A 66,688-nucleotide genomic window follows, 5' to 3' on the forward strand; every position below is an offset into this window, starting at 1 on the left:
CCATATGACAGAACACTCTCGATAGTGCTGCGGTAAAAGGCCACTAACAGTTTCTCTTCTAGTTGGTTTCTTCTAAGTATCCTTAGAAAATGTAGTCGTTGCCTAGCCTTTTTTACCACAGCAGAAGTGTTAGCAGACCAGGAGAGATCGTCGGTTATGTGTGTACCTAGAAATTTATAAGACGAAACACGCTGAACACAATCCCCATTGATGATCAGTGGATCTGGTTCCCCCTTGTTTTTCCTGAAGTCTATAGCCATTTCTTTGGTTTTACTGGTGTTAAGCAGTAGGTTATGTTTAGAGCACCAGTCAACCAACATGTTTACCTCGTCCCTGTATGCAGACTCGTCCCCTCCGCTGATGAGACCGATGAGCGTAGTATCATCGGCAAATTTAATGATGGTATTTGAGGAGTGTATAGATGTACAGTCAAACGTATACAGAGAATACAGGATAGGGCTCAGCACACAGCCCTGGGGAGAGCCTGTGCTGAGAGACAGGGTAGAGGAGCAGGTGGTGCCTACCTTAACCGTTTGAGGGCGGTCAGTCAAGAAGTTCTTAATCCAGGCACAAATGGAAGGGGGGATAGCGATGGTGGTCAGCTTATCCACTAGGATATCAGGAACAATGGTGTTAAATGCCGAGCTGTAATCTATAAACAGCATCCTGACATAACTCCTTGGCTGCTCCAGGTGGCTAAGTGCTGTATGTAGAGCTGTATTGATGGCATCCTCCGTCGATCTGTTTTCTGTATATGCAAACTGATATGGATCTAAGTTTGGGGGAAGCCAGGACTTGATGTGCTGCAAAATGAGCCTCTCAAAGCATTTCATAACAACTGATGTTAGAGCGATAGGTCTATAGTCATTTAGACACTTTGGGACCGAGGACTTTGGAACAGGTATGATGGTAGATGACTTCAGGCACTGAGGGATGGTAGCCTGGGACAGTGAGAGGTTGAACAGCCTAGTCAAAACTCCCACTAGCTGGTCGGCACAGGCAAAAAGTACTTTACCAAGTACCCCATCCGGACCAGCTGCTTTATTTGAGTTCACAGTCTTCAACACCTGCCTCACCTGATGCTCCTGGAGTGTCAGTGTGCTGTGACTGAAGGTCTGTGGTGATTGCGCTGCTGTGTGTGGTGCCTCACTCTCGAAGCGGGAAAAGAAAATATTCAATTTCTCAGCCAGTGATACATCGGTGATAGTAGCGACAGGTGAGGGGCCTTTGTAGTTGGTTATGCTCTGTAGCCCCTGCCACACCATCCTTGAGTTGTTATTGACGAGATGTTCTTCCACTTTCCTTTTGTAGGCCGTCTTAGCAGCTTTAATGCCTCTCCGCAGTTCTGCCCTCGCCAACCTGTACTGATCTTTATCACCCGACTTGAAAGCATAGTTACGGTTTCTCAGGAGTGTCCGGACGTTCGAAGTCATCCAAGGTTTTTGGTTAGGATAAATCCGGATGCGCTTCTCCTCTGTGACATTATCAGTACAGCTTTTTATGTAGAACAGTACAGTCTCTGTGCGCTCCTGTAGATCGAGTTGCTCAAATATGCTCCACTCTGTACGCTCAAAGCAATCTTGGAGCTGAGAGAGTGCTCCATCAGGCCAGGTTTGAACATTCTTTATGGCAGGTTTTGATTTCCTCCTGAGGGGGGTGTATGCAGGGACCAGGAACAGTGAAAGATGGTCCGACATGCCCAAATGTGGGAGGGGTACTGTCCTGAAGGCTTGCTTCAAGTTAGAATAGACGTGATCTAGTATGTTAGATCCACATTAGGTGGAATGTACACGGCAGCTATAATCACTGTTGTGAGCTCTCTGGGCATGTAAAAAGGTCTACATTGTACAGTCATTACTTCTAAATCCGGTGTGCACTGTGTATGTATGACCCTGCTACTAGTACACCAATCCAAATGAACATAGATACAAAGCCCCCCTCCTTTGCTCTTACCGGAGCTTATTGTCCTGTCAAATCGGTGCATGCAGCGGCTGGTTAGCTGAACGGCCGAGTCCGGGATGAGCGGGTGAAGCCAGGTTTCCGTGACAATCATCACGCTGCAGTTCCTGATATTTTGGTTGTTTGCCGTTAGTAACTCCAGTTCGTCAGTTTTATTGACGATAGACCTGGCGTTTGTAAGGAAGATGCTTGGCAACGAGGGTTTGTAGGGCTGTTTCCTTAGTCGAACTAATAGACCGCCCCTGCAGCCTCGCTTCTGCCTCCGCTCTCTGCGCCGCCTCCGCCGTCTCACAGACCCGACAACAATCCAGGGTGAGCCCGGCGTTCTCGCTATACCCAGCGGAATGTTGTGACGCCGCTGGAACTCCAATGTGATATCAACCCGAGATGAGAATCCCACTTTCCTCAGCATGGCTAGTGTGTAGGAATGTTTTATCTCTCTCATATTCCCTCTTACACACATTAACAACCATAGCATTACAAATACAAAACACTGAAACCGAGAGCTCAAAGCCGCTGCGTCTGTGCGCGCCGCCATTTTACATTTTTCTTATAGTTATTATAGTTATTCTTATAGGTTATTATAGTTAACTAAGACTATTTTCATTTAGTTTAATTTTATATACTGTTACTGAAAGTAAAATTGAATTAAAAATTAGTATAAACTCTATAGACATAAACAACATAAAAAAACAATAACTAATAAAAATGACAAAAATATTCAAATGAAAATATAATAACAACTATATCAAAAAATAAAATAATGTCTGATAATAAAAACACTGTTTGAAAGAAGCCTCCTATGCTGTATTTATTTAGAAAAAATACAGTAATAACAGTAATATTGTGAAATATTATTACAATTTAAAATAACGTTTCTATGTGAAATAACTATTTCTTATTATCAATGTTAATAACAGTTGAGCTGCTTGATATTGTTGTGGAAATGTGATGGTTGCAATTTTTCAGGATACTAAAAATTGTTCAAAAGAATAGCATAATTTAAAATACACTCACCTAAAGGATTATTAGGAACACCTGATCAATTTCTCATTAATGCAATTATCTAATCAACCAATCACATGGCAGTTGCTTCAAAGCATTTAGGGGTGTGGTCCTGGTCAAGACAATCTCCTGAACTCCAAACTGAATGTCAGAATGGGAAAGAAAGGTGATTTAAGCAATTTTGAACGTGGCATGGTTGTTGGTGCCAGACGGGCCGGTCTGAGTATTTCACAATCTGCTCAGTTACTGGGATTTTCACGCACAACCATTTCTAGGGTTTACAAAGAATGGTGTGAAAAGGGAAAAACATCCAGTATGCGGCAGTCCTGTGGGCGAAAATGCCTTGTTGATGCTAGAGGTCAGAGGAGAATGGGCCGACTGATTCAAGCTGATAGAAGAGCAACTTTGACTGAAATAACCACTCGTTACAACCGAGGTATGCAGCAAAGCATTTGTGAAGCCACAACACGCACAACCTTGAGGCGGATGGGCTACAACAGCAGAAGACCCCACCGGGTACCACTCATCTCCACTACAAATAGGAAAAAGAGGCTACAATTTGCACAAGCTCACCAAAATTGGACAGTTGAAGACTGGAAAAATGTTGCCTGGTCTGATGAGTCTCGATTTCTGTTGAGACATTCAGATGGTAGAGTCAGAATTTGGCGTAAACAGAATGAGAACATGGATCCATCATGCCTTGTTACCACTGTGCAGGCTGGTGGTGGTGGTGGTGTAATGGTGTGGGGGATGTTTTCTTGGCACACTTTAGGCCCCTTAGTGCCAATTGGGCATCGTTTAAATGCCACGGCCTACCTGAGCATTGTTTCTGACCATGTCCATCCCTTTATGACCACCATGTACCCATCCTCTGATGGCTACTTCCAGCAGGATAATGCACCATGTCACAAAGCTCGAATCATTTCAAATTGGTTTCTTGAACATGACAATGAGTTCACTGTACTAAAATGGCCCCCACAGTCACCAGATCTCAACCCAATAGAGCATCTTTGGGATGTGGTGGAACGGGAGCTTCGTGCCCTGGATGTGCATCCCACAAATCTCCATCAACTGCAAGATGCTATCCTATCAATATGGGCCAACATTTCTAAAGAATGCTTTCAGCACCTTGTTGAATCAATGCCACGTAGAATTAAGGCAGTTCTGAAGGTGAAAGGGGGTCAAACACAGTATTAGTATGGTGTTCCTAATAATCCTTTAGGTGAGTGTATAAATGATAAATATATATTTATCAGTTTTGATCAATTTAATTAAAAAAATCTTACTGACTACAAACGTTTTGAACAGCAAAATTAAGATTTCATGAAAGTTGCATTTAAGTCAAGTCGGAATGATTGTATTTACAAGATAAGCACAAATTAACGAGACAAAAAAAAAACATAATTAGCACTGGATTTTCTTTAAGCACTGAACATGATGAATTCAAGAGTTATGGAGAAAGCAAATTAGTATTGATCAAAAGTTTTAAACTGAGAATGTTGTACTTATTTTAGGCACTTTTAATGAAGAATTAGTGATAAAGCTTGCCAGAAAACACTACTCATTTAGTCAGTTGATGAGGAGGCACTCGTACAACCGAACAACATTTGTAATCATTCTCTGTGGCACTATGAGAACGATAAAATACACAGATAAAGCTTCAATTACAAATCTAGTGTGCATCCTCCGCTCTTCATTTTATTGAAGTGTTGCTAAAAATCTTCCAAGGTTGGTCAGTAAGTCATAGAGAGAAAGAAATATGAAGCTGCGTCTTATTCTGACCAAAAACCCCTCATAATTAACTTCCCAATAGGACCTGAATGCAGCAAAAGGCAATGCCACTAAAAAAAGAGAAGAGGAAGAAGAAGTGACCTTTCTCATGAGTTAAACATCAACTATGTTGATTGCCTGCTCATTGAAAGGTTTGGCTGAAAGACAGAATTCTGAAAGCAAAGTGCATATGACAAAGGATTTGCCCTGTTTTCTGTACTGTTTTTTTCTCATCCAATCATCTCACCATCACTGTTCCTAACAACAACAAAAAACACCCTCAAACTCTTATTTCACAAAGTTCTCATTTTGTGTGGCAAATTCAGATGCTGAACACACGAAAAGCAACACGAGGAATGTTAAAGACGTCTATGTTATGGCTTCTGGTGTGAAGAAAATGAGCCACGGCACACAGATTCCATTATTCATCTACCCACTGGCCATATACTTATTCAAGGTTCCGAACAACTGTCCCGTACACGCTAGTCATCCATTCCAATCAGTGTGCTATAATGCAGTCGCTGAGGTGTGCAGAAAAGGCAGTGGACGGCATCTCAACTCTTCTGGGTGAACATCGTACACTCAAACCTTACAATGTTAATGTTAAAGCAATGGTTCATCAAAATTCAGTAATTTACTCACTTGTGTTCTTTGGAACACTGAAGAAGATATTTTAAATAAAACTAGTTGTTCCTTTACATCCAATTGGAACTGGAGCTTTAGATGCTATATTTCAAGTCTTTTTAAGTTGTAATATAACTTTGTGCAACAAATAGACACAACTTTAAGTTGTAATTCAGTGATACATAAACAGAAAAGAAAGTCAGTTTCAGAGACCAAATTATATACACTATACCATGCAAAAGTTAAGATGTAATTTTTAATTGTAAAGAAATGACTAGTTGTATCCAACAATGATGCATTAAATTGATCAAACGTGACGGTAAAGACTTTTATAATGTTAGCAAAGATTCTTATTTCAAATAAATATTGTTTCTTTCTATTCATCAAAGGATCTTGTAAGAAATCTCTGTTGTCCACAAAAATATTACGAAAAATAAATGAACTGTGTTCAAAATTGATAATAAGAAATGTTTCCAACGACTATATGTATTTGGAAGGGACTTTCTGAAGGATTATGTGACACTGAAGACTGGAGTAATGATGCAGAAAATTCAGCTTTGCTGAATAAATTACATTTGAAAATATATTACTAGAAAACAGTTCTTTTAAATTGTAATAATATTTCACAATAATACTGTTTTTACTGTATTTTTGTTTAAATAAATGGCCTTGGTGAGCATAAGAGACTTCTTTCAAAAACATTAAGCATCTTACCGACCCCAAACATTTGAACATATTAGTATGGACTACTTTTATCGCCCTTTATGATGCTTTTTTTTATTTTTTTTATTTTTTGCTTCAGTTGTTTGCTTTCATTATATTGAAATACAGAAAAAAAGAAAATCACTGGGGCTAGAATGACATGAATGATTATTTTTAATCATTTTTGGTTGAGAAACTCCTTTAATAGTTCAAACTTTGAGCATTTTGTTATTTTTTATGCCCTAATGGGTCTGAAATTCAGTTAAGAAACTTCGAAAATCTAGAGATACAGATGGGCAATGTGTTTTCAGGGATCATAATAATGTAGTTTGACATACAGTAAAGTCAACAAACACTTGCAGCGGGAAAATGTGTGTGTTTGTGTGAAAAACAAAACTGACTAGGCCTACATTTTGCAGCCACTGTCTTGACGTGTGCTTGGCCGCGAGCGTCGCTGTCGTGAGAGAAAAAGTCAGTGAATTTGAATATTGATGAGGAGAAGTGGCTTTTCTCTTATGCAGATTCACTGCGCCGCCATCCAAGCCTGGGACGCTCCAGTAAACATAATTTAATTTGAGCATCAGGATAATCCAGACAGGAGGAATGTTTCAAATAGCTTGTTAGTCATGCTCCGTTCACACTGCAGTGTGTCCCCTCTTTCAGAAGCACGCATTCACAAAATCTACACTTTATCACCCTCTAATTGTCCCCTCAGTGTTCTGTGAAGTTTTCAATTGCAGGACAAACTGAACCCTGTGCAATCTTTCTCCTCTATGGCTTTTAAAATACTAGTGTACAGGATATTGGCCTCATTGATTTATAATAATAAAAAATACAACTGTTAATAGGCCTTACAAAATGCACAGCTAATTACAAAACAAAACAAAAACAACAACATGACATAAAAAAAAACGACAAAAATATATAATAAAACAAATTGTACTGACATAAAATAACAAAACAAATAACATAAGCAAAGCAAATAAAAAAAACTAAAATAAAACAACAAATAATAAAAAAACAAAATAAATAAAATAATACATAAATAAATAAAAGATATAAATAAATAAATAAAAATACAACAAAAACTAAAATAAAACAACTAATAAATGAAACATAAAATATATAAAATAAATAAATATAAGTAAAAATACAAAGACAAGCAAAAGCAAAAATAAAACAAAACATAAAATAAAATAAAATTCAGCAAAATAAAACAATCCATACAATACAAATACGAATACAAATAAATATCAATTTAACTAAATTATTTTATTACGCATAGAAGAAAGAATATAGGCCAACGGTCAAGTTTAGCTGTCACTGTGCTATAATATTATGCTGCAGAATTTCGCAATTGGCCAATCAGAATAGTACAATTTTCAACAGTCCATGTTGTCTTTGAAAAGAAAAGAAAAAAGACCCCCAAAAAAACCCAAAGCGTTGAGCAAAAATCTTTTTGCCTCCTGGAATGACTGTGTAGTCTGAGATAACTTGCATTATTAAACCCAGCGTGAGTGTTTGTGTGTATTCGTGGAGTTGAACAGAAGTTCATTACGCCGTAGAATATGTATTGTTTCCTTTGGAGGAAGGCAACATGCATTTCAGCATCACAGGGAGGAAGTGAACACACAAACACACAGCAAACTTTGATAAAACAAGAGCAGCTACTAATGAAGCTTTTATCATTCCCAGATTCTTTTTCAATGCCCCGGTGAATTTGTTTGCGATTGTCTTTGATGAGCGTGAGCGTTCAGCACAGACACATAGACATACACACAGACAGACAGGCAGACTTTCATTTACACAAACGCAAACTGTTCCGTGTCTTTCTGAGACACCCGGACAGAGATAAAAGCGAGCTGTTTTGATTTTCCCTTTGATGAGTCTTGGACAGAGACAAGCACATTATGTTAAGATGCCAAATAACACTGGTGAAACAGGATGAAGCCTCTTCAAACACCTCCTGCTGGTTATATCTTCCAGAAAATGAGGGCGAGAGAGACGAGAGGGCCATAGGGCAGAGAGGGACCGCAGGACATAGGCAGAATGAGAGATGAGAGGCGTTTATGTCTGCGAGGAGAGCCATCGATGTGACTCTCGCCACCAGTCCATCTCAGAGCCTTTTCCACCAACAGGGGTGTCGGAAAAATCCCCTCCACACTGTGGGCCCTTAAACCTGCTGGTCGTCGACGCTATGATTAACGGTATAATAATTGTATTCAGAACAAGAACTACTTAGTCTAGCAAAACAAAATTCCCATTATAATCAGAAAGATGTCACAACGGAAATGTCCACTGTGGTGAAGCAACACACAATAAGATGGAGAACACAGCTTCAATTTTTGATTCAACACTGAAGCCTGATGATGCTGATCAATTCAGTAATGGTGCTGAAAATTCAGCTTTGTATCACAGGAATAAATTACAGTTTAAAATATATTCAAATGGAAACCTGTTTTAATTTTGATCAAATAAATGCAGCCTTTGTGAGCGTAGGAGCAGTCTGTCATATCTTTATATAGGTTTGAACAACATTACAGTGAGTAAATACTGATCATTTTCCTTTCGACATCAACCATTCCTGTAGAAGAATCAGCTATATTGAAAAACAGTGCGAGAAAAGAATTCAAAAGGGGACTTGGAGACAAAAGATTAAGATAAAGGAGGAATTTATGTGTGTTTGGAAGGTGAGATTGGATTTGCGTCTAAGAAGAAGCAACACCCTGTGTGTGTGTGTGTGCGTGTGTGTGTGTGTGTGTGAGAGAGAGAGAGAGAGAGAGAGAGAGAGAGAGAGAGAGAGAGAGAGAGAGAGAGAGAGAGAGAGAGAGAGAGAGAGAGAGAGAGAGAGAGAGAGAGAGAGAGAGAGAGAGAGAGAGAGAGAGAGAGAGAGAGAGAGAGAGAGAGAGAGAGAGAGAGAGACTGGCTTTGAAAACCATAGGCAAAAGACAAGTCCAAACAAACATTTTCACACTCACTGTCGCATCTACTGCTATACCTGTCCTTCTTCCTACAACCCACTGTTAACTGTGTCTCAACAATAAAAGCGATTTAACCAACAACAAACAACTTTGTTCCATCAGTATGAGAGCAAAATGAAAGATGAAGATGCTGTCAGACACTGACACACACAGACACAAACAAATGTTCAGAGAAACGAAGAAAGACACAAACACACTTCTGTTCAAATGGTATGATGTCGACTTCCTGCTAATGACCAAACACACAGACACTATCCCCTGGTTTCACAGACAAGGCTTAAGCCTGATCCCAGACTAAAATGCAAGTTTGAGCTGTTTTAAGGGAAAGCAAATTGTACTACATATCTTAAAATATATCAATGTCATTGTTTTGTCTCAAGATGCACACCAACAATGTTTATAAAAGCTACTTGAATGTCCTTATTGACCTACAGCCTCAACCTGTCAGTGAAACTGGGCCTCTGTGTGTGTGTGTGTGTGTTCTGAAAGTTCAGAAATGTTCACTTTTTTAAATTAAATGAACCACATCCTCATTACAGGTAGCTATTCTCAATTAATATGAGATCATAAAAACATGCATACTAATTAAAATAAATACCTAAATGCCATTTAAAATGGCATTTAATATGTGACATTGCATAACATTTTACCTGTATCAATGACCTCCGACCTTTCGTGCCTGTAGTGTCTGCCTCTCATCCAGCAGCGTGGTTAAAACCTGTGCTGCCATGACAACAGGTATATTGGCTGACCTTTTGACTTGCGTCCTCCAGCCATCCCGTCACTGCAGAGCCCGAAACCCCACAATTAAAGGAGAAGCAAGACAAGAGCATCATGGATCCTTCAGTCTTTCAGTCAAGGATTCAATTAGACTTAGACAGAAATAAGAGTCTTGAGAACCATCAAGTTACAGTCCTCTGTTTTCTCTCATATTCCCAGAGGAAAACGAAATGATTTATTTTGTATCAACTTTATATTTAACGTTCCTTCTAAAATAGCTACATTAGGAGAAACAGGTACAAAACAAAGAATTTTGAACTATAAAATTGATTTGGATAGCATCTCAGATCATTTAATATTGAATTCATTTAAATGGGAATTATTTGAGTTCATAGTGAGATCCTTGCATTTTGACTACAGGACAGGGTTATTTTTATTTATTAAAACTAAAGCCATAAAAAGATTTTAAAAAATATATAAAGTAGCCTATGAATGATACTAAAATATCATTGCTGTGGACGTTTGTGTCATGGTAAATCCGAGCACAATTTGAGTTCTCTTCTGAACCTCTAAGGGTGTTGTGAGATTAGTAGGATATTTGTATTTTGCTTAAACAGACTTAAATAAAAACTTAAATAGGCTAGTTGATCTCTCTTTAATCTCATATGTGCCAAGAATAATCAAGTGATATACAGAAATCTCATTTACCATTTTTCAGCTTTTGATTTTTGAATAGCATTTTATTTAAAAATTTACCATGATGCTTAAACATTCTAAATCATTATGTAAACATTTAATCCAATGAAATGCTGTACAATTCACTCAATCATCACAAAGGTTTGATCATGTAAACAAGAGCGGAATATGATGCGCAGCTCCACACTGCCCCCTCCTGTCTGAACACAGAACTGTACAGGACGCAAGTGACACGACCACGGAGAAGAAGAGTGTGCTGTGGAAGGAGAGTTTCATGAAATCATTCCTGAATCTTTGAAAAGATTTTTAACGACATGCTTAATGCATAGCCTAACTTGTTCCAGCTGAAAATGCGCTAAATAACTCCACCGGAAACAGGGTAAGAGCTCGAGCTCCACCATCACACCCACATCGTAAAACATTCAAATCAAGTGTTGATTGTGTTAAAAATAAAAACTTGACAGGAAATTCTCTTGAGGACAGCCCAAACCTTTCCTCTAACGTGTCATTTTCACCGTTGGTTTAAAACTTTGCTCTTTCTCACGCTTCTGTTTGACGCCACGCCTCCTCCTCTCCATCACCTCTTCAGTTCTTCGTCACCTCAGCAGTGTCATTCCCTCTGTCAGCATCTCTCTGTTCTGTCATCTTTCTCGTTGTTTTTCCCTCCTTCTCACTTTGCCTTTGGAGAAAATGAGCAGATGTTTTCCCCTGTCTTCATTAACTTTCTATAATTAAAAGATACAAAGATACATACATACATACATGCATACAGTGGCGGCTGGTCAATTACTTCCTCTCAGGTGTGTAATTTTCTTTCTCTTTTCTTCCTTTAATGAACTACCTGCTATTATATTTAGGCAATTTTGTGATTAAACTTTACCACATGTAAACAACACTTTATAGTTATAGTACATTGAGTTTCACAAGTTCACACTTACAAATAAGTCAGATAGAGTATGCATATTTGGTGTGCTGTTCGAGGAGAGGGCTCCAGGCTCAGAACTCAGGTAGCTAAAACTGTTCGGCCCGATAATGGCCCAGATCCGGCAGGCCAGAAGAAATAACTCGGCACAGTTGCGGTTGCCAGACTCGGGATGGACTCGGGCTGAGTGACGCCCCAGAATAGGCCCAAATACACTGGCCCAAGTCCGGCTGCCGAAACTGCCGGCATCAGTTCAATTCAATTCAATTCAAATTTATTTGTATAGCGCTTTTCACAATACATATTGTTTCAAAGCAGCTTTACAGAAAGTGCATTTCAGAAATGTACATAGAGAAATACAGTTAGTTAATCATGTATTGATTTAGGGCATAAACATCGCCCGCGTCGAGTCGTCTCTTCATAGGCGCCGAGTCGTCTCTGCACGGGTGTTGGAGAATCTGTAGTTTCCATGAGAGGCTGGATACAAACTGGAGCTGACGATCTGTATTTACCTCGGGACTAGCGTCCCGAGATAACAACAGAAAAGCATATGGGAAATAATTAGCGTAGCTGCTGTTCGCAATATTAATGCATTCAATCTGATTCAACTGTAGTATAGAATGTAAGTATTATGTGAATGCCTGGCTGAAGAGATGCGTCTTTAATCTAGTTTTAAACTGGGACAGCGAGTCTGAGCCTCGAACAATATCAGGAAGGCCATTCCAGAGTTTAGGAGCTAAATGTGAAAAAGCTCTCCCTCCTTTAGTGGACTTAGATATCCTAGGAATGACCAGAAGCCTCGAATTTAGTGATCTTAAAGAGCGCGATGGATTGTAGGGCGATAGAAGTTCCGTTAAATACACGGGAGCTAAACCATTTAGGGCTTTATAGGTCAGTAGCAATACTTTGTAATTGATACGGAACTTTATAGGTAACCAATGTAGAGACGACAGAATTGGTGTTATATGATCGTATTTTCTTGATCTAGTAAGAACTCTAGCGGCGGCATTTTGGACTAACTGTAGCTTGTTTATTGAGGATGCAGGACAGCCAGCTAATAAAGCATTACAGTAATCTAGTCTCGAGGTCATGAATGCATGAACTAACTTTTCTGCATCAGAAACAGATAGCATGTTACGTAGCTTAGCAATGTTTCTAAGGTGGAAAAAGGCTGTTCTTGTAACATATGAAATATGATTTTCAAAAGACAAGTTGCGGTCTAATATAACACCCAGGTCTTTTACTGTAGAGGATAAAGTAACAGGACACCCTTCTAAATTAAAGTTGTATTGTAAGAGGTTTTGTGGGCAGTTTTTTGGACTAATAAGTAATACCTCCGTTTTATCTGAATTTAATAGCAGAAAATTACATGTCATCCAGTATTTTATATCTTTAACACACTCTGTTAATTTAGATAATTTAGCGTTTTCATCTGGTCGTGATGAAATATATAATTGAGTGTCATCAGCATAACAGTGGAAATTTATTCCATGTTTTCTTATAATGTTACCAAGTGGCAGCATATATATTGAGAATAGCAGAGGGCCTAACACAGATCCTTGCGGTACACCGTAGTTTACTGACGTTATCTTCGATTTTTCCCCATTTACGCAGACAAAATGGTAACGGTCTGATAAGTACGATCTAAACCAGTTTAATGCCTGTCCCTGAACACCAGTGTAGTTTTGTAGTCGGTCTAAGAGTATTGTGTGATCTATAGTGTCGAACGCAGCACTAAGATCAAGTAAAACTAGTATTGAGATACAGCCTTGGTCAGAAGCTAAAAGTAAATCATTTGTGATTTTAACGAGCGCAGTTTCTGTGCATCAGTGACGGGTATGTTTAGGGATCAGTGTTTGGTGTAGGCAATCAGTACAATGAATGACATGACCAATGACATCTTTAGAATTAGCTGCAGTGTGGGATTTCCACTGAACTGAGCTCTTTGTAAATAATTGGAATCTTTTCTGGGAGCGACCTAGGCTCTTCCGTGCTGATGGCCTTCACCCCAGCAGAATCGGAGCGGCTATTCTGTCGGACAACATCTCCAAGACGCTACACACCATATGACTAGTAAGTCAAAGTCCAAATCACACTCTTTGCTGTCCAAACTTAATTGATATAAGTACCAATGTAGAACATTATATTGAAACTGTGTCTATTCCTCGTTTAGTGAGATCAAATAATAAATCTACTGCAGGATCTAAGAAAAATCTAATTGTGATTAAACCAGAAAATCTCAATATTAGTGAACAAAAACAATTTATAAAGCTAGGTCTTTTAAACATCAGATCGCTTACACCTAAGGCGGTTATTGTAAATGAAATGGTCACAGATAATAGTTTCGATGTACTTTGCCTTACTGAAACCTGGCTTAAACCAAATGATTATTTCGGTCTTAATGAGTCTACTCCACCTGGATACTGTTACAAGCATGAGCCCCGTCTGATTGGTCGTGGCGGTGGTGTTGCTATAATCTATAAAGATATTCTTACTGTTACTCAGAAAACAGGTCACAGGTTTAATTCGTTTGAAGTACTTGTGCTAAATGTTACTCTCTTAGATGTAAGAAAGAAATCCATATTATCTCTAGCCTTGGCTACCGTATATAGACCGCCTGGGCCTTACGCTGATTTCCTAAAAGAGTTTGCAGACTTTCTCTCAGATCTTTTGGTCAATGTCGATAAAGCATTAATTGTTGGAGATTTTAACATACACGTAGATAATTCAAATGATGCTTTAGGGGCTGCGTTTACAGATTTATTAAACTCCTTTGGGGTCAAGCAAAACGTAACTGGTCCCACTCATCGTCTTAATCATACGCTAGATTTAATTATATCACATGGAGCCGATCCAACCGATATAGATATTATACCGCAAAGTGATGAAGTCACTGACCATTACATGGTCACTTGCATACTACGTACCGCTGAAATTTGTCATGTTGCGCCGCGTTATCGACCAGGCAGAACAATCCTTCCAACAACTACAGATCATTTCTCAAATAGCTTACCTGATCTGTCTCAGCTGCTCAGTGAACCCAAACAAACAGATGAACTAGAGGAAATGACTAGCACTATGAGCACCATTTTCTCTAGTACATTAGACATCGTTGCACCAATTAGATTAAAAAAGGTTAGAGAGAAAACTAAAGCACCATGGTACAACAGTGTTACGCATGTTCTAAAGAGAGAAACTCGTAATTTAGAGCGTAAATGGAAACAAACTAATCTAGAGGTCTTTAGAATCGCGTGGAAAGACAGTATGTCACGTTATAAAAAGGCCCTAAAAGCAGCCAGGGCTGAGCATCTCCGCAAACTAATAGAAAACAACCAAAACAATCCAAGGTTTTTATTTAACACCGTCGCTAGACTAACAAATAAACAGACGTTACCGGAGCAAAATATTCTGTCACAGTGTAGTAGTAATGATTTTATGAATTTCTTCACTGAGAAAATAGAAAGCATCAGAAACACAATTGTAAATGTACAATCTTTAATGGTGTCTTATGATTCAGCCTCAATTATCACCCCGCAAGAACAATTACAGCGCTTTGCAACTATAGGACAGGAAGAGTTAAATAAACTTATCATTGCATCTAAACCAACAACGTGTTTATTAGATCCAATACCAACTAAACTACTGAAACAAGTGTTACCTGTAGTGGAAGAGCCTCTTCTCAACATTATTAACTCGTCTTTATCCTTAGGTCATGTTCCAAGAATATTCAAGTTGGCAGTTATAAAACCTCTTATTAAGAAACCACAATTAGATCATAATAACCTAGCAAATTACAGACCCATTTCAAATCTTCCATTTATGTCTAAAATACTAGAAAAAGTTGTGTCCGCTCAATTGTGTTCTTTCTTGCAAGAAAATGATATCTATGAAAAGTTTCAGTCAGGATTCAGACCGCACCATAGCACAGAAACTGCGCTCGTTAAAATCACAAATGATTTACTTTTAGCTTCTGACCAAGGCTGTATCTCAATACTAGTTTTACTTGATCTTAGTGCTGCGTTCGATACTATAGATCACACAATACTCTTAGACCGACTACAAAACTACACTGGTGTTCAGGGACAGGCATTAAACTGGTTTAGATCGTACTTATCAGACCGTTACCATTTTGTCTGCGTAAATGGGGAAAAATCGAAGATAACGTCAGTAAACTACGGTGTACCGCAAGGATCTGTGTTAGGCCCTCTGCTATTCTCAATATATATGCTGCCACTTGGTAATATTATAAGAAAACATGGAATTAATTTCCACTGTTATGCTGATGACACTCAATTATATATTTCATCACGACCAGATGAAAACGCTAAATTATCTAAATTAACAGAGTGTGTTAAAGATATAAAATACTGGATGACATGTAATTTTCTGCTATTAAATTCAGATAAAACGGAGGTATTACTTATTAGTCCAAAAAACTGCCCACAAAACCTCTTACAATACAACTTTAACATCGTAGGATGTCCTGTTACTTTATCCTCTACAGTAAAAGACCTGGGTGTTATATTAGACCGCAACTTGTCTTTTGAAAATCATATTTCATATGTTACAAGAACAGCCTTTTTCCACCTTAGAAACATTGCTAAGCTACGTAACATGCTATCTGTTTCTGATGCAGAAAAGTTAGTTCATGCATTCATGACCTCGAGACTAGATTACTGTAATGCTTTATTAGCTGGTTGTCCTGCATCCTCAATAAACAAGCTACAGTTAGTCCAAAATGCCGCCGCTAGAGTTCTTACTAGATCAAGAAAATACGATCATATAACACCAATTCTGTCGTCTCTACATTGGTTACCTATAAAGTTCCGTATCAATTACAAAGTATTGCTACTGACCTATAAAGCCCTAAATGGTTTAGCTCCCGTGTATTTAACGGAACTTCTATCGCCCTACAATCCATCGCGCTCTTTAAGATCACTAAATTCGAGGCTTCTGGTCATTCCTAGGATATCTAAGTCCACTACAGGAGGGAGAGCTTTTTCACATTTAGCTCCTAAACTCTGGAATGGCCTTCCTGATATTGTTCGAGGCTCAGACTCGCTGTCCCAGTTTAAAACTAGATTAAAGACGCATCTCTTCAGCCAGGCATTCACATAATACTTACATTTTATACTACAGTTGAGACGACTCGACGCGGGCGATGTTTATGCCCTAAATCAATACATGATTAACTAACTGTATTTCTCTATGTACATTTCTGAAATGCACTTTCTGTAAAGCTGCTTTGAAACAATATGTATTGTGAAAAGCGCTATACAAATAAATTTGAATTTGAATTTGAATTTGAACTGGTTTGGGGGGGGGGTCATGAAAATTGAACACTTAGTCGGTACTGGCCCAAATCTGGGTACTAAAACGGAGCTAACACTGCAGGCATGGGGCCACAATCATGCCAACAAAAAATTGTACACTTAGCCAGCCCGGTACTGGTCCAAGACTGGGTACTGAAACTGAGCCAACACTGGGCCACAATGACGGCAGCAAAAATGGTACTCTTAGTCTTGTTTGCTAAATTAGAAAATATACTTGCAATTACACTTATACAGAGTTAAAAACGTTTTTGTGTGTTCAGTACAACTTCTAAAATATGTGTATTAAAGACTACTATAAAACCAGAGCTTGACCACAAAATGATAAAATCCTTAAGATGGCATCTACTTCCAACTTTAAAAATATAATATTAATTTTACAGTGTCCTTGTAAGCCACAAAAAATGTCAATAGGGTTTTATGTCAAATTAACCCCACCTTCTACCCCGAAACATCCATATTTGCTCCTTTTCCCCCGATTAAAAATGACACAACAACAATATGAGTGGTATGAGAATTTATTTGAAACATAACATTGACATACAACTTTATAAGAACAACCAAAAAGGGTAATGAACAATAAAAGAAAGAAAAGGAAAAAAAGAAAACTCAAGAGCCACTTCAAGTAAGCGTACCATAAAAGAGGGACGTATTATTGACAGAAAGAGAGACAAAAAGGGGAACAGACAATGACACATATGATTAGTCAGATAGATCTCAGAAATCTCAGACTGATAACATGAATGGTAACTACCTTAGGTAGAATTTGTTTGCTTTTGGGCCCGCTCTTTTCCTCCCACATCTGTCTGAAGTGAGCTGCAGCCATCTTTTGATGAACTTTTCAATGTCTCCATCTGATGCACTGGCAGTACATGCATTTCTTCAAGCACTGACTACCTGGGTATTGGATCCCGAACCCAGAGTACCCCTCCTGTATTCCTGGCTCCGCAACGGTGTTAAGCGTTAGATTCAAGTCTGTGTGAAGACTGCAAGAGCACTCGCCATGATTTCAAAAACAACACATTCCAGCGATAGATCGGCTCTTATTTAACACAAACGAGCAAATTGCTGATCAAATGGAGATGTTTCTTTCTATTAGGTACATCTGTGGCGTGAGATTTTTCAAAAAGTGGTGGGGACAAAGGGTCGATATTGCCTATCCCACCCGCAAATTACGCCAAAGACCAGTGTAAAATCTGACCTTATTCAGAGCAGTACAGTGGTATGGAAGAGAGGCTGTGAGGGATAGATTTACCGTGTTTTCAGTGGAATTCTCTGTAAAAAGCTGTATAAAGCTCCTAGATCACTTATTATTTTCCACAGCTTATGTTGTCTGGATTTTTTTGTCTACTGAAATTTCTTGGAAAGATATTTCTACAGTGTTTCGTCAGCAGAACAATCCAAAAACTCATTATATAACATTACTACCGACTGAAGGGATGTATGTCTATCCCTCACAGCCTCGCTTTCATTCCCGTTAAAAATCACAGATGGCACTGCTGTGAATAAGGTCTTTGAGAATCAGACTGATGTTAAATCGTGAAATTAGGACGTGCATATAACCAGCAAACACTCCAAATAAAGAAAATCAAACGCTGATGCTGTAAACTCAAGAGCTACTGAGGGATTATGGGAAATAGCATCTATCGGGCCAGAGTGCCAACAGGATTGGGACTCCACAGACGCACTGAGACGTGCTGCGTGTCTAATCCCGAACACTAGACGATTCCCCAAGGAGGTGAGACTTCAAAAAGGATCCCGCCCACAGCTCCAGAGATAAAGCACCCCACAATTTTCAATTAACCAGTCTTTTTCATGTTTCGTTGTGTTCCCTCGGTTTGTTTTTTCTTGTTTATTTAAAATTCCATTCTTTCCATCATTCCTCTGACTATCTTTCAGGGCAAAAGTACCCACACACGAAGAGACGAACACAAATTGTCTTCTTCACAGTGTGAGATGCATATCAAGCACTGAGTTACGGTCCCTTACTGTAACGATGACAAATAACGATAACAGCTTGCATCAGAGCGTTTGCATCGTGGCTTCAGGCTACAGTCCCAAGATACTCACTGTCGACTTCTTGTTGTGCATGTCAGTCAATAAAATCTACTGAAAACCCCCCGAAAATATTTATCCCCGGCAAGTATACACCTCGGGCTGTGATTTCTGCGGGCTGAGAAAGGTCTGCCGTTAAACAAAATTAAACAAGAACTGAAAGGAAAGTCAAATTAAGTCAGTTAAAGGAGTTAACAACTCATTTACATGTTGCAAGAAAATAGAGGGCGATATCCCATGAGGCAACAGGGCATAACCCCAGCACATTTTTGATGACGAGGCAAAAAGAAGTGCTGACAGCTACGACACACTAAAGTGAGCAATCGCTCGAGAGACTTTATCATGAAAGCGCCGTTATCAGTGATGAGCGCTTCTTATATAATTCAATAGGAGGACATGTATGTGTGCTTATACAGGAGCAAGAGCGACAACATGATCTTTCATATTAGTGAGGCGTTAAAACTCCTAATTGCCCTGTTGAAACTCATTGGGTGTGACATCAAAAAGACATAAAAAGAAAAGAGAAAAAAAAGCCAGTGAGGCATCTACTTGATTGGCTTGAGTAAAGCGCCACTGATTTGCATATTAATTGATATGCGGGAAGTGCAGAATGCCGGCGATGCGAGATGTGGCGTCCTTCAAACTCCCCGTCCGCCTAAACGTGAGTTGGCGTGACATGTCGTAATATATTTAGACACTTGGACAGTGATGTGTTCATTACCTGCGGCTCTCTGCAAAAATAACAGGAACTTCTCAAAGTGACACACAGGAAGTAGAATTATGTCGGGTTGGAGCTTACCTGAAATAGTCGTATTCCAAATCATGTTTTCAACTCCTGAATCTTCAAAATGTCCACTGTGAATATTTAGAATAATAGTAGTATTTCATGGTGATAACCAAGTCTTAACAGCAAAAAATAAAGAATGGGCAGCGACCTAAAAATAATCTCATTAATCTGCTAAACAAACACAAAACCATAAAATAGACTCCTTAAGAATGTACAATGTTACATTTTTGGGATCTTCAACCTTTTCCAAGAAACCTTCATGAATAAAGAGGAAGGACAGGACTGTTACATATTGCATAAAACTGAGTATGGTACCATATTATGTTTTTATACATAATACTTTACAATGCTTGCAAAGGCATTAATCACTTACAATATTTTTGGCATAAGAGAAAATGAAACATTTAGCTAAACTTTAGTTTAAGTAGAGGTAAACTTATTTTTAATGGATTTTAATAAAATAAGCATAGTACTATATTAATGCATTTACAAGCTTTACGATGCTCAAAGTCATTAAGGACAATTAGCTGAACTTTAGCTAGGTTGACTTATTTGTAATGCATTGTTGTTGTCACAAACATTAGTTTGAGATTAAACAATAAATGCAATATAACCCTGGTATATTGTACAAAATATAGCCTTACTGATAATCTATTACTAATAATTTGATGACTTCTATGTAGACAAAAAAAATTGAATTGAATTGAGTTGATAAAATTTCTAAATAAGTTGGCTGAAAGGTCATTTAGGAAGCTTTTGTTTATGAGTACATTGACAACGGAGTTTAACTAACCATTTTTGATCATCACAATGAAACATTTAAGTAGAAAAAAATATCAAGTAAATTAGCCTCCTCTATGAGCCCAACTTACCGGTAATTATTTGTAAATCTGGTTTTCCTTGTGTTGTTTATTTAGAAGATTGGTGGAACCTCAAACTGCAATGCAGGTTTCAAAAATGATATTCAAATCTGCACTGCCAAAATATAAGTTAAAAGTTGTACACATACAAAATTCAGTAAACACTGAGATCAGACATCACCTACAAAAGCCACCTAATGCATTCTGAGCTGGAATAGATAGCTTTAAAACTCAGACATGCTCTATCAAAGTGGACTTCAAAAGCTCTGCCGCTCACGTTAAAATATTCCCTCTCACAACAAGGTTCTCTGCAGTCAGGAGACATTCCAAACACTTGCAGCCTCCGTGGTTTCAGCCCTGTCAATCAAAGTGCAGTGGAGAGGGAGGACGTTGCTCTGGGACATGGAGCCTAGAGTTCATACAGGATGAACATGCATTATGCATTACAGCAATAGGGAGAACACCTGAGGAGAAACATTAGGACATGCTGTGAATAAGGGATGGTTGTAAGATCCTGATACACTGCAGTCTGGCTATGATGGAAGGAAGAAACTTAAGAGATACTGTTTCACTGCAGGAGACTAAAAGCATACAGTACTTCTATAATATATTCACATGTATTCCAGAACAGTGCAAGTATTGGCTTACAATGAATCGCTTGTGTTGTAGTTTTGGAAGTTGTTAAAATATATAATGAATAAAATGCACACAGCATTGCGCCAAATACTTTTCCCGGAACCTAAAATCCAATCTATGGGAACTACAAAACAAAGCCATCTTAATGTATGGTATCAAAGCTAGTTCTCAAGGTACCATAAATCATAAAAGGAAGGAAAGCAACACATTAAACATGAAAACATAAGCTGATGGCCCATTTGGGATTCCTCAGAATGCCACAATGATGGAATCCTTTGGAGAACCTCTGAAGGTCTCAGGGTATCAATTATCATCAAGGGAAGGAAGAAATATCATACATGAAATAATAACTTTGTTGGATCATTTAAGGTTGAAAGAAGAATGTCTTTGGAGAATCTGTAGGTGACCTTTAAAAAGCTACGCTCTCAAGGAGTTGAGATACTTTTAAATTTATCTAAAAATATCTAAATTACTTTTTCGAATAAGTAACACGTGTTACTTTGTTTTTCCTTTGATTGACTGACACCTCTCTCGTCTTCATGTTGAGAGCAATCGGAAGCGCGGAGGCGTTGTGTGCGCTGTGTAAACATGATGTTATTGTAGTTCTAGATTAAATGTGAGCATGCATTTACATAACTCACTTACACAAAAACAGATTCAGTATTCCTCAAAATAAATCAAAACTGGGGAAAGCAAACTCTGAATATTACACAAACCTGCAATAATTAAATGTCAAAGTACAAAAACATACTTTATGTATTTTATCTCACTTTATTAACCAATGTCTTTGCTGCTGACCTTCAATAATCTAATTCAACCATACTAATAAGCAAAACATATTTTCATTTTTTTTAATTAAAAAAAACTCTTTTAATTTGTCTATTTCTTTGCTTAGAAATACATCACATAAAATTGATTATTTACCATTCAGGGAGCATTTCAAAATATTATAGGCACGCCAGATCCAAAATTCATCGTGCAGATGCCAGTTCTAAAATGCATTGTGATAAGTACGGTTAAAAGGCATTCAAAATTAGCTCAGAAATGTCAAATATAAAATTAGTGCATGCCTATGTCAGTTTTTTTCCATACATATTTTTCCTTCCAAAGTATTAGCATGACTTAAGTATCATTTATGTGCACCTTAAGTTTAATACTTGAGGTTAGGGGTCTTGAGATTTTAACCAAAATGATGAGCAGCCATATCACCCTGTATCCCAAGACTGGTTGTCCACTGAAGCTAAGCAGGGTTGAGCCTGGTCATTGCCTGGATGGGAGACCTCCTGGGAAAACTAGGTTGCTGCTGGAAGAGGTGTTAGTGAGGCCAGTAGGGGGCGCTCACCCTGTGCTCTGTGTGGGTCCTAACACCCCAGTATAGGGATGGGGAACTATCCTGTCAAAGAGCACTGTCCTTCGGATGAGACGTTAAACCGAGGTCCTGACTCTCTGTGGTCATGGATGTCCTTTGGAAAAAGAGTAGGGGTTTAACCCCGGCATCCTGGCCAAATTTGCCCATTGGCCTCTATCCATCATGGCCTCCTAATCATCCCCATATATATATATATATATATATATATATACTGATTGACTATCACTCTGTCTCCTCTCCACCAATAAGCTGGTGTGTGGTGGGCGTTCTGGCCTCAATTGGTGGTGGTTGAGGAGATTCCCCCATTCCATATGTAAAGTGCTTTGAGTGCCTAGAAAAGCACTATATAAATGTAACGAATTATAATTATGAGCCTTAGCTTACCTTAGCTATTGTTCATGCTGAAATGAGGACTAAAAAAATCATTTCAAAAAGAGAACAAATCCAAGCAACTTGTGTTTGACATGTGCTGTTTATTTGAACAATTATGTTACCAAATATCTATTAAATATACATCTCTCATTCAAGTTCAAAGCATCAGAGGAGACAGCTAAACCCCAGCATTTACAAGCACGTCTGGAACACCCCGTGTCCATCACTGTTAAGGCCCCCAGGCATTTGGCTTTCTCTTGGACTGACCGGACAGAACAAAAACACTTCAGAAGCGAGAGAGAGGGAGAAAGCAAGCGAGAGAGAGAGTCTCCACAGCGATAGTGTGACTGTAAAGCTCAGGATATGAGAAAAACTGGACGGTCACTCCAGCTCATGAAGAAGATTAGATTTAGATGGGGTTAGAAACCATAATAGAAGCCATCCTGCCTTAAGTGTTACTGCCAGGAGAAAAGAATCATAAATTACAGTCCAAAGTTTTTTTTTTTTACATTGTTCATATAAAGGTTATTAAAAAAAAAAAAAAAAAAAACACTTCTACGACTCCTACGCAACAGTTTTGAAGGTCTGCAGTATCAAGTTGGTTTGGTGGATGAGCCGATTGGCACTGGCAAACACGTTTATTGCCCTGGAAGAAATGTGGAGAAGGAAGGAATACAAATTAGATCTGAACACATAGCAATGTTACAGGTGAAATTACAAATGTTATGCAGCGACACCCTAATGCCATTTCCAAAAAAATTTACACAAATTATGAGTTCATGAACCACCATCATTATTGTCGCCTCTGCTCAAATAACTTTCTCGCAGTGCTAATAAGGTACACTACTGTTTAAAAGTTTGCAGTCAGTAGATTACTTTTAGAATAGATGCATTCAATTGATCAATAGTAACAGTAAAGACATTTATAACGTTACAAGCTTTCTATTTTGTAAATGCTGTTCTTTTGAACTTTTTATTCAAAGAATCCTGCAAAAAAATTAGGAAAGCAGGGCAACTGTTTTCAACATCGATAATATTAAGAAACGTTGAGACGGAAATCAGCATATCAGAATGATTTCTGAAGGATCATGTGACACTGAAGACTGGAGTAATGATGCTGAAAATTTAACTTTGCATCACAGGAATGAATTACATTAATAAAATATTATTCAAATAGAAAACACTTGTTTGAAATTGCAATAATATTACTTTTTTTTTTACTGCATTTGATAAAATAAATGCAGCCTTGGTGAGCAAAAGAGACATTAAAAAATATTTATAATAAATCTTACTGACCCAAAACTTTTGAATACTTCTATTTTTTGTAAAATGCATATCACATGTCTACAGGGAGGGTGCTTTAACTTATATTTTTTCCTTAATATGCCACATTTCTCCATGCATTTTATGGAGAATAATATTAAATGCTACGCAATAATTAATTATGCTGAATTAATTCACTATTAACCATAGCTATCACTATAAATTTAATTAAAATGATTACCATGTCATTTAATTCCTAAAAGATCATTGGAACTGCAACACTGCTTGTCTGATAAAATCTTAAGTACTGTAACAATTTCATCAATGTATATTACTGTTATTTAATTTTCAAATTACTAGTTCTTTGTTGTGTTAAATATCATGGCATGCTCTGATGGAAGCACAAAAGATAACAAGAATCAAGCCAAGAACTCTCCATTATAAATTTATATATATATATAAAATAAAAATAAAAAACTTTGGCAAGAAAAAATAAAAATAAAAAGTGATCTGCACTGAGAATAATGGGTGATTCTTAAAACTTCCATACTTTCCGTCTTTGAAGTATGTTTTCAGAGTGTCGCTGAAGCTTTTTGAGTGTTTCACAAACTCTTTCTTCTGATGCTCAAGAGCCTGGAAAACACAAAGCCATTTTTATTTCTTCCTTCAGTAAGCGAGACAGTATACTGGCTGCATCGATCCAATAATGAGTGTGTGTGTGTTGTCACTCACCCTTCTGTTCTGGTACTGGTATTTCTTAAAGACGTTGTTCACTGTGTCCAGTAGTTCTTTTATTGCACTGGCTATATCTCTGTGGACACCAATTAAACAAACGTTCAGACATAATTGTATCAATGTCTCACTCATGTGACCTTTTCCACTCATCAGTCATATTTATGACCTTTCAGTGGGGAAAGTAATGGTGGTGAATACTAAATATTTTACTGTTAACTCTTTCCCCGCCATTGACGGAATTTTCCGACTTTCCATGTTTTCACTGTTATAATGTAGGGGGGCGCTATTACGCATCTTCTGGAAGAGGACTGAACCTCCTGATCAAAACACGTGCGAGGAAGATGCAGAAACGAGCGAGATCATATGTAAAATAACACGATCATCAACATTAAACAGCATATAAATCAAAACTGCCTAATGTTACGGAATCAAACGTCGACCCAGGAATCAAGCATTAGCGGTGTTGATGGACTTGATCTACTCCATCTATGTTTTGATCATCGTTCTGAATCCGATCAGGATGTATTCTTTGACAAAAATGTGTTTCTCTCAGCTTTTTGCTCAAACTGTTTTTTTTTTTTATGAAACTTACCCAAGTTCAAGTGTTGATTAAAAAAAAAGAATGCAAAGCATTTCTTTCTTTTGAAATATCACGTTCATCTATTTATACAACAAAATATTCTGGGGGTCATGAAACTTTTTAGAAAATGATCAAAAAGTCTGGCGCTTGCTGACAACTTTTCAAAAGTGCTGGCGGGGAAAGAGCCACTGCTTTTTACATACAACTGTCAAAAATTCGTACATTTTAAAACTGGCTAAAATACAAAAAAATCCACCCTCAAATCAAAAGAGAGAAGGAAAAAGAAAACAGATCTAACTGCTCTTAGAAAACAGGCTTCATTTTATAATATCAAAAATGTCTTTTGATTTGAGAGTGAAACATGAGCCTGACATTTCTTTAAATATTAAATAAATACTTCAAAAAGAAACTGTCAGGGCAAGTGTGCAAGTAAAGACTGACGTAATGATACGAAAGTCATGACGCAAAATGGGGAAAAAGGGGCAAGTGATTTTTTTTTTTTTATGTGTGTGTGAATGTGTGCATGAATATGTTCTCACTTGATTGTCTGCAGGAAACGGACTCGGTCATTGATTTCATCAGGGATTTTGCTGAGGATCTGTTTCAGTGCGCGAGCTCTTTCATTCAGGTCCTGGAACTCCCGCTCGGGCCTGTCAATCATGTACTCTGCACACAAAGAACACGCCCACAGGAAACACTCAGTAACCATGGCAACAACAGTTGAAATCTAATGACCCGTCATTAAAATGTGATGCGCTTAGAGACTTTTAACGGCCAATCATGATCGACACCCGTCTGCATTGAGACCATAATACATGCTACTGTACTGAACAAATGCTGAAATGTTAAATGCACTGCAGATGACTGTATAGCAATGCAGAAACTTCTATATTATCATGTAAACACAGTCAAGCACCTCACAAACACAAAGTATACAAGGATAGATTACAGTAGGAAGAGCAAAACAAGGATTTTACAATTGGCTTGGATTCAATTTGGAGGTACATTTAGTATTCTTCACATTTCAAATCAACAAAAATGCACATTAGCCAGAAACCCAATGCGTTTCTGCGCATTCATTAGCAGAATACATCTGAACACGTCAAAAACACTTGCAAAAAGGAAGAAATTAAATTATGAGGGAAAATACATTAGTGTCAATGCCGTTTTAATTCATGGGGAAACAGCTCCCCCTAGAGGCACGAGGCTGCAACGTTAACAAGAATTTGCATTGCAAACCATACATACAAGCCTGTTTTTCTCCTCTCAAAAAAAATGTGAAAACTCATAAGCACCCTCAACATCGTCGGCAGCCATGCGTAATAAAGACTCTGTGAAGTTGATCTCCACGTTCTTCTTCTCCAGAATTTTCATGATAATATCCTGAGTCAGTCCAGGGTTCTCCTTCTCTGCCTGGACAAATAAAGAGCACAAATCAGTCCAAAACAACCACAAACATTTCTTTTCTGAAATAGATTTTAAAAAAACTAAAATTTTGAAGAGAAAAAAAATATTTGTTTTAATAAGAGTTTCATAATTTGGTCAATATATCTATCAAATCAATCAATGTACAGTATTACTATCAGGAAAATATAAACATGTCAAAATGCTTTCATGATTAATGAATGTCTTTTAACATTAATTTATATGACTGTTACACAACAATTTTACAAAGCCATGAGCAGCAATAGTGCTGCTGAGACAGCAAAAGCAGTCTGCACCAGATTTTTTTGCTGAAATTTTGATTTCCCCCCCCCCCCTGTGGTCTACTTATATGTTAGTCAAGGTTACTTGCACCAAAACCAACTCATGTCCAACTTTAGAATTTAGAATTAAACTGGCCGTTTTGCTACTGTTTGTTTAAAATGTATAATCTTTATATGCAAATGTACTCTGTTATGACAAAGCCTAAGCCTATCAGCACAGTTTGTATCAGGACAGGCAGAGTTGCTGACAATCAAATGTAAAATCAGCAGTCGGGTATATTACAGGTTCGTGGGGTGAACAAAATTCATAGGGGTTCATTTTTCTAATTTCACCTTGATGACGTAGATACACTTCAGATGGTCTGAAGGAGATTTCTGACTAATTAAATATATGAAAAGAAAAGCAAGCTGAAGAGAGAAGGGTTTTGCCGATCAGGTAATGACAGAATCACGGGCATGTTTGCTCACCTTTATGAAAGCTGCTCTCAGAGTCTGTGCAGCAGACAGATTTACTCTCTCCAGCTGTAAAACACACAAACAAGCCATCTTAATTTACTGCCAGATAAAGCAGGTTGTTTGGTTTTAGTGTTGCATACATTATACATAGCCATTATCACCACATTAAAATAGAAATATAGTTGGTAGTGGGTATAGATTTTGCCTCTAATTAAAGAGACACGAATGAATCCACAGCACCACAAGAAGACTGTGTAAAAAGCTGTGTTCTGTGTTAACTGTGCTCATAAGAGAGTATGAAGATCATTTATGACACGCTTAAGGTTCCATTGTAAACCAATGTTATTGAGTCAGTGTGCATATTTAGTTATAAAATGGGACAATTTTAATGGTTAGATTTAAGACAATACTCTGTTGCTCTTCTTGAAGAAAGAAAGACTGAAGAAATTCAGTCCAGCATAGTATGTTCAACCATAATCTATTGCATTATATGTTTGAACGAAATCTTATATCACCGTAACTACAGCATATATTACAACAAAACTACTTTTGCAGTACATACAACCCCAAAATGTATCTCAAATTACAATGTATCATGCAGCAAAGTATGCAATATGTTTAGAATCCTAAAAAAAGAGATCAGTTTATGCAAAAATATTAAGCAGCACAACTGTTTTTCAACATTGATAATGAGCAAACTGATAATCAGCATATTATAATGATTTCTGAAGGATCATGTGACACTGAAGACTGGAGTAATGATGCTGAAATTCAGCTTTAATAATAATAAATACAATTTTTAAATATATTCAAACAAAACATAAATAATTTTACAGTTTTTACTGTATTTGATCAAATAAATGCAGCCTTGGTGAGCAGCATAAGAGACTTCTTTCAAAAACATAGAAATACAAATATTACTAACCCCAAACTTTTAAACAGTACATTTCTTGGAATGTGGACACAAAGTAAAATATATATATTTTTATACCATAATTAATTATATACCATCTCAATCCATTGAATTACAACTAAAAAATCCTTAAAAACAATTTATATTTGGAAACAATGGAAAAACAGCTACATTTTTAACTTAAAACAAAAAAATATCATAAAATGTCACAGGAACTTCAGGGGACACCACTGTGAATAATTTTTAACATTTTAATAACTGAAAAGATCCATACTAATGAAACTATTCGCTGAAATGAACTAGACATTGTCGAAGAGATTGTTATAGTCTCACTTGTGTCTACAACAATACTAAAAATGTGTTTAAAAAAGACTGTTAGAAAAAAAGTTTTTTTTAAAAACATTGAATTAATTAAAAAGCTAAGTTAGCAAAGTTCCTTTCATTTAGTTATGAAACCCCCAGTTATCATCTCAAGTAAAATGGATTCTAAAACATGAACTTATGAAAACCTTTTTCATTTTATTTTAAAAACATTAAAAAAATAAATTAAAAAAATGCAAAGATGCTGGCTAGCCAGATAACAACTTCAGCATCCAACTTGTCTGTTAAAATAACACTAGTTCACCCAGAACTAGAAGTGGTGTAAAATGAGTGTGACTCCACTACCTCAGACCTTCCTGAGCATGTGGGTGTGCATCATTTGCATCTCCTAATCCTGAACTTCAGTCTGCGTCAACAAACCATAACTGAACTCTCTCCTGCTGGAGACAAACCACCATACCTCATTGAAGACAGGGTACATCACGGCGTAGAGAGTCATGGATACCATCGAGTTTGCGTCTGCTTCATTCTTCATCTCTTCCATTGTCATCCTCGTCAGGGCGCGGAAGAGACGGGGGGAGCGTCATTCACTCCTGGGGGGCTCGCGATGAGGGGGGCCCAGACGATCTCTGAAAGGGGCACCAATGAGGAAGAGATTATAAAAGGGTAGCGGGATTCCATTTCACAAGTAAGGAAATGACATTTTCAACCTGCGTTCAAAGGTAGACGTGATAGCCATGGGAAAGCGCCAAGTTTTCGGTGAGATTTAGGCGATTTGGGCCCCTTAAGATTAAAGGTATGAGACACGTGGCCAGTGTAAGAAAAATAAAGGCTATTTCCTGGACGGTGCGCCCATGACTTTATGATGATAATGTTAGATTTTGAATTATCCTTCTCAGGTTGTACGGCCCAAAGACAACACAGATTGTAAGGAAAATCTTAAGTAGACATAACGAAATTCAACAAATGGACCCTTTTCACATTTCCAGAGTTCTCAGAAGCAGAAGTCGCCACTTCTAAAATGGTGAATGGGAAATACAACAATTACAACTTTTCCGGTCCCATTTGCCACAATAACAAAAAAAAAATCCATGATAGCAGAAGAAAGAATGACGTCAAATCTGCTGTCACTCACTCAGCCATTGTATTAGAAACACTCAGGCAGCAGCACTAACCTGTTTTGTGTTGTCTTATCCCGTGTGAATTTGCCATTAAAGGTGAACTAAGTAACTTTTTTACCTTAACTGAACAGCTTCGGAGTGATTGGAATGGTTATAATACTTATTTCGGGTTGAATGGTGGTCGTTTCGCACCCCCCTGGTGCCCGTGAGCGGAAAATACGCAATTGCAACTTTGGGGCGGCGGCCGCCGCGTCAGGAAGTATCGCGTGATATCAGGTCTTGCGATGTAAACAACTGCTTTAAGGCCAAAAGAAATCTGCTAAAATGCTGTCATTATTGCGCTCCCTCACGCTGTCCGAACCCGAATGAAGAAGACGTTTTAAAGAATGTCCCATCTGCTTTGATGTCGTTGATCTACTAGCCTCTGCTGTCTGAGAATCGCCAACGAGTTTTTACAACAGTGTTGTCAAATATCTATTCCGAAGCTGTGGGGGAGCTCTAGAGAGAAACCTGCGAGCAAAAAGCGAGAATACAGCGTAGAAATCCCGAAGCTACTGAGTGCTGCTATAATATTACAGACGTCGTATGGTAAAATTGCATCTACCATTGTAAAACGAATCCCATCTGAATAGGGCTTTAGTCGACCAAAATTGTATTAGTCGGTTAGTCACAGAAAACAAAACTCCACAGGAGGTGTCGAAATCAGGCTCATTAGATCATTACCGGCGGGTCCTTGTGGTAATTACAGTATGTCGGACAGGAAATCCAAACATTCACCTATCATCCATCGACCTCAAATATGGCTTATTTAAAACATGCGAGTAACTTGGCCGCTCGCTCTAATGTAGGCTAAACCTAGATAAATGTGCGCTATCGTTAGGCGCATATCAAAGTGTTCGCGCGACGGGTGGAAGCTAAAGTATTAGCGCGCTTACTGCATTTTTCTGGTAACTGCGGAAACAGCTTAAAATACTCCGTCAGTTTTGGTCATACAGATAAGACATCATTCAAACCTGTAAAGGGAATACTTTTATGTGTAAACTCACAGTAACAACAAAACGTTGTGCTTTTGTAAAATAAAGTAAACTAACAGGATGCACTTTCTGCCGTCTCGGTCTGCATGAACTGGAGCGCGTCACAAAAATTAACCGAAACTCAGTGTATAGGGCAGGCTACTTGCCTCACAGACGTAGATATTTCTATTAAGATAACCAATTCAAATCGAAAACAAATACTTTCTGCTTATGTAATCCGTAATGCTGCATTTCTCTCTATAGGCGCTTTCACTTTACGACAGAGTTGCAGAGCATCGTCAACTTCATCTTTGCAGACGACACTGACTCAGAAAACACTAGTTTATTAATTAACAATTAAAATGTCTCCTTGTTATTTTTTTCGGACACATTCATAATCATTACGATGCTTTGCGGCAAGCTTTATGTGTGCAGATTGGAATAGGCATATATTCCGCCCCAGAGTATATATTTAAGTAATTAAATTAATATAAGCGTGCGATTGGTCGACTAATGGCTTAAATGAACTACTAGTCGACTAGAAAAATCATTAGTTTGGGGTAGAGATGCACCGATTACAATTTTCTAGGCCGATTCCGATTTCCGATTTTTCATTGAGTTTGACCTGCCGATACCGATTTTAGCCGATTCCGATTTAATTTTTTTCTAACCACTTTACAGCACACACAAATATTTATTTTCGATCTTTTCTTTAACCCTTTCACACATAAGTTTAAAATATTCTAACTGACACCCCCACCCCCCAGAGTGAGTTTTTTCAAGGCGAACGTTCCCTTTAATGTTTCCATGGCGACGCGTCACTCGATACACCGCAGCCACAATAATACTGTATGACAGATGTGTTGCTTTTATTTCGCTTTTCCTTTTTTATTCAAAATATTCACAAACTTGCTTACCATGTCATCAACTAGCCTATCTGATATTCCGATTCTCAAATATGTGTAAGTGAGTGTATTTGGTCGTTTAAAAACCTTTATAAATAATCTTGATCTATAAACATGAGATGGGCACCGCAATGTTGTCCTGTCAGTAGGATTTACAGCACGTGAATTCATAAGTTTCTCCCGAAATAAATGCAAGAAAGTGGCCGGTGAACTGATAAGAATAGAGTAAAGTTTATAGTTACTTCCACTATGTTTGTCTGATATGAATAAAACATGTCGGCAAATTATATTTGAATAGATTGTTATTGCTGCTTCCACAGACATCAGTGTGTATTTTACAAACTCCAAATGTATTGTTTTACTCGTGCTTATGTGTATTTAAATATATGAAGAAGCCTAAAATAAACATTATGAGGTTGAAAACACTGCTTAGTTTTGATCTATGACAGCGCTGAACACGTCCGACTCTAGCTCAGCGCCAGCCAACGCGCGAAAGCACAGTTTGAATCTGGCAGTTATGCGACGTCACTGAACATTATAAATGTGGCACCGTAAGTTACTCTCAGGGGCACAGAGATAAAAATCCCATATATGAGACCGTACCTCTCAAAAGGTTAATCATGCGGCGCCCGAGTGCATTTGATCGGCATATGTCAGACTGACCGGCCAGTCGCCGGTCATGGCCGATCACGTGAAAATCGGCCAATTCCGGTCACAAGCCGATCAATCGGTGCATCTCTAGTTTGGGGGCAGCCCTACAAATCCACAACAACGTATGATAATGTCCTGTTTATTACACACGTGAGCTGCAGTTATGCCATCTGCCACTTTAAATGCTCAAGCTTTTAAAAGTTGAGTGGATTCTGATTGGCATGTTCATCAGCTGGGGATAAAAAAATTCTAAAATGTACTTGAACAGGCCTTAAGTAACTTTATTTCTTCTCAAAGTCTACAACAACATGCCAAAGTTTTTATTCCTTCACCCAACACGTGTGAAACAATAGCGCTTCTTGTTATCTGCAGAAGGTCACAGTTCCTCTCAAGCTACAAGGAACTTTACAAACCACTGAAAGCGAGGCACGCTTATCTCAATGCCGCCGATTCAGGCTAATGGACAGGAGGCCGTGAGTCATTCCCACCTGATCGGAAGGTCTTTGGCCCCGCTATGGGAGGTGGCCTTATCTGGGTGACATTCATAGGGATAGCAGTGACGTCCTCACATAGAGCAGGCCGTTGCTTCACTTAATGGTTGAAAATACCAGCACTCCTCTTATAAAACATGGTTGCCAGGTTACATATGCATTATAATGACTCACCTTTTTCCTATTGACAAAGGCCAACCAACACCTGATTCCTGTAGTGTCTCTAGTCAGAGTCTGACCTTGGCACTGAAATGGGTAACACCCTAACACAGGTGAATCCTGAATCAGATCCACCTATACTACATTTTTACCGTATAATGCATTGAAGATTAAAAACATATTCACTGTCAAGTGAGGGAAAGTTCAGCCAATTATTGAACTGCCACAATGCAGATATGCATGACAATAGGTAATCTGAGTTGTGATTATTGCACTGTTGTAATTTTGAGTAAATATTCAAAGTATTTCGTTCAGTCACTCCATTTTAGTACCTCACAATATTGTAACTAATTATATAAATACTGTCATCAAGCTCTATATTTCTAAAATCAGAATTCATACATTAATATGCTTGATTGTGTTAAACCATAATGGTTTTTCAATATGATGCTGACTAGCTGTCACAAATCAGCTCTTTAATGCTTCTTCCAGTAATACATCAACACAAATACTCAGCACAGCAGTCATTCAACATCAGTCATTTTTCTGCTCTGTTTTTCAGCAAATACACCAACAACAAAAAAAACTTTTCTTGTATTGTGATTAAAAACAATCACTTCTTCCACTCAGGCATTTTTAAACTGACAAATATTGGTCAGTTAATGTCACTCTAGAGCAGGTTTTTCCAACTTTCACAGAGCCAGTGATTCTTCACCAATTCAAGGACCCTCAGAATTAAAAATAAATACAATAATTATTTAAAATATATGATAGGTCACCTTCACTTCAATTTAATCAATCCAGCTATTTTTCTCCCAATTTGGAGAACTGTATCTGACTCTTACTTATGTGGATAATGGCATCAAAACAGATTCTACCGACTGCTTTAAAGCTGTCAAGATGTTTCAGGTTTACACCCAAATGTGACGTCATCATATTTTTCAGCACTGCAATTGTGTGAAACACTGTAACAGCTTGATTCTAACGTCTGGTCTGAAACAGATCCAGGATATCAAAGTTTCAACATTTGTAACGTTGAAACAGCTATCTAACCTGATTCGTATGAATGATTCGTATAAGTTCAAAGCCAATGTAATATTTAAACTGTGTCATTCTAAACCTGATTTGAGTAAATTCCTATTATATTTTCTTTCAGTATTCAGCAGGCCTGCTTTTACTGTCTTCAAACCTGATTTACTCTCCATTAAATCTTGATGCCTGGTTAATACTGGTTTGAGATGGGCTTCCTGGCCTTGTATAAAACAAAATAAATCAAATTTAAACATCATTACTTTTCTTACTTACTGGTCTATTGTGAGGCTCTGGTTAGCTGGATTGCTAAAGTCTCTGTTAGCTAGGTGACTGCTAGTCCCAACACAAATTATATTCATAGAAACCGCAGCTAAAAGAACATCGTTAATTCCCAGTTAAATTTAAAAGTGTGTTTACAGCCTCTCTTACCTGTGTGAAGCTCGTATAGATGTTTATTTGACTGCCGATTAGCTCGGTAACTCTTTTGAATATTTTCCTTTCTGTGTGGATTGGAATCGCTCGCTAAAGACGGAAGTGTTCTGCATGACCAATCTAAAGGATGAGGGGCGGAGCTAGGTGGTGGCGAGCACCAATCAGAGAACAGAGAGGGGCTAGAACGGACCTAGGTGCGACGTTTAGTAGTCCTTTAAAAGATTTCAATCGGTGCAAGGCAATACGCAGAAATTTGACAAAGAACTACAACTCCCATGACCGTCATTTCTAAAACTGGCGACGTGCAGTCAAAAGACTGGCGTCTGGTTCGCCATATCGCAGTATTCAGTGAAAATCTGTTTGGTTAATATGTATATCTTTATTTTAAATGTTAGGATAAAAATAGAACGCGTAAGATAACAAATAATAGACGAAAAACAAAAAAGCTGTCAACAAATAAGGGCGCTTTAAAGCTAAGTTTAAGCCTGACCAATCAGAAGAGAAAAGGGGCAGGGCTGTCTCTCATAATAAAGGTGTGTGAGGGTGCAGAGACGAGCAGGATTTAACATCAGCATCCCAGAGTATCAGCATCTCTCTGACATCTCACGGTAAGGGACATCCACGCATCGTCTTTTCATGGTATCCAAATGTCATCTGTTCAGAATTACAAGGAAATATGTATTCTGTAAGGTTTATAATTCATCACCATGTTATTGGTATGATGGGTTTATTCTCTACGAGAGAGATTGTGCAGATGTGAATATCCTATAATAACAAATTATGTTAAAAAAAAAAAAGTGGACATTTTCCATGTTATCTTCCTCACAAATGCTTTTTTTTCTGGTCTGATAACATCTAATATAACATTTCTTTACAGTTTAGAATTGTACTTGCAGTGATATATGCATTTGCAGTTTTACATGCAATTCACATACATCTATTCTGCATACATTTCATCCTGTAGAAATAATAAAAAAAATCACAATCCTTGAAGAAAATTCAGGATAATTCTGCACATCTTTTTTAACCATTTGTTCTCCTTGTCTTGATAAGCACGTAGTGTTGTTTTTTAGTGATATTCTTAGGCTTTTTCTTCATTTTCTATTTTAAACCCTCTTGTTATTGATTCAATTAAATGTTTGTATTGAATCAGGAAGGGCAGCGGAGGGTATGTGCGAACGGCAGGCAGAAATGCATTCCCACATCTGGGCGTATCTGGGGATGCGTAAATCATCTCCTGCAAGAAAATCCTATTTCATGTTTCTGTAAATGAGACACGCGGGGAGAGCAGAATGGAGAACGCACCTCCTTTCCAAACCCCCCTTTGCTAGTGCCGGTGTAAAATAGCTGGTTTGTTCTGTGGGATGCGTTTCACGTGGAGATAAGGTGTGCTGGAGAGTGTGTGTAATGTGGAGTATATGAGAGAGAGAGAGGGGCCACTAAAGGAGAGGGGAAGGAAAATGAGGTGTTAAAGTGCAATCGGTATGAGTAGGGAGGCAGTGAAAGCGATGGATCGATATGAAAAGGATGAGGAAAGAGAGAGGACTAGAAAAGAATGGTGCTGGGGAAAAAGCTGCAAGGTGCAAAGGAGTTGAAACAGAATTGCAGCACTTTTCAGGGATTCGCAATCACACTCACACATATGTGGATTCCTTGGTGGTCACCTCCAATCAGTGGATATTGATTCCCAGATTGATTGCTGGCTTGCAGATGTGCATGAGCCATTTGAAAGCATGAATAATAGTGACAGGTCAAGTGCTTTCTCGAATGTATTGACAGAACCAACACAGTCTGCAATATATACAGGAAATATTACACTATGTGTTTTCTATTATGGCAAGTGTAGGGTTAAGATTTTGAACAAATTCATAACTCAAAGAATTTTAGTGTGTAACTTAGTGTGTAACTTGCTCTGCACCATTTTTGCTACAAACAAATGATTTCTCAAATTTTGTATTTTATTATTATTATTATTATTATTATTATTATTTTGCATGGTGGATGATAGTCCCAACACAAAGATTTTTTTGTGCCCACACAAATGAATTTGATGCATGCTTTGACTGATCTCCTTTTTTTAACCACACTGGTGGATTGGTATGTGATTTTTTGAAGAAGTTAAATAAGGATTTACATATTTATTTATTGTATAGCTCAAATTTTAGTGGTGGCAAAGGGATTTTTTCCAGGTCTAACAGAGTATTGTCTTCCCGCAAACACTCGTCGCTTGGCCTCAGGACAGAACAGATGGCATAAAGAGTATTAAAAACATCTGTGTTCTCTCAAAGGCTTTGTCACTAAGTGTGCAGAATATATTGAACTTCACTGTTGCTTTTTGAACATGTTCCTTGAGCATTTGATGGACTTTCTAAACATGCAAAGCTCCTGTTATTGACCGCTGTTCAGTTATGTCAGTTATGTTCAAGCCTGCGAACTGCAGAAAGCAGACTGAGTCAGAACAACTGGCCGACATGGACCGGCTTGTTTTACTGGAAAGCGAGTACATTTTTTATTTAGTCTCCTTCTATATTTATTTTTATATATATATATATATATATATATATATATATATATATATATGTGTGTGTGTGTAGGTCTCTATTCCTTTAATTAAATTATATGTATACAGTATATTAGCAGTTATATATATTTCCTCTGACATCCTTGTAAATATCATGTGAAATTTTATATATTTTATAGGCTTATATAGTCTGTATTTATCTTTCTATAGACAATGTTTCTATGCTGTACCACACTAGTCTTATTTGCTTATAGTGTAAATTAAATGAATACAAATATTTATATTTTTATTTAAATGTCATATTTTATTATTATTATTACTTTTTTTTTTATAATAAGATGTAGCCTACTGAACCCATACTATTTTAATTATATATTATAAGTAGTTTTATGTTTGTTATTTTTATTTTGTGTTATTTGTAAATAATTCATATTTTATTCATATTTAAATGTTAAAAAAATATTAGATATATTTTAATACTATTTTTAATTATTATTAATAATAAATTGTAGTAAGCCTATAATATTTTAATACTTTTATGTACTTCCATGTGTCTGTTTTGTTCTTTTTTAAATTAATTTTAAATATTTGAATATTATATATTTAATTATTTTTAATAATTAGCTATTGAACAGAATATTTTAATTATTTATTTTATTTAGCTTATTTTTATTAATGAATTAAAATAGAATCACTGCTGACTGTTATATGTTTTAGGCTGTTCTGCCACTGATAAACCTCTTGTAGAACTGCTGAATTGGCATGAATGTTGATGAGGAGATTTGAAGCGTCTGAACATTGGCAGCCTATGAGCAATTGGGTTTGTCACTGTTTTGCCCTCTTGGGGGGTGTTTTTGAAGGACGCCTGCATTTCTGAGTCACGTCTTCTCTCGTCAGCACAGGGAGGAAATTACTCTGCCTTTGAACTTGGGAAGCATAAAAGGTTTTTAACTCTGGGTTGCAAGGAGAGGTAAAGTCAAACTCAGGTAATTTGCTGTCTTGAAGCAGTTCACACACATACACACACACACACACTGTGATGACAGTGTCTACTGTCATAATGACAAATTTTATTTTTGGGTGAACTGTCCCTTTAAGGAAGTCTAGGCAAAGGTCAAAAGGAAATGACTTTCAGATAACAGATGGAAAGAGAAATGCGATACTAGCATAAAAGAGCAAAGATGCCTCGTATCATTTATAATAGAGTGACGTGCATCAGCCTGGTGATCTCTATGGTGGCAGCGATTTATGGCCCTGCTTTGTTTATTTTCCAGCTGTGGGCTTTGCTGTTGGACAGCTGTGCCAGTGCAGACGCAAGGAGATAATATCACACACAAACACACAAATACTGTGGTCAAAGCCTCTTACTCTGAACGCTGTCAGGATACTAACCCTCTAATGATAGATGGATGCTGCCATGTGTTGACCTGGGTGGTATACAGGACTGCTGGCAGGATGAGAGCTTCGCTACTGTAAACCCCATACCATCTGGATTTCTTTGGTTTCGAGCCTGCAAACTTCTCCCACTTGACTAATTTAAACGTATGGATGCACAAAAAAAAAGGTGTACAAATGTTACTGGTACAACAACTTGTCACTGGGGCAGTACCCTCAAAAGGACATCTTTGTATCTTTTTTACAACAAAAGGTTCATAGTAGTACCTTAAGGTACGTATTTGTACTCAAAGGTACTAATATGCACCTTTTAGGAGTAAAAAAGGTACAAATATGTCCTTTAAAGGGTTCTGCTCCAGTGACAAGCTGTTGTACCCCTAAAAGTAAAAATTTTAAACCTTTTTTCTCTGTGTGACGGAATCATAAAAAAAATGATTGATTCCTCTTAACGATTCTGCACCCGTTCATTAGCAATTCTTCTACACTGAAAAAAGTTTCAGTTGGGTTCTAGACTCAATTTTAAAGAACCCTTTAAGCCAAAAAGGTTCTATATAAGGAGAAGTGTCTTAAATGATTGCATAATACTTTCATATTTAATGGTTATTTTTAGTGATAAAATAGGTTTACTTGTAATTTTATAAAATGTAAAGGTTCAATGTATGAAGCGCCTGAAAGAACCCATTAAGGTTTTATATACAGTAGAAGAAGAGTGTTTTCTTTTGTTCTGCAATTTCTGTGTAAAATGACAACTGCAATAATAAATAAATTGCTATTTTTTTTGCAAACGGTTAACTTTTTAATGACTTTTTTAGAAGTGGCAATCCAACTAACCAATAAATAAACTCAATTTAATATATTTTATTAATTTTAGTTTATAAAATGCTATAAACATCTCATAATGTGCATCTTTAACTAAATGTTATCAAATGAACAACCAATCAGTAACTAGGCCTACACTAATTTGAGTCTCACAATTAAGCTGTATGTGATTGATTCACTTGAAACAATGATTAGGCAAAATAATATTAAAGCATTATGTACAAAAGAGTGTATAGACAACAAACACAAAGTTAATTACACATTTTATGCGAAAGTTTTTTTTTAAATGAAAATGCATGGTATCTGCATGAAAATCATGGAATGAAATACATATAAATAAACCTTCAAAACTTCATGTCATCAAAGCTCAGCTCAGAAGTAAATTTCCCAGGTGCACTTGAAGGCAGCAAAAACTTTTGCCTGAAGTCTTCATATATGTTTGTTTTCGCTCAGTTTCCTGCATCTGTATCTTCAGAGCGATAACTGTGGTTTGTTCTGTACAACAGTGTTCAGCAGGTTCCTGTGGGTGTCGTCGCTTGAATAGAGTTTAATTAAAGCTGACCCATGTCTTGCACTTCTCTGGTCTCCAGTGGAGTTCCCTCACCAATGCGCTGTCAGTGCATGGCTCTTTAACTCCTCAACTAGCGTGTCTTCTCCTCAGAGTTTTTAGCCTTCTGTCTGAATATGTTTGGTCTCATTCCAATTCCTCAACCTGCTCGACATTTCGCTTGCAGTCAAATCCTGCTCCTGCTCCGTCATCTTTTTCCGTGTCCTCTTCTAAACAGCGCTGCACCACTGGGTCTGTCCTCTGGAGGCTTCTGGAGCTGGAAGAGGAGAGAGATGGCAGTTTACCCAGCATGCCTTGCTCTATCTGGGCCATCCTGTCAGGAAAAGAGGAGGCTGATAGATGTGTATAGACTCTTCTGGTGCCACCAACTGTGATTTTCCCTCTGATGATACTTGATGGAAAACCAAGTTTGTTTGCTCTGGTTTGCCTCTATTGTGAAAGATGTGATAAAACCGAGTAGGTATGCAATATCACATCTCACTTATTGTTGCTGAGGTGTCTGATCACTCCACATGCTGTGTTTTGAATGCTGGTGTTTCCACTTGGCCTCTTACTAACTACATGATTGGTCAGCTTAACTAGAAACACAATGCATCAGTTAAGTTGAATAATTTAATTGCATGGCTATCCAGCATGGGTCTTTCAATATCTCCCATCAGATTGTCTTTCTATATCCTTCTAGTCTCTTGTATTTCAAGCTTGAGCTCAAAATGAAAAGCGTAAAAAAGCGAGAGATGAAAAGGGCGCCTACGCTGCCCCCATTTCGGAAACGTCTTCACTATGCGCTTGCTAGTTGAGTACATTTTAAAGGCAGTTGGGAGGATATTTAAAGCAATTGCTCTGAGTGTGTGAAAGGAACTGAGGAGAGTTTTGTGGCACTTTGAAGCTTGATTTCACTTGAGCAGATACTGACAGGTTTGTCTAGAGGCTTTGCTTGAGATGACATCCAGATATCAGACATTCTCAGAAAACATTTGCAGTTGTGCTTTGAGGTAATAAAAACACTGACAGTTTCTTAGTGATTTGAAAAAAGTATTAAACCTTGCCATCAAACTCATTCCTCACTGTTTGTTATAAATTATACCTTAAGCGATCAGACTTATGATTTTCACCTGGCAGACCATAAAACAGCAAAAACAGCAAGCACCACTAGTTCAGTTACTCTCAGTGAAGGTCTACTGACAAATAAAGTGTCACCAGAGAGGACAGCTCACACAAGAGCCAGAATTTCTTTGTTTCTGGTTGGTCCCATTAGGGTGGTTGGTGGTCTCGTTGAGTTCTCCCAGGTGGCCATCAGACCTTTGTACAGAATCCAGCACGGGTAAGCGAAAGGTCAGTCAGGTTTGGTGCTGTTTTTAGGCAAACCCTCTCTTGTCGTCCCACTTTTCTCTTTTCTGTCCCATTCACAAGTGACCATCTGTTTTTCGTCCCAGACCTCGGTCACCAGGGTCAGGTTACACAAGCCTACGTCTTAAAGTATCTGAAATGGAGAGATCAGGAAAGCTCAAGGAATGAGAACAGATGAATCATCTGTGGATTGTGAACCAGACTTTTGAATCAGTTGCTTGTTTCGCTTGAATTCCATGTGGCGCTGATTAGATGCACGTAATAATGTTTCATTTTTCAGATCACCGAACATCCTGTGTCACTTTGGATAAAAGCAAATGTAAATGCATTGCAACTGACTAAAACCACTCAGAACACCTTAGCAACCACATAGCAATGCCCTGGCAATCTCCAACAACACCCTAGCAACTGCATAACAATGCCCTTTCAACACCATAAAACAGTATGATATGTTAAACCGTTCTTGAATAACCCGCGAACGAATTTGACGAAGAGCACGGCAAAATGAACTTGAGGCTATACCTCCACAACGCTTTAGCGTATTCTGACACAGTGCCACCTAGTGGTCAGGAGATATAAAAAATTTACATATTTGCTTATAACTTCTGAATGGTTTGGCCAAAAACTGGTATCTTTAGATTCGATGCGGCATGTCGAGTCGAACGATACCCAATTTTACCATATCGACCATTTTTGGTGTCAGCCATTTTGAATTTTGTCGTAATATGATCTATTTTATGAACGCATTCTTGTATTGTTACAAAATGAAACGAAAGTTATAATAAAAATTTCCAAAAATGCTAATCGATTTTGATGTTTTGGCTAATGAAACTGGTATTAATAGATTCCTTGGGTCATGCTGAGAACATGGACGCCAATTTTGCCATATCATCTTCAGTCTGTGCCGACAAAAATCTATGGATTTTGTGTCGATAGACACAACTTTTTTCATATACTGCAGCAACAAAGTAGAGGCATGATGCCAAAACGACTCTGAAATCATTCTAACATGTCTTTATTTGCTCATTGTTGCAGTTGGTCTGATGCCCAGCCACGCTAGCATGATTTACTGTGCCTTCTTTGTGCTTGGCCCCTTAATGTTTTCATTTGTTATTGCTTCAGGTTATTCTGAAATTTTCAACTTCTGTTGATATTTTCATTTATATGCCTGGATTTTATGTTTACCTATGTCTTTTTACATGCATAGGTACTGTGTATGCAGTGCTGGGTAGTAACTGATCACATGTAATCTGGATTATGTAATCAGATTCCAAAAATGAACTGAAATTAGATTAGATTACGTTTTAAAATAAACAGACTAAAGTTACGTTGCGACTGCATGATTATTACATGTTATTCTCACAACAATGGCAGTAAATTATTCATAATTCATTGAGTCCTCCTTACTAATTCTTTTTTATCTTTTAAATTTTCCTTTCTAAAAAAGGCCTACGTTCAGAAGGTCTTCCAGGTTTGTGGACTTGCACACACAGACCAGCCACTAGTCATGAGCCTCACTGTACATTGAGACTCACACAGCATTTGATCTCTGGATTTACAGAAATCATTTCACATTTAAGGAGTGTTTTCAGTCATTTCACCATGCATTACTGTTTTTTTTTTTAAGGATTTTGTCTTAAAATGAACAAATTCACATAACTTTATATTTACATGTAATGCAGGGATTCCCCAACTTTTGCTAAGCTAAACCTCTTTGACCTAATATATTTACTTGAAGTCCCCCCTGAGATTTTAAAGGGGTGGTATAATGCCCCTTTTCACAAGATGTAAAATAAGTCTCTGATGTCCGCAGAGTGTGTATGTGAAGTTTCAGCTCAAAATACCCCACAGATTATTTTGTACAGCATGTTAAAATTGTCCTTTTTTGAGGGTGAGCAAAAACGTGTTGTTTTGTGTGTGTCCCTTTAAATGCAAATAAGCTGCTTCTCCTGGCACAGACGGCGGAGCTTTTCTCTGATTACCTCACGCAGACAAGCACTGAAATGTCAGAAACTGTTCTGCCTTTTATGTTTAAACTGGAGTCAGATAATGATGGAGAGACTCAAGACGAAGTGACAACATGTAGAATGCAATAGGACGTTTCTGAATGGTTAGTTGATGAATTTATGATGCTGAAGTGGAGTTAACTATCTTCAAATTATTGATTAGCATATTCTGTCATGATAATCTATATAACCGCTCATGTGGGAACTGTTGTAAGATGCCTACAGAGTTACATGCTATTGCATTTGTGTTACATACTGTATTGCATTTGAAAAGACGTATGCGACAGCTTGAGCAGACTCACAAATGTGCTCTACTACAACAACTCTTCCTCTTCTCAACATGGACTGGTGTTCCCGGGGGCGGGGTTTATGTAAATTTTAGGGTGAGTGATGTCACTAACCCGGGCGGAATCTTGTGTAGTCCCTACCAGCCGTTTCTTTTAGTCCTTAAAAAACGATTTCTTTAAAAGCAAATATCTTCCTTTGCTTTGAAACTTGGCAGATGTTGTATATGCTCAAACAGCAACATTACACACTAACTAAAGTTAGAAAAGTGAAATCATAATCAACCACCCCTTTAAGTTAATAAGTTAGGTGAATAATAAAAAGTAATGATAAATAATAATGTAAAATAAATTCACGGTTCTCTGGTGTCGGTTAATGGTCACATGACACGCAGGTAAACTAATAAACTAATATATAAAGTGTTTTATTTGATATTTTAGGCGCATCGCGCCTCAGACCGAAAGGCTTCAGGTCTCAGGAAAAACAACGTCAGGTGTCAGGTCTCGTACAATTGGGCATCGGACCAAACAGCCTCAGACTAAAAGGCATTGGACAAAACGGACTCAGACAAAAAGGCATCGGACATAAGGGCATTGGACGAAACGGACTCAGAAGGAAGCACTGAAGTTTCGAATTTCCCTGCCTCAATGTGACGTCACATGCACACGGTTTTCTCACTGGTTAAATTGTGTAGAACACTGAGATTATTTTATACATTTGTATTATTTGCACGTTTAAAAAGTTAGCTAAATAACCCTTCTTTCAAGACTGTGTTGGGTAACACTTTAGAATACTGTATCTTACTTACTGCATAACTAATAAGTAATTATTGAAGAACTAATAGGTAATTATTCATTAACTACTTCTTCACTACTGTTAACTACTAAGGAAGATGTGTTAACTAATCAGTATGTAATATATTTTTATGATTGTGTTAAGTAACAGTTAGTTAATCAATAAATAATGAATTATGTCATAACTCTTGAAGAACTACTACTAATTATCTACTAATTAAGGTTCAAGAAAAATAACTAAGAAGTAACTACTAATGAACAGTCATACAAAACTAACCTCAGATTAGTTTTTATATTTTATATACAGTACTGTGTGTGTGTGTCTGTTTTCCTCAGCATAGAATGCCATTGAGTAAACTCATGTTTGAGGCAATGACTGAGGGAAACTGAAAATATAGGGAACTTATTTGTAATTCATAAATAATTATCAAATAATTCTGCAGGAATTACTTAGAACCTGGAACAGTATTCTAAAGTGAGAATATAGGGAACTCATTAGTAATTAATAAATAATTATCAAATAATTATCCAGGAATTAGGCCACTTATAACCTGAAACAGTATTCTAAAGTGAACATATAAGGAGATTAATTGGTAATTAACAAATAATTATTAGATAATTCTTCAGGAATTACTTGGAACCTGGAACAGTATTCTAAAGTGAGAATATAGGAAACTCATTAGTAATTAATACAGAATTACCACATACTTCTGACTCAAATCAAACTTACTGTAAAAAACACATTATTAACGGTATTATCTAAACCTTTGTAAAATAGATAAGTTATCATACATTATGATACATTTTGCTAATTAAATAAAAAGTGACTAGAAAACTGGCTAGAAAATAAAATAAAAAACATTGATCAGTGCTTTTTACTTTTCAAGTAATTACCTTTGTACATTTACTAAGGTAATTTTGAAAATGAATAGGCCAATAGTTTATCATTTTACTGGAGTAATATTTTATTGGGTTATCTGTACTTTTACTCAAGTACTTGATTTGTGTACTTCATCCACCACTCCACTGCTAAAATAAAACGGTTTATTGTAGTAACCACTGTGTATGACTGTTCATTAGTAGTTACTACTTAGTTATTTTTCTTGCACATTAATTAATAGATAATTAATAATAGTTCTTCAAGAGTTATGACATAATTCATTAGTTATTGATTAACTAACTGAAACTTAACACAATCATACAATTCTATTACATACTAATTAGTTAACACATCTTCCTTAGTAGTTAACAGTAGTGACTTAAGTGTTAATAAATAATTATCTATTAGTTCCTCAATAATGCCTTATTAGTTATGCAGTAAGTAAGATACAGTATTCTAAAGTGTTACCCTGTGTTGCTGCTTTGTGTACAGAGGTTACCAGGGAAACTGCTGTATTTGTCCTGACCGGTGTAACATTTAATTAAAACTAAGAATAAAATTTAAAGTACAGCTCTTGGTACAGCTCTCTCTCTCTCTCTCTCTCTCTCTCTCTGTCCTTTTTTATGCTTGAATAATTAGCCTACATAAAGAACATTGCCAAGGGATTACATAAATACATACAATGAATACCATCAATATATATATATTCTACATAATTAACATATACACACTCACATAGCTGTTTTTTTTTCATGTTGACTATAAAGCTGCTGCTTTAAAGTAATCTAATGTATAAAGTAGCCTACTATATAAATAAACTTGTCGTGAATAGACTGCAGCGCTGAATTGCAGAGCTGGTGTGAACATACACATCACTATGATCAGTTGCTTTATTAACTGCTGTAATTTTTGTTGTGTGCACAAATTTGTAGAAACGCCGCTCTCAGCAGCGTGGATGGTCTCGGGATGTTCACTATAACAGTATATACCTGCAAAGGTATTTTCAACTTTGTTTTAACCCTAAGCAAAGAAGAAAAATTATGCCTTTATGTCTGATGCCTTTTTGTCTGCGTCCGTTTCGTCCGATGCCTTTTAGTCTGAGGCTGTTTGGTCCGATGCCTAATTGTACGAGAACTGACACCTGACATTGTAATCTACCCAGCACGTACGTAGCCTATGTCTGTAATCTTTTTATGCCAGTGTCAAAGGCAAATGTATGTTCACTTACAAATTGAATTGATAATTAAGTTTAAAGTACGTGGCAGTAACCTTTGCATTGGCAAACATTGAAAGATCAGTAAACATTTAATATTTTCTTCAAGGGGTGGTATAATGCCCTTTTCATAAGATGTAAAATAAGTCTTTGATGTCCCCAGAGTGCGTATGTGAAGTTTTAGCTCAAAATACCCTACAGATATTTTTATACAGCATGTTAAAGTTGTCACTTTTTGAGGTCTGTCCCTTTAAATGCAAATGAGCTGCTGCTCCAGGCACAGAGGGCGGAGCTTCAACAGCTTGTGTCCTTTTATCTCACACAGACATGCACAGAAAATTTCAAAAACCTTTAGCCTTTTATGTTCAAACCGAAGTCAGACCGATGGAGAGACTCAAGAAGAAGTGACAACATGTAGACAACATTTCTGAATGGTTAGTTGGTGAATTTATGTAGCTTATGTGTAGTTATCTTTTAGTCATTGATTAGCATATTCTGTCTTGATAATCTATAAATTGCGTTCCCGGGGGTGGGTTTATGTAAATTTTAGGGTTAGTGATGTCACTAACCCGGGAGGAATATCGTGGAGTCCCTATCAGTTGTTTGTTGTAGTCCTTAAAAAGCAATTTCTTTAAAAGCAAATATCTCCCTTTGCTTTGAACTTTGAGTATTGTAACTTTGCAGATGTTGTTTATGCTCAGACAGCAACATTACACACTAAATAAAGTTAGAAAAGTGAAATCATATTCAACCACCCCTTTCATGTAAAATTTAATTCTCAGGTCCGGTGTTACAGCTGTCACTAGTGTTTTATTATTATTATGTATTTATTTATTTGATTCAATTATAGTGTTTCTTAATTTGTTGAAATTAAGGTTTTATCTTGTTACTTTTGTTATGTGATTTTTCGTTTTAATTTATTTTTATTTCAGTTTTAGTAATAGTAATACTTAAACTTATTTCAGTCTAATTTTCATTTAATCTTTTTAAAAGTTTTTTATCTAACTTATATAATTCTAGATTCTAGAACATGCTATTTACGCAGGGCATGCCTGTTCCTCTCTATCTTCGTCACACAATGGCACAAGGCCACATTCTCCCCTGCATTCTTTGTTTGTGTGGAAAACACTGTTGCCTGGCAACGACTAAAGCCAGGAGACTGTGCCATTCTAGGATGAAGGTAGAGCTATATCTGTGCATAAGTGTGGGTTCGTTCGCTTGCATAAGCAGGTATGCTGGTGCATTGAACTTTTGCTGTGCAGTCAGAGGGAGAAATAGATGCATTAAACCTGTGGTGAAGCAAGACTGTTAACACTATTGTATCTGAACCTATTTTACTTTCATAATGCAGCATATTTCTGAGTGAAACAGGTTCTCAATTTCCATATATTTTTACTGTAATGTAAAATTCCACCAGTAACTGTAAGAAGAGAAAAACAATTTCATTCCCTCATGTACTCTCATATGGTCGAATAACAATAACGCTAATTTGAACATAGATTAGAACTGATTCAGAAAACATTTCACTTTTTTCTTTGGAATAGTGTAACCTGATAATGGAAGCTTGTTTCCACCACAGAATAAAACATTTTAAAAGATAATTGCGACTTTTTATCTCACAATTACGAGTTTACATCTAGCAATTCTGACATTATTTCTCAGAAATGCGAGATATAAAGTCGCAATTGCGAGTTTATATAGCGCAATTCTGACTTTATAAAACACAATTGCAACTTTATATCACGCAATTCTGAGATAAAAATGTAGAATTGTAAGATGTAAACTGGAAATTGTGAGAGAAAAAAAATCAGAATTGTGAGAGAAAGTCGGAATTACCTTTTTTATTTTTTATTCTGTGGCGGAAACAAGCTTCCAAAACTGATAAACTATGAATTACAAGTAACATGAGTTAAAGTAATCAGATTACTTTTTCAAGTAACAATTAGTTATGCATTACTTTCAAATTTACAAAATATAAGAGTTACTTTTTCAAAAAAGTAACGCAAGTTGGGAGACATTGGGAGTGAAGTGCAGAGGCGTTGTGTGCGCTGCGTAAACATGATGGTTATTGTAGTTCTAGACTAAATGTGAGCATGCTGCATGCATTTACTTATCTCACTTGCACAAAATCTTCTTTTTTTTTAGGAAGTAATGCAATATTATAACGCATTAAGTTTTGGAAGTTTTGCATCATGAAATTTAGAATATGTCGAATATGCCGAATATTTTCATGATGTGTCTCTTTCACACTATACAGATGCATCTCATTCACGTGGGGTTATATTTCCAGTACCATGTCCTTCTGACTCTGACTCACTCTTTCTCTCCTGTCTCTCATTAGCTCGTCCCACGTTTACCATGTTGCTGCTCGGACTCTTGCCGCTGATGTTGCTACGGGGGTGTGGTTGCCAGGCGGCAGACGTTCCCGAGGATGTGACGGCAGAGTTCTCGGTCAGACTGTACCACCAGCTCCAGATCACGGGAGGAGAGGAGAACATCATCTTCTCCCCGCTGAGCGTGGCTCTGGCTCTGGGCATGGTGGAGCTGGGCGCCCGAGGCTCTTCTTTAGAGGAGATCAGACAGGCCTTGGGCTACAGTCATTTCAGAGAAGGTATACAGTTAACAAAATCTAAAGCACATGATAGGTTAAATGTTCTCTTTCATCTTCAACTTTTGAGTCTTTTCCCTATTGGCCGCAACAGTGACCATGCACTTTTTCCTATATTTTCTTTAAAGGCATTTCAGCAAATTCTGCACCAAACCAACCAGCACCTAAACTAATTATAACATTACAACATTTGATTCAAAGCACTAAAAAGCATAGGTATCATTCTAAGTTTGACTTGAAATGTTTATACAAGCAAATCTCACAAAAACACGGCAAGTGACAATTCACCCACAAATCAAAAAAGAAAATATGTATTTTGCATAAATAGAATCAAAACTTTCATAGTCATACGATATTTTCATTACAATTAAGCTAATTTTCAAAAAACAAATTGTGTGATTCCCGTTAATCTTAGCAGGGATTCTATATCAATTAAAGGCAGTACAACAAATGGTTTGAACTTTAAAATTTCAATAATATTTATTTATTTGCATCACAGTGATGAGAAATTTGACTGTTGGCTTGAAAAGATTAGTCTGACCGAAAGTTTAAAATCATTTTAAAAACTTGAAGTTTATATAGGCCTGATCAACGTTCCCTCTAATTGTAAAAGCAGACTATAGCCCTATTCGCACGGGATAAGTATTACCTGGTGACCTCTAGTCATTTGTAATAATTGCGGAGGTTGTCTGTTATCTTAATCCCGTGCGAATCGGCCATGTCTGTAATTTGTAAAGAAAAAATTCCCCCGCAAATGACCTACCATATTTCGCCGAACATCGAGGTCCTGCGATAATATTAGTCCCGTGCGAATCGGCATCTCTGGGATTTTGCGGGGTTGTTTATAATTTTGCGGCACACGAAATTCAGATGTGGGTGGGTAATTTCTAATTCACACGAGGTCGTCAGATAATACTAATCCCCTGCGAATAGGGCTTAAATCTGTATACAAATTGTTTATGTAATATTTGTTTATGTAATAATTAATAAAAATACTTGTCATCCACTGTCCATTAAAGGGGTCATCGGATGCCCATTTTCCACATGTTGGTATGATTCTTTAGGGCTTTCATGTAAAGTTTGTAACATACTTTGGTTAAAATTCCTCAATGGCTGTGTAAAACAACACCCTTTTTACCTCCTCAAAAACAGCTCTGTTCACAGCGACCCGTTTCGGTGCATGTCTCTTTAAATGCTAATGAGAAACTGTTCACCCCACCCCTCTCTTCCATGGGGGGTGTCACACAAGACACATAAAGTCAGGGGGGGCTGGGTTTCATAAAATATTGAAGCTTCCCCGGGTGCCGCCATTGATTAGCGGACCATCACCTGCTGTTAGCATTCCATTGACTCCCATTCATTTTGGCGTCACTTTGACAGCGAATAACTTCACATCTGAGGCGTTTAAAGACTCCATTTGTCCATTATTTATTTCTAAAGAAACACGAAAATATATAAAAGGCTCCATTACCTTGTATCTTACGTTATGTACTTTTATGTACAAAAAGTAGATGCACTTTTTGTAAAAATTAGCGATTGCGTCATAACCACGCGACCCTCTGTCGCACAGTAGAGAGATTACCATATGGACAGGAGGAGAAGCTCGCGCGCAATCGGGGGGACGTGGAGGCAAAATGACAAAATAATTAATCTGAATACTTAGCAAAAGTGAGAGCTTCTGATTGACTTCACTTGTCTCCGTTGAATCCAATCACAATCCGCTGTGTCCAGTTTATATACTGTCTATGCATAAAGTGCTGCCTTGGCGGACAGTATACAAATGGCTAAGGGCGGAAATATGCTAACACAGGACAGTCCGTCAGTGGTCGTGGGCGGAGCATGAGCAATATGACATCATATTGCTCCGAAAATCCAGAAGGCTTGATTATTGAGAGTGTTTAGGCTTTTTGAGAATTAATAAAAAAAGGAGTGAATGGATTTTTTTTCATTGAATGGTGGTTGTGTCCACGCACTACAAGACACATTTATATGCAAACACCATATAAAAGTGAATTTTGCATCCGATGACCCCTTTATACATATTTTGCTGGACTGTAATACTTTGAGAAATGCCCTTTGAGAAACTTGTATTCTGTTGATACTTTTGTAAAGGTAAATCCAAATTAAGTCTTTAAAATAAATTTTAAACATCTTTTTATTTTTGAATAACTAAACCTGGCTCTCGCCATTAACATAACCATAGAAGCTAGAATGGCGTTAAAAAAGGAAAGAATAAAAATAATAATAATACACTTAAAAAAAATTTAAATAAATGTATATTATTTATTCAATTATTATTATTTTGCTTTACAGTAATGTGAAATTTATTTATTTTTTATTTTGGAGTGAAATATGTCCTAGACATGTTTTTGACAGGTTTGAAGAGATTTAGAATTTTTTATGAGATTATTTATACCGGACCTTACTATTCCAGCATATTATACAAAAGCATTTTCTTGTTCTCTTCACCTGCTCCAGATGAGGAGTTCTCTCTGCTGAGTAACCTGACCCAGGCCCTGTCCACAGACGAAGAGCAGTACGTGGTCCGACTGGCCAACTCCCTCTTTCTGCAGAGGGGGGTTCACTTCAATGAGGACTTCCTGCAGCTCATGAAGAAGTACTTCAAAGCGGAGCTGGAGACGGTGGACTTCAGCGAGTCAGCAGCCGTGGCTGAACGCATCAACTCTTGGGTGCTGAACCACACGGAGAGTAAGTTATCTTACATCACTGAGGAAAAAATTTATTCAAACTGGCTGTGTGCTGCTGTATTTGTGAAGATTTCTTGAAATTGTGTCCTTGTTATTTACTAAGACCTGATGAATGGCTTGGCAAATAGTTTGGGACGTCTTGGGATGTATTAAAGGGTTTGTCCATTTATACGTATACATAACCATATAGATGGCCTCAAAGCTAAGAGACATGGACTAGAAGTCACTAAATTCTTAAATATAGTTATATGCACACACTACCATTCAAACACTACCATTCAAAGTATTTTTTTTGTCATAAGTCTCTAATGCTTACCAAGACTGCAGTTAATTGATCAAATAAATTGTAAAAACAGTACTATTGTGAAATATTATTATAATAACTGTTATCTATTTGAATTATTTTAAAATGTTATTTATTCCTGATGCAAAGCTGAATTTTCAGTATCATTACTCCAGTCTTCAGTGTCACATGATCCTTCAGAAATCATTCTAATATACTGAGTGATTTGCTGCTAAAAAAACATTTCTTATTATTATCAATGTTGAAAATAGCTTGATGTATTTTTCTCAGAAATTTTTTGTAACATTATAAATGTCTATACTGTAACTTTTGATCAATTTATTACATACTTACTGAATAAAAGTATTAATTTCCCCAAATATATTATATAGAAATATATGTCATTTAACCACTGAATAAATACAAAGCGTATAATCCAATTTAGAACGATTTTACTTTCAAGTAAAACTCTCTTCAAAATGAATAGATGGCGTTAAGAGGAATTACTATGACTTTAGTGAAGGAGGACATTAAAGTAGATAATGGCAGATCAGTCATATTCTGCATAATAATGACATTTCCAATCCATTTCCAGGCAGATCCATTTTCTCACAGTCAGCTTCAGCCTTTGCAGGAGGACTGTCAGATACGAGCACAAATCCCAGAGCTTTGGAAGAGAGATGATTTTATGCCACTGAAGAGATCATGCCGTCTTTCCTGTTCCGAGAAAGAGAGGATTGTGACATGCAGCGTTTTTCTCAGTCTGGGTTATTTGTTGTTGTTGCAGGCAAAATCCAAAACCTGGTGTCTGCCGACGACTTCAGCAGCTCCACCATGATCATGTTAGTAAATGCTGTGTACTTCAGGGGCAGCTGGAAGAACCAGTTCAGACCAGAAAACACCAGAACCTTCTCCTTCACCAAGGATGATGGCAGTGAAGTTCAGACCTTGATGATGTACCAGCAGGGAGACTTCTACTACGGTAAGACCAGGCTTGAATTTGTTCATTATTTGTTTTGATAATTCGCTGTATATGCTTTCCTATGGAGTGATTGCAGGAGTTTAACTAGAAAATGAAAGTATGAATATTGGCTTGAAAAGAGTAGTCTGAAAGTAATGGCTACTGAAAATTCAGCTTTGCTATCACAGGAATAAATTTGCATTTTAAAGTATATTAAGATAGAAAATCCCACAATATTGCAGGTTTACTGTATTTTTAACCAAATAAAAGCAGCCATGGTAAGAAGAAGAGTTCTTCAAAAGCAGTGGTATATAGTATGCATGGCTCACTGCGGATTGGTCAGGCTGAGACTTTCAGATCCCACAGAATCACTGCAGTGCGCTTGTCCCATCCATCTCTCCGACAAAAAAAGACAGATGAAGGTAAATGAGAGACAGAGCTATCTTCAACATTTGCATTCTCTAGCTCTTAAAAACGGGAAAAGCAGAGTCACATTAAAGGTTTTATGTTTTTCATAAACACTTTCTGTTATACTGGTTGATTTTCTAACACAACAGCATTTTCAATAGCTAAAAATCTCCTCTACACTACATAATTAAAAAGGAAGAAATATGGAAAATGTATTTTTGTTGTCCTGTGTTGTTACATGTTTTTCATAAACACTTTTTTTCTGGTTGAAACTCTTTTTGCATCCTGATAGCGATCAATAATAGAAGTGGTCTAAATATAAAAAATGTACATATATTGTCTGTGGAACAAAAAATGTTCGTCCAATCATTGCATTCGTCCGAATACAATGATAGGATGTCCATACCTAGGTTTTCCCGTTGAATTGAGCTACTTTTAAGTAGTTGCCGCCAGCCGCGGCGCTACCATTGTTTTAGGTCCGTGCCCACCCATTTTCTACTATGGTTTTGTACGTTTCTTCATTCGGATCTATTTGCGATCCATTCCATTCTAAACAAACAACGCAGTTTACATGCTTCGTCCTTGTTACATTATTCATTAAGATAGTAATTATTAAATGCACGCATAATTATCAGTGAACTTGATAAATGTTGCATATATGTTTTACATGCATGCACAAACAAATGCCTTTCAACTTAGTGTGCAAAATTCAGAATAAAATGAATGTGCAGCAATTTGTACAAATAGAGAGTATGTAGGCCTACTATATGTGTTGTAGCCATTAAATAAGCTCATTTAGTTTCATATTTGTTAAAATATTATAATGTTATTTTTTCATTTATGTTGATTATGAAAAGTTACGAGTAAGATAGGATGCGCAATATCGAGAGACATGGAGCGGGTCAGACATGATTTTGATCACTTAATTAAGGTTTGTTTTGTAGAAAACCTTTTTTTAAGTGAATTTCGTTTATCAATATATAAATTTTTTATCAACCAATTGCCTGGATTTAATAAATAAGAAGCAAATATAGCAGACAACATAATCATGGAGGCGCCTGCGCGGTCACTTGCATTGCTCGTGAACAGGAGCGCTCATCCTAACTTAACGAAACTCAGCATATGCCTCACAGACATGAAATTTATCTTAAGAAAGCTTGAAATGTCTTTTTAACAATTTAAAACGAAAAGAAATAGGCTACTCTCTGGTTATGTAATCCATGATGTGCATTTCTCTCTATAGGCGCGTTCACTACGGAGATGGCGATCGTCAACTTCATCTTTACAGCTGTTGTTGCTGTTAATAAACTAAAAATAATAGGCCTATAATTTTATTAAACAATAAATTAAATGAAACTGTTCCTGCTACAAAAAATTCCTGTTTAATTTTTTTTTTTAAACCTATGCTAATTACGCATTAAATTCAGGTAGGCTACTGAGTCCTCACTGTCCTCAGTGCCGCAGAAAAGCGCTGAAACGGAGATGAAGGGGAACCCGTTTTTTTTTTTTTTTTTGGCTTATTTTAACTGGCCCATCCAGTTTTCTGGGGGCCCACCTACAATCAAAATCCTGGCGCCGCTAGTGGTTGCCGCAGGTAAAAAAAAATTCCCCCACGGGTTGATTTCCACCCCCGTATGTATTCCAACACCCCCAAAACACCCCCTATTCGTACAAATTCAGTGGAGAATTCGGCCGCCCGACGGAGAAAATCACGTTGGCCTATTTAGGGGCTTCTTTTGTTGCACAGAACCCTGCTGCTGTCAATGTATGTATTTGAATACTTCCGCGCACCCTACTCGCACAGACATCACACGTCATGAGGTTATGTAGAGTTGTAGACAGACAGTCACAGAGCGCCATCTTTACAGTTCCTCCTGAACCAAAACAACAAGCTTATGCTGCGTTCACGCAGTTCCCTGTCGTAACTACCATAATTAAGAGAAGGCAACCCGTGACGTTCTACCTGGAGCTGTTCACGTCCTCAGACTCGGATTTATGAGTTTCTATGTCATCAATATCAACGCCGAAATGAATTTGAAGCAGTCAGGTGGTAAAAGTAAGAGCTCTGTAAATTGTTCACACTCATTATTATTGTAATGTTATGTGCTTTGAGACATGAGATAGTTTAACGCCGTCTCTCGTGACGCTTTGCACATGCTGCTGTGTGAGTTGTGATCATGTGTTTTGAAGAAGGCGTGGCTTTGGAGACGAGTCTGAAGGGAGGGCGGGATCTCATGCTTCCAAAGCTAGCTTGCTATTGCTAGCCTCTCTGAAATTGCCTACCTTAGCTTTCAAGGACATTGGAAATGGCTCAGTACAGAACTTAAAACATCCCGCTAAATGTCGTAATTAGTTGATAAGAATGCTCTTCCAGGACCAACATTTAAAAATGACAAAATTACTAAAACTTGAACTAAAATTAAAATTAAAAATATTAATGAAAGCTATTATAGTATCTCAATCATACTAAAGTAACATGGCTTCATCCTACTGAGATCCTCTCCATCATTCAGTAGATTTAATAATCACTAACCTCGCCGTGTTCTCCATCATCAGGAGAGTTCAGCGATGGCACCACAGAGGCGGGTGGAGCGTACCAGGTCTTGGAGATGGTCTATGAAGGAGAAGACATGAGCATGATGATCGTTCTGCCCCGTCAGGAGGTTCCTCTGGCCTCCCTGGAGCCCATCATCAAAGCCCAGCTGCTGGAGGAGTGGGCCAACAACGTCAAGAGGCAGAAGGTGGAGGTCTACCTGCCCAGGTGAGGCACACGGTGTTCTGTTTTACCAGGTGTTTTCAATTCATTTATAAATGCTTTTTGATTCATGTAAAACCTGCGTACTTGTTGTTTTTGGACAAAGCTCACACTGACCTGATCATTTTTTAGATTCAAGGTGGAACAAAAGATCGATCTGAGAGACACACTGCAGCAGCTGGGCATCAAGAACATCTTCACCAAAGATGCCGATCTGTCGGCCATGACAGCCGAGGTGACAGGTAATCAATAAAACAAACCCACTGACCTATGAGAACGCTCTGTTATTCTGCACATGTACGCAGATGATCAAGATGTGATTGACAGCTCAAGGACAGGATGTGGCAACCACCCAGCTATTGTGTTGCCGACTTTTGCTCATACAAGCATCACCCACATTTTCAGCAGCAAAAACTTTCTATTTATCTATTTACATTATGCTATAAAATAATAATAATAATAATAATGATTATTATTATTATAAAGCCTAATTGTGATGATCATATATGCATACAGCACGTTTTTATTCAGCTGAAATGATCTTGTTTTCTGTGTTGGGTGTGGTGAAAATAACAAAACTGTTTTTGTTTTAATTTGATTAATTTTTCAATTATTCAGTAGATTCAGTATTATTATTTTATTTTATAAAAAATTTATGTTCAATATTATTAATTTAGGATTTTTTTCATGTTCAAAATTATTTTATTTTACATGTTTTTCATGGTCATTATTATTATTATTTTATTTTACAAAAAACATTTTTATGTTCAATTTATACATTTTTCTATTTCAGTACTAAATATGCCCTTAAAACTATAATCTGTGAATGAGCTGTGTGTGTTTTATACACTGCTCTGCATCCCTGATTACACCAGCTCATAAATAAATGGAAATAACTTGCTTTGCATATTCAGATTATTATTTTTTTTCATATTCTGGAATCTTCTTTATTTACATGTTCTGTCTGTCTACAGACGGACAGGATCTGTTTATCGGGAAGGCTGTGCAGAAGGCTTACCTGGAGGTGACAGAGGAAGGGGCCGAAGGGGCCGCAGGATCAGGTGACATTAATCTCTATTTTACTGGCACATTCTACTATAATTACATTACACATTTAATATTCTTCCTCTATCTTTATTTCTAATTCAAATTTGCAAGTTTCTAATTTCCCTTTTCAAGTCTTCTTTATCACTGTTTCTCAATTTTACCTTTTGTGCACCTTTACTTTCCTCCCCATCCTTCCTTTTTCTGTCTGTTATCTATACGCTTTTTTCTCACTGCAGTAAATTGCTTTGAGAATCTTGTACATTCAGACAAGCTAAAAGCGCCCCCTCCTGTTCAACACGTGTCTTTTTAATCAAGGTTTATGAAAGGTTGACTGAATCGTCATGTAGTGTTGGTTAAATCCTTTTAATATTAGTTTTTATATATCAGTTCTGTATTGATGTCAAAAACCAACAAGGAAGTCCGAAATTATTAAAAGGATTTAAAAATAATGCATGTGCCAATTTCTTAGATGTGTAATCTTTGTAAAAAGATGTAAAAAAAAAAAACATATTAGATGCATATTTTAAATGTAATAAAATTAAATAAATACATTCCACATGCACAATTGTCCAATAACAGTTAGTTACCTTAGTTATTGGCCTATGAATTTATAATAAACCAACGTGACGCATATATTTCAATAATGATAGAAATATATATATACGCAAATATACAAAACAGATGTGCACCACAATCTTTGTAAACCATGCACAAACAATTTTTCACAGAAAAATCAATTAATGGCCAGTTCTTAATTCATACCTAGAGGATATAGGAACTTGAGATCTTAAGTCCTTATATGAATATATGACCATGACTCATTTCTATATGTGATAATGACTTTGCTCTTATATGTGACAATGTATTGTGCCGATACATGTATTAGGATGTTTACAGTAATACTTCGTCAATAGACGCAGGTGTGCACTTACACTATAAGGCACTGATGAAGGGTTGATCCCGAAAACATTTTCACTTTATTGGACCTTTTTGTGGCTTCTGTAAATTTGAAGGTAATGATTTTTATTTACAAGTGTCCATTCTTTTCATGAGGTTATACCAGTTAAATAGCATTTTGGAGAACAAGGACAAATTTGATAATTCAAAAAGAACTTACTAACCTTGAGGGCCTGAAGGAAGAATGTGATATAATTCCCAGTTTTATGGTTCTCTTGTCACGTAACAAGAAAGGGTTTCCTGCATGTTGTTTACACAGCACTGACGCTAAACAACAGATTTTTAGTGAACAAACATTTTTTTTTTATATATATTAATATCATGCTAAACTACTTAAAGGTTTTCCCCAAGGATTTTACACCCTCATTTTAAACCCCACACAAATATTACAATTAGTTTGAATAAAAAAAGAATTAAAATTAATTAAAACATTTTTTTAATTAAATAAAAGAAATGTTTCACATCACTGAGCCTCTATTGTTTGTCTTTCTTACAGGTATGATCGCATTGACGAGGACGCTGGTGCTTTACCCACAGGTCATGGCTGACCACCCTTTTTTCTTCGTCATCAGAAACAGAAAAACAGGTAAAGCCATCTTCAAAAACCCATGACCATAACACAAATTAAAAACAACAATATATACACTGCCGTTAAAACCCAGACAGCAACATAGTGTTGAATCCACGTGTACCAGATGTCTGTGGGCCGGATCTGGGCCGACACAGTGTTGCTGTCTGGGAAGGTTTGGGGTCAGTACGATTTTTTAATGTTTTATAAGAAGTCTCTTATGCTCACCAAGGCTGCATTTATTTGATAAAAAATACAATGACATTCTAAAGTCAACTTATTATACTAACCCGAACCCTAACGCCTAACCTAACCATTTGTACATTACTGCCTTTACTGATCAATTTAAGGTGTCTGAATAAAAGTATTATTTTCTTTAAAAAATAAAATAAAATAAAAACATTTTACTGACCCGAAACTTTTGAATGGTATTGTAATGTGTATATATAAAGCACAAATCTTATTTTAGTATTGTGGGGGGTTTTTTCTGTGAATGTTATCAGTTGTGCTGTTAATTCATTGTTTTTATTTTGTTTTCTAATAGGATCAATCCTCTTCATGGGCAGAGTTATGAATCCTGAAGTCATCGAGCCCTTTGACAACAACTTTGACATGTAAAAAGCCCAGCAATCACAACGTGACACTCAGCCGAGTTCATGCTTATCTTCTACCAACCACGAGTTACATCACAGAAAGCAAACTCATTACTTTGCCATGGTTTTCTAAACACACAGGAAAATATTATATAAACAAGATATTTATATTATAAAAGTGATTGTGTTTTGATACTCATAAGCTTTAACCGTACCAGGAAATACAGAGCTGTAAATATTTGAAGTCGCCCAGACAGCAACATAGTGTCGGTGGCCCACATCTGGTACGCGTTGAATCCACATTTACCAGATGTGGCCCGGATCTAGGCCAACACTATGGGTCTTTGCAATCACTCCATTCTATGTATTCCCATTCAATCACGTCTTATTCCACACCAGCATAATTCGTTCCTGTAATTCCTGTATTTCTTCTCTTGTATATTTGCTATTGTGTTATGTAGAGAAAACGCTGATATTTATTGCAAGGATTTGTGCACTCCTCTATATGTAGACTCACTTAAGGTCTTTTATCTCCCCACCCCACCTCATCTCACCTTTGTTTGGTTTTGTACATGGCTGAACTACTGCTGACATACTAATATGCCTTATTATATAAATATGAGTTTTTGATTTAATGTAAGGTTGCGAATGTACAGGTAGTGGAGCGCTGTTGCCATGGAGACTCAGGCAGACCAAGAGAGAGTGCATTTGGTATAAATTATGAAAAAATACCAGCTGTATTCTCAATTTCAGAAATAAAGATGAATGTCTTCAAATTGTCGCCTTGTGTTATTTCAGTGACATAAGTTTCGAAATTTACAGAAGATACAGAAAAGCTTCTAGCCTATGGTTTCACACACTGCCAGAACACACTTTTGATGTCTAAAATAACCTCTAACAAAAAACTATAACAATCCACTTCAAAGACAAGCAACATTTATTACTTTACTGACAATAGATGCACTAATGTTGGTGGAGTTAACGTAAAAATGTAAACTGAGTCAGGTTAGTAACATTTAAAATATGTCTAGTCAGTGTGTAATTTTGCATGATAAATGTCAGAGATTATATGCCAAAGTGAGAGAAGGCGCTCAAAGCAGTTTTCAAACAGAGTAAAATGTCTATTTTAAGACCAACTCTGTTTCATCTCTATTGAAGCTACTTCATGTTTTATCACAATTTGAGTTGCTTGCAGAGAAATCTTACAAATGAACAAAGTATTTTGTGCTGTTGCAGAAGATTCCAGCCATGATGAAGACCATCCGTTCTTGTGCAGTCCAAGCACACTCTCCACTGTAAGTGTGATTTATGGCCACTGCCATAACCTGCTTAATTGAAGCTGGAGCTCTGTGTTCGGTTCTGAAACAGCACTTCTCTCACATTAGCATTACCTTAAACTCTTCAGTAGATGTCAAGGGGAGTCTCAGTTTGTAGAAGCTCCCATTCATAGCTAAATATTTCTTGGAGACTCAGCCATCGTCGCAAGAACAGACTGACTACCATAACAAGTTTGGCAACAGTGGAAATTGTGAACTCCTATAGCAGCAGTGGCCAGAGGATTCTTGGTAGTATGCCATGTTGATCAATCCGAGTCTTGAACCGCCCTGGATGACCACTCCTGTCGACTTTTGTAACCATTGCTCACACTCCCCACAAATACCTCTTACTGCTGCCTTGTCCTTGAGAGTTGCATACAAATTTTTCCCAAGGCTTTTAACAGGATTCTCTGTGATGGTTGGGATTTGGTAACCTCTATTGAGAATCTAAATCTGAGACTATCCCCTTGTTCAGCACTACAGATCTTGATTTGCTTGATTTCCCACTTCATCAGCCTTTCTAGCCCCTTCAAAATTCACCTAGCACCTGTACTGAATTGGTTCAATCTATAGTTAGAATGAATTAGTTTTGTAAACGAATCGGTTTATTGAATAGTTCACTCATAAAGATGGTCACTTGTCGCCACCTACTGGTGCACCAATATATCTTGCAGAAAAAAGTCATTATATAAATATATGTCGGTATTTATATATATACATATATATATATATATAGAGAGAGAGAGAGAGAGAGAGAGAGAGAGAGAGAGAGAGAGAGAGAGAGAGAGAGAGAGAGAGAGAGAGAGAGAGAGAGAGAGAGAGAGAGAGAGAGAGAGAGAGAGATTCACAATCTGCTGATTAATTAAATGTTAGGGTGAATACTGGTAAAGTGGGACACTTTCTAAAAATGTACCTTCTACATAATGTTTTATTATGATCCAAATGTCTTAGCCCCTCACATGATACTATTCTAAATAGCTTAAGAGCTCTACTCTACTATACAGAATAAAAAAAGAAAGAAACATTAAACACAGGATGGATGACTCTTCCTCAAACACACATGGACCCCAAACCACATTTTTCCAGGCGCTACTGTCAAACTGGGACACCTTTATTGGCAAATTGGGACAAATCGCCTGTCCTCAATAATTTGTATTGGGTTTTTTTGGTATTTGGCTATTTAAAAAATAGAAATCTTCATAAACATTTCTTCTTATAGGTTAATGTTATTCCACACAGGCTACGTTTTTTCTTTTTGTTGAAAATATTTTTGCAAATATTGCAAATGTCCCAGCCATCCAAGCTTGTACCCTCCATCTTTCTTTTTTTTTTTTTTTTTTTTTTTTTTTTTATCAGTTTACAATCTTTGTTGAAATATCTAGCTAGCTAACTAAACTTATGAGGGGCATACAAAAAGGGAATTGCCCCATTAGTAATTCCCCCATTAGAATGACTTAAATGGCTGTCCCAGTTTGCCAGTAATACCCTGTCCCAGTTTAACAATATGCTATTGGCAAACTGGGACAGTGTCAAAATCACATAAAAAACTAAAAAACAAGATTCATATGAATGTGATTTTTACAAATTCTGATTCACCATTACATCCCATAACAAAATATATAACAAGTACAAATGATCCATGAGTGTTTTAATTTTTATAATCTTAACATTATTCACCTCAGAATGCTATGTCATTTTACTTTACCGTCACGGTTCACTGTAAGGTTGTTGAATATGGTGTGCCACACCCCCGGAAGTGATGTCATAGCCACAGAATCTATATTTTTTTATCACATACTTGTTTATGATGAGCTCAGCGTTGATTTTTAGTAATGGAATCATATACATGTAAAGATAGAAATTAAGAAGCTTAACTGTCCCACTTTACCCATTGTCCCACTTTGCCAGTATTCACCCTACATATCATGATAAAATGGATCATCTGTTATTAGACATTTAAACAACATTTTATCAGACTTTGATAATTGCCTTAATCTTTTAAACAACTAAGATAGTGATCAAACTACATTTAAAAAAGACCTGTGAAGTACCCGAATCTATGCTTTTGAGAGTCAATTATGTTTTATTAGGTATATCGTCTCTGACAGACTGCGTGTTGAAGCAACTCAGGCCTATACCAATAGATAAAGTTGATGCGGTTTTGTTGTTGCTATGGACTAAGTTGACAAGAGTGATGTAGAAGTATTCACTGTGAAGCTTACACTGGCGATGTACCTAAAATAAAATGGATTTCAAGTTAAGTGATCAAATTTTCAGCAGTAAGAAAAAAAGTTTCATCACTGTTATTTGTGATATGAGAATAGTAAGGCCTGTAGTTAGGGATTACATGTTATTTAAGGAAAATGTAATTATATTTTTAGAATGACCATTTTTTTTGTTCCCAAACCCGTCTGTGGGGTAGAACCATACATATCTATGGGTAAACGCTTCTCACTGTCATAAACTGTAGTTAATATGATCTGAACATCACAACCTTTGGTTTTCCATCAAATGTATGTTGGTGGTTGAATAAAAATATTTGGACTTAATATTTAAAAATCCCCTCAATTCAGCTAGCCAGTTAGCATCAGCTAACAATATTTTTCAAATACACACACACTACTGTTCTACTGTTTCCCCCCACTCTATAGTTTATTTAAATGGTCTTGCAGTGTGACAAATTCATTTTCAAAAGTAGCCTACGAATCTCAATATGACAATATGATGACCACATAAAAGGGGTACAGCTGCATTTTCCAAAAGTTACTGAAGTGCAACCTTAGACACACACTGCTGCCCTAGCTGACCTCCGTGCGCAGATCACTGAAGCTGACGCTGCTGCGCGCATGCGCACAGCTCACACTCACCTGTCGCACTGTAGCACACTATTCATTCATCATCAATGGGAAACCGCACTATATTCCTTGTAAATAATACTCTTCACTGCATGTCAAATGCCAAAGGGATCTGTCAGAACCTACGGACATGTCCGAAAGGTAGGAAAAGTTTTGAACAGTATCTCCTAATATGGGGATGTCTTGCTATTTTTCTTCTTCTTCTTCTTCTTCTTTTTTCTGTACACTTTCTGGAACAAAAACGTATGATCAGTTGGCTTTTATTTTAGCTCTGTCTGCTTCATTCATGTTTGGAAGATTGTTTATAGTTACTTTTCTGCAAAATTTATGGGAATTACCACTGGAACATGAAGATATACTTTTAAAGCAATTTTATTCGTGGACTAAATAGGCTTTAAGTAATTATGATATTGTCACAGTTATTAAGACATTATATTAAAACATTATTATGACATTATGTAGGCTAATCTATGTCCATGTTACAAATATTTAATGATATTTTAATGAATCACTAAGTGAAAATAATGTGCATGTAGCAGCTTCACAAAACCTAGCACATCATCAATAGCCATTACAGCGTAAACGTGAGCACATCTTATACAATGTTCTGATAAAATGTGCGGGTGTGCTCGGGTGGCGTGGGTGACTTTAATCCGGATCAGGGTGCAGAGTTCACGGTAATCTACACCAGAACCTCAGCCCAGCGGATGTAAGGACGCACAGGCTCTTATTACACACAGAGGATGTGTCTCAAAGCCTGCTGAGCTCCCTACATAGGCAGCACATTTGGGCAGCGTAGGTGTTCTATCGAATCTATGATTCGAATTTCTATAAGGATGTTGTGTCATATGATAAATTAAGTGGTAGTTTAATATGATTGAATCTGAATGAATAAATAAATGAACGAACGAACGGAGGAAGTAGGCTGATAATTAACTCAACTCACAATGTTTTTGGACACATCTGTCAATATTTATGCAAATGTATTGAAATTAGTTGATTATATGTCATTAGTAATATTGGTTATTGTATAAAGCTTATCATTGCAAGATAATGTTAAGTCAAATAGCTATATTTGCATATCTATTCAAATTTGAATGTAATTTGAATGTAATTTGAATGTTAAGCACGAGGCCGAAGTAATGTTTGTTAATGACTTCAGTCTCTCTCTGTCTAGTTCCTCTGGAGTGAACACCAGCAGTGAAAGTTTTCCGAAGTCTCACTCGCACTACTCTGAGTTAAGCGACACACACACTCCTTTCTCTGTGGAACTGACTCCAGACTCTGGCATTGTTGCCACACCAGTAAGCCAATTCAAAGTCAATATGATTGCTAAGTATCATGTGTGGTTTGATTGACACCTTATTTGTCTATACTATATGGACATTGAATGTTGTCATTACGTTTAATTTGTGTAGTTGCCATCCAGCCGGTTCAGGTTTGCCTCGTGGCACTGGCTCGAGGAGCATGATGTCCGCGGAGACCAGCTCGCCTGTCCCAGGGTCAGAGAGGGTAAGAGGCCATTCTGGGTCGCTATTCATTTCCAATTTTTTTTTTTTGTGTGTCATATAATCACTGGACACAGACAATCAGTGATGTCATCAAACAGGACCTGCTGAAGACGAGCTGTCTGTTGACAGTGAAGACATGTTTCTCAGAGGAGGCAGGAGGAAGAGGAGAGAAGATGAAGGACAGAAATGGGAGGAGAGACTTCAGGAGAACTGGGAGAATTGTGTGGTGAGACACCAAACAAGCATCCATCCATTTTTTACAGTGTATCTATCTATCTATCTATCTATCTATCTATCTATCTATCTATCTATCTATCTATCTATCTATCTATCTATCTATCTATCTATCTATCTATCTATCTATCTATCTATCTATCTATCTATCTATCTATCTATCTATCTATCCATCCATCCATCCATCCATCCATCCATCCATCCATCCAACTATCCATCCATCCATCCATCCATCCATCCATCCATCTATCTATCTTTTGAACTTCATATTAATCAAAGAAGGATCCTGAAAAAGATGTATCACTGTTTTCACAAAAATAATAATCAGCATAACTTTTTTCAACATTGCTCATAATAAGAAATGTTTCTTGAGCAGCAAATCAGCATATTAGAATGATTTCTGAAAGGTCATGTGACACTGAAAACTGATGCTGAAAATTCTATCTATCCAGGTTCGTATTGCATTCAAAGTTCTGTCTCTGTGACTGCAGGTGCTGAACTTGTCTTATCAGGACCTGGGAGATCCATACCAGCTGGAGAACTTCATCCGCATCCTGAGGAGACTGATCCGGGTGGAGCGTCTGCAGCTGGTGGATAACGCTCTGAGGGATCTCAGTTCTGTCAGACTGCCAAGGTACCAAACTAACCTCTACACTGTAATAACTGCAAGATTGTGCACATGAATGTAACTCTAATTACTGATGACACTGTTGTCATGAGTTGTGATGGAGTGCAGATCTGGTTGGTTATAACACAAATTCCCACTGATCTTTCAACAGAGGCTGTCCTATTATATTGCATTGGTTGTTTTGTAACAGTTTGTGTATGGCTGTGTAAAAATACATGTAGTGCAACTTTAGCTGTGTGCTGTAATCTCATATGAGGAGTTTATTTTACAGTAAGAAGGAAACTGTTAATTATGTATCAGCATCAAACTCAGCCTCTTTAATCACATTATTTTATTTGAAAATGGGTCTTTCTGATAAAAGATTATATTTGCATTGCTAATATTATCATCATATTTTATTTATAATCAGTACATTTCAGTGCAGTGCAGATATTGCGAATGTTGTGCCTTTCTAAATATGAAAAATCTAATATTTTTCTCAGTTAATTACAGTAGGTGTTGCCATACTGAATGAAACATAAATACGGTGGCTCCAAAAATTATTTGGACACTTTGGTCGCAATTAGTGTCAGTGAATATCATTTCATTAGATATATATTTATATAACATACTTTTCTCTTCACTGTTGATCAACACATTACCTATCTTTTTTTTTTGTGTGTGAAATATTTGGCTTGTATTTTTTCTTTATAATAATACTGCTTGCTTTAATATTTTATCATTCATAAAATTTTTAGTGTGAGTTATATGTGAGTTATACGAGGAAGAACATTGTGACGCATTACAGTCACTAACAAAACTTGTGATTGAGAGTGTGCATGTGTTATAGATGTAAAATCCTGAATCTTCACCGGAACAACTT

The 66,688-nt window shown here is 37.1% G+C and overlaps 2 protein-coding genes across 2 annotated transcripts; one reads left to right on the forward strand and one right to left on the reverse strand.

Moving 5' to 3' along the window:
• Window positions 1–22,869: 22,869 nt before the first annotated feature.
• Window positions 22,870–34,703, reverse strand: pdcd10a (programmed cell death 10a). The gene is made up of 8 exons (XM_084408743.1): window positions 34,564–34,703; window positions 29,223–29,391; window positions 27,541–27,594; window positions 26,662–26,779; window positions 25,906–26,032; window positions 24,784–24,862; window positions 24,602–24,684; window positions 22,870–23,434 (listed from the first exon to the last, which is right to left on the reverse strand). Exons 2-8 carry the CDS (start codon window positions 29,310–29,312, stop codon window positions 23,353–23,355), a joined length of 633 nt encoding a protein of 210 aa, XP_084264869.1. The 5' UTR covers window positions 29,313–29,391; window positions 34,564–34,703; the 3' UTR covers window positions 22,870–23,352.
• A 359-nt stretch (window positions 34,704–35,062) lies between these two features.
• On the forward strand, window positions 35,063–60,055 carry serpini1 (serpin peptidase inhibitor, clade I (neuroserpin), member 1). Its single transcript, XM_084409806.1, has 9 exons — window positions 35,063–35,174; window positions 48,736–49,005; window positions 51,481–51,711; window positions 52,781–52,975; window positions 55,919–56,123; window positions 56,250–56,359; window positions 57,092–57,178; window positions 58,618–58,707; window positions 59,234–60,055. The coding sequence occupies exons 2-9, from the start codon at window positions 48,753–48,755 to the stop codon at window positions 59,305–59,307; spliced, it is 1,245 nt and encodes a 414-aa protein (XP_084265932.1). The 5' UTR covers window positions 35,063–35,174; window positions 48,736–48,752; the 3' UTR covers window positions 59,308–60,055.
• Window positions 60,056–66,688: the final 6,633 nt, after the last annotated feature.

This window comes from Rutilus rutilus, assembly GCF_951802725.1.
Source record: "Rutilus rutilus genome assembly, chromosome: 5".
Classification (NCBI taxonomy): domain Eukaryota; kingdom Metazoa; phylum Chordata; class Actinopteri; order Cypriniformes; family Leuciscidae; genus Rutilus; species Rutilus rutilus.

Coding starts and splice junctions, on each gene's coding strand:
- pdcd10a (XM_084408743.1), bottom strand. CDS start 29,312: ATGACAATGGAAGAGATGAAGAATGAAGCAGACGCAAACTCGATGGTA. Junction 27,595..29,222: donor TGTACCCTGTCTTCAATGAG/GTATGGTGGTTT, acceptor TGTGTTTTACAG/CTGGAGAGAGTAAATCTGTC. Junction 26,033..26,661: donor GGCTGCCGACGATGTTGAGG/GTGCTTATGAGT, acceptor CTTTGTGTGCAG/AGTACATGATTGACAGGCCC.
- serpini1 (XM_084409806.1), top strand. CDS start 48,753: ATGTTGCTGCTCGGACTCTTGCCGCTGATGTTGCTACGGGGGTGTGGT. Junction 56,124..56,249: donor GTGGAGGTCTACCTGCCCAG/GTGAGGCACACG, acceptor ATCATTTTTTAG/ATTCAAGGTGGAACAAAAGA. Junction 57,179..58,617: donor CGAAGGGGCCGCAGGATCAG/GTGACATTAATC, acceptor TCTTTCTTACAG/GTATGATCGCATTGACGAGG.